The sequence below is a fragment of the Phragmites australis genome, chromosome 16 (assembly GCF_958298935.1).
Source record: "Phragmites australis chromosome 16, lpPhrAust1.1, whole genome shotgun sequence".
NCBI lineage: Eukaryota > Viridiplantae > Streptophyta > Magnoliopsida > Poales > Poaceae > Phragmites > Phragmites australis.
In genome coordinates, this window is record NC_084936.1 from 21,721,879 (window position 1) to 21,793,967 (window position 72,089).

The following is a 72,089-nucleotide window of genomic DNA, read 5'->3' on the forward strand; positions in this document are numbered from 1 at the left end:
GCAGCAGGTGCGTCCGCCGATGCCTCGCTCCCGCTAGATCTAAAAACTACAGGCACCTGACCTGTCCCAACTCATTTCCAGCCTTAATCATGCGGCGCGTCATCGCTCGGCAGTCGGAAGGAAAAGATCCAGTGCAAATGCTATAGTGTTCTCCAGAGAGCGATCGATGCTGACAGTGACACAGGGCATGAGAGCCATGCATGGGCATGATATCTTTTTAGGCATTGTCACTCCGGAAACGCGGTTCTACACTTGTAGTGCCATGCTTCCGATGGACGACAGTGGGAGTAGGTAACAGGTTGCTGAAGATCATGGTCATCTTTTGCCATCGGTTCTACAGCTGATAACTAACAGTTTGGTCGTGGCAGTTCACATGATCGTCATACAGGGTGTGTTTGGTTGTTCAAATGTTGTTGGAGGATTAACTCCTGTCGTAGGGATCCCGAGAGACTTCTTTTTAAGATTCGGTCGGGGGATGATCCTGAATAAATTCGTCGGAGAAATGAATGAGAGTAAATGCAATGGCCGGTGGTGGGGGATGGCCTAGTGCGGAAGGAAGTAAATGCACCGGAGTTTTAGATAGGTTCGAGCCGCACGGGGGCGTAACACCCTACTCCTGTATGGATGCAATAACTGTCCCGGGGGAGAACCCTCTGGGATGTAGCTGGTTACAAGGGATATGATCTATCTAAGAGCTTGAGACTCCTTGTTCTTTGGCTGGAGCTATGTTCAAGCTTGTTCTCAATGTCTCTGTTTGCTTGCTTGGTTCGTCGTGGGGCTCATCTTCCTTGTTGTTCTTCTTTTGTTGTTTTTTCTCTCTTTTCTTGTGTGCCGATCCTTTTATGCACCCGTCGGCCGCGACATACCCGAACGGGAAGGAAGGGGCACAAGTTCCGAGACGCCCTGACTGAGAAATGCGTCATCATCTCCTCTGGGCCAAGTGACTGGGGCAGTGGAAAAACGCGGCGCGCATCCGGTCACCTGTCACTGTGGACGCCCTGGCAACGGGCGCCGTTGAGAGGGCCCACCGGGCAGCCACCGAGCACCCGGCGTGCTCGCCCTGTCTTGTTCCCCTGCCATAGCAGGGCGGCAGGCAGAATGCCTTGATCCTGGCGATGTTATCCCGAGACACACCGGATGATACGGGACGTGACCCGTGCAATTAATAGCCCCACGCTCCCCCTGCCAAAGCATGGCAGGGACTGACACTGCGGCGGGAGCAGTTGGATGTGTCAGACCACGCACGCTCATTAAATGCGGCTTCGGCCAATGACTGGAGGACACCTCATCGGTGGGCCTCTCGGGAGCCTTTCTGGGTCGTCGGGGAACCAAGTGCTCGGGGGTACTGTTCACTCCCCCCCTGAGCACTCTCTCCCGAGCACTCTTGCCCGATCCTTCGGGGAACCGAACGCTCGGGGACCGCCACGTGCAGCCCTGAGCATTCTCTCCCGAGCACTTTAGCTCTTATGGTCATCGGGGAACTAGGGTGCTCGGGGATGACCTGGCACCGACCCGAGCACTTTTCATTCCGGCACTTAGACTCCGCGGATCATCGGGGAACTGGGGTGCTCGAAAACCAAAGGTTGTGGCCCCGAGCACCTTCTCCCGGAACTTAGACTTTCCTCACCCCGCAGGAGGGACCTCGCGGGATGGTGACACGTGGCGGACGGCGGGCTTAGCCTCGGGACTCAGGGACCCCCGGTTCCTGATACACCGACAAACGTCCTCAACCTGGCTCGTATGGCTCATGCAGGCTGAGTTGAGACAGGCTGAGGAGATGTAGTAAAGTCTGTTTGGTTGGCTGTATGTGCTCAGTCTGGCTGAGAAGAGATTATGTTTGGTTGCCCGTATGAGTATATGTTACATGAGATTGAAATAAAAAAATAAGTATTAATATGATGTTTATTTAATATAAATACACTCTATAGTACTTAATTTATCATATTAAATTTTAATCTAATTTAAAAGATATTAATATGAGCTAATATTCACTAATTATTCATCATTAACGTTAATCTGCTGCATCCCGCCGGCCAGGCTCGGGAGAAACGGCTGAATCTGGCGTTTCCCGCCGGCCTGGCTGGGCGGATACATTTGCACCAGCGGGTGCAACGCTTCTGACCGGTGCAAACATCCAAACAACGGAGCAGAGCGGACGGCTGCACCCATCGATGCATGCACGAGCGGAGTAGGGAATCCAAACACACCCAAGTGTTCAGATTCTGTCTGCTGGGAATGTGTAATAATCTTACTAGCCACTCCAAGCCTTTATAGCAGGGCAGCGCTCCAGCTACAACTACTGTATTTATCAGTGTGTACTATGATCAAGTTGCCAGGCATTGTTCGCCATTGATGTTAGTCTTTTGTGTACCTCAGATTATTATATGATCCATGTACAGCTTTTGTTGTGTGGAACACCATTATTTAGTGTAGTGTATGTTTCTTTTTCGCAATTACAAGCATGACGCAAAAAGTATACATGCTATCACACGTGTACACTCACAATTACGTTTCTTATCATACATCTACAAATAAATTATAAAAAGCACTCTGTGTATAAATTATATGTATTAGAATTTAAAATCTGATGAATAAGGGCGTACCCTCACACGTCTCCACCACCACACTAAGGGCCTGTGTATTTGGGCTGAGGCGTTTGGACTTTTGCTAAAAGCTAGCTTCTGCCTGTTAGTTTTACCAGAAATTTCTAGTTCTCCGCATACCAAAAGCAAGAAAAATCACTCTCATCCAGCATCTCAACTTTTAATTTATTTTATCAGGAAACAGTTTTTCAGCTTTTTAAAAGTCAGTTTTTTAAACCTATTTGTTTAGAAACTCCTGTTTGTTTCAATTTTTAAATCAAAAATTGAAATAAACAGGTGTAAGAGTTGGTTCCCTAGTGCATGTTTTTTTTGGAACGAAAAACGTAATTACGTAAGTACATGTTCTAAGAGAAAGACCGATGGTGCTAATCGCTCGGTCGATAGCAGGTGGCGTTGAGCACCTCGACGACTTAAACTCGAACCCTGATATTTGCCTCATTTATTTAAGTGAGTTTCAAAGTTTTTTTTTTGTCTATTTTCTTTCAAAAGCTCGCTCAAGAAAGGAAATATGCACATCATATTTTTTTGTTCATTGCCTCTTGAACAAGAGGGATTAATATCTATATCCTGGTCCCGGTTGGAATCGCTGCTCTCCCAGCAATCGCCCGCCTCTCCGCCAGTCTTTGTGCAACATGTGCCCCGCATTGTGCGATCCCTGTTGCCTTCCGTATCCACATCAGTAGAGCCTCACGTTGGAGCCAATCCGAGTGTCCAAAATCGTTTTTGACCGGTGAAGGAATCGGCCGCACGCGACTGCCCCACGTGCCCGTCTAGTGGCCGTCGACTATGACCCTCTAGGGAAAAAAGGGAAATGGTTCCTCTGATGTGAACTGTCCTCTGACATGATCATTGACACGTGAACTCAACCATGAGAGCCATGCATCAGTGACTACATCAGAGAGAAGTTACGTTAGGTGAGCCTCTTAAAAAAAAAAGGCTCCTCTATCTTCTGCTCCCAACCCGTAACACCGACGTCACACCCTTCGCGGCTACCTCCCAGTGACCCCACCGAGGCTAGCATGCCCACAGCCCGGCCATCAAACCTCCTATCTCACCATCACTCCTCCCTTCCTTTTCCTTCATCTCGGCCATAGATTCCTCCTATTCACAGGCCCTAGCAGTAGCGACATCACCTCCCATCATCGACATATCCAGCAACACCCCTCGACATTCCCGGTCTTGAAGGGCAGCTATCGGTGACACAAGAACCAGAGGTCCCCGAGTCCCGAGGCCAGACCGGCAGGTTGCCACGTGGCGACCTCCCGCGGGGATGATCTCCTCGAAGCGCGAGAAGACTAAGTCCCGAGAGAGGATGCTCGGGGCCATAAACAGTGGTTCCCAGGTACTCGGGTTCCCAGATGATCCGAGAAGACCAAGTGCCGGGAAGAGAGTGCCCGAGGTCATGAACAGTGGCCCCCGAGCACCGAAGTCCCTCGACGACCAGAAAAGCTGAGTACCGGGAAGAATGTGCTCGGGGCTGCGAACAGTGACCCCCGAGCACCCGAGTACCCCGAGGACTCAAGGAAGGTAGTTCCGGGTGAGAGTGCTCGGGGCCGAAAACAGCGGCCCCCGAGCGCTCAGTTCCCCGAGAATCTGAACAGTCAATTCTGGGAGAGAGCGCTCGGGGCCGTGAACAGTGGCCCCCGAGCACTCGGTTCCCCGAGGACCAAGAAAGGGCATATCCGGGAGAAAGTGCTCGAGGATGTGAACAGTGACCCCCGAGCACTCGGTTCCCCGACGGCCTAAGAAGTCCTTCGTCGGTGGCCCCCACAGAGGTCCAGCGGTGAGGTGTTAGCCCGTGAAAGGCCCGATGCCGCATTTAAGAGGGCGCGTGGCCTGTCACTCCCAACTACTCCAGCCACGCTCGGTGTCAGTCCCTGCCACATTCTGGCAGGAGGGCGTGGGTACATTTAATGCACGGATCCCATCCCGCGTCATCCGGCACGCCTCGGGATAGCATCGCGAGGCCCAAGGCGCCCCGCCTGCCACCCTGCTGTGTCAGGCGTACAAGACCAAACGGGCATGCCGGGCTGCTCGGTGGCTGCCCGGTGGGCCCTCTCCGCGGCGCCCGTTGCAGAACACCATCATGACTTCCGAGACCGGGCGGGGGCGCGTTTTCAACCCCGCCGTCACTTCACGCAGCAGCCCATGATGGCTGCTTTTCCATTTATGACGCCTTGGAACTCGTGCCCTCCCTTTCGGGGTACGCTACCGCTGGCGGGTATTTAAGAGAAGCCGGTGGACACATAAGAGAGCTCTCTCGAAAAACAGACTCTCTGACTCTCTCTCTCGCACGGGAACGAAGACCGAAGACAGAAGAACACCCCAGTACAAGCACAGAAGCTGAGATCACCGAAGAACAAGGAGCCCGAAGCTCTAGGATAGACAGACATTCTTGTAAACAGCAACATCCCTGAGAAACATTCTCAGTGCATTTATAGCATCCACACAGGAGTAGGGTATTACGCTCAATGCGGCCCGAACCTGTCTAAAAATCCCTCCAGTGCATTTACTGCATTCTGCATTCGATCATTCCATTCCACCTGCCATCACATTTACGTCCATTTATTTCACCCGCAAACAGATTCAGAATCATCCCCCCGGCTGAATCTCAAAGGGGGTCCCTCCGGATCCCTGCTTTAGGAGTTCACCCTCCGACAGCAGCAGCCAGCAGGAGACGACAAACTAGTGAGGAAGGTGTTTGGGGGGGGGGGGGAGTAGTACCATGTTAGTCCACATTCGTTGATTTTGGCCACATCAATCAACCCAAAAGGCAAAGTAGCAAGACTAATATCACGATAACGATGTTTTTCACTATGCTCTATATGGATTAGACCAAATGGTGTACGGTGAAGGTTTGGAGGTCCGGGGATGCAAGTAGGAATCCCGAAGGGAGCACATGAAGAAAGTGGCACTAAAGGGCGAAAGCGACAGTGAAGCCCAAACGCGAGGCAAAGGTGAAACCCAGGCGAAGAGCAGAGAACGAAGTCCGGAGGACGAAGGGATAAGATGAAGCCCGAAGGACGAAGGGATATGAGGAAACCTAGAGGATGAATGGATACAACGAAGCTCGGAGGATGAAGGGATGCAACGAAAAGACCTTTGGCAATAGAATAAAGGCCTACCCTAAGAGGAACCTAAGGGTTAACAAGAATATGGCAGAAAGATAACTAGAAGTAATTTGCTAGTAGCACCAAAGGGAGATCCGACGTGGGCCCCTTGGGACACGTGTTATGCTTAATTAGGTTAGGGCTTTGTAAATGTACATTAACTGTAATACCCCAGGAATATCCCAGGATTATTCCTAGTGTCAAGCAGAGTATTCATATTGATAAGGGATATAAATATAATGGTGATCGGGGGTGGTTAAGGTATGGCTATAAATACCCCCACCTAACTAATGTAATGTCAAGGAACAGTTATTACACTCACTGTTACGAGTCCATTATTCACTTTGTTGGCGATCAAGATTCCAACATTTGGTGATGTCCGTGGGGATTGAACCCACCACCACATGGTGATCCATCATGCAACTGAAGACTAGGAAGGGAAGGGCGCAGGAAGTTGGGGATGTCGAAGGGGGTTCAGCCAAACCTTAGCATCAAGGAGAAGCCACGATGATCGAAGGGACTGGAGCTTCGGGTGAGGCCCCCTGAGTGGAGGTACTTGGAGTCGGCAGAGTCAAAGAAGGCGGAACTGGAACATCCAGGCACTCAAACGATCTAGTGGATGCAGCAGATGTTCAGGAGGATTGTGTGACGGCATCGAACGACCAATGGGGCCACGGAGCAGAAGCTCACAAAGGCCACGACATGAAATACAGAGCCAAGTGGAGGAAGCTAACAAGTAGATTCAGGAGCTACACGAAGAGCTCAGGTCTCTTCGTTAGTTCATGTCCTCTCAGCAAGGGCCTTCGGGGGACTCAGTGAAAGAAGGGATCTGAAGGTGGCTCTTCGGCGAGGGTCGAAGGAGCCTCTCCACCAGCGGGCGGTACACCAAACCTCTGCACTGTCTCCAGGATAGTAAACACAGCAGTGGCCCCCAGGGTTTAAGATGCCACGGCTACACTTGTACAACTGGGTAACTAACCCAAGGGAGTTTGTGATGAGCTCTGGAGTCAGGGTGGAATCTGCCAGGGGAGATGACTCAACCATGGCTAAGGCCTTTGTCCTGGGCATCATGAGAATTACCCTCTTATAATATACCTCCCTCCCTTCAAGGAAAATATACTCTTGGGAGCAGCTTCGGGAGGTGTTATTCTCGCACTTCCAAGGCGACTACATGGCTCGAGTCACTGTTGGGGATTTGTTTGCAGTGAAGCAGAAGGAAGGTAAGAGTCTAAAGGAGTTCACTTGTCATTTCGTGCGAGTGAAGTGCCAGGTGAAGGGCTCCAGCGATGACATTGTGATAGATGTTGCATGACTTGGGCTCTTGCTGGGGGAATTAGCATCACGTCTGGCACAAAAACCGATCAAGGACTTAGATGAGATGTTCACTAAGATGGAAGAGTAATCAAGGGTGAAGAGGATGACCTTCAGAGGCACACCGATAAGACGACTTCGGAGGTCTTAAGTCACAAGACAGGCAAGGAAAGAGTGCATCGTAGAAAAGAGAAGGAGGAACATTCAAGGGAGACTCACCAGTCCTCAGATAAGCACAAATCCCATCATCATCATTTCCACCAGTCAAGGGGTCAAAAGCGAAGCGTACTAAGCTTTGAAGAAGGTTAGGACCGAAGCTTGTAACAACCCTAATTCTTAAAGCCAAGAAAATTAAAAAAACTTTTCCAAAGAAAATAAAAGAGTTTTCAAAAACTAAATAAAATTACTAAGTGTGTATGTGTGCCTTTATGCATATGCACATATATCCATTGAGGGCTATTTTCTTATAAAGGAATATATATATATATATATATATATATATATATATATATATATATATATATATATATATATATATATATATATATATATATATATTGCTTGATTGATTGGTTGAATATGTGAGCTAATATAAGAACCTATAAATAGTAGATACGCTATATAAGTATATTTATACATGTGTATATGCAAGAGTCATAAGAGAATAATAAAAAGGAAAAAGAAAAGCTTTTAGATTACCAGGCCGAAGCCCATCTCCCTTTCCCTCTTCCTTTCTCTCCCTACCATCCGGCCCACCCAGTCAAGCTAGCCTAAGCTAGCCTCTCCCCCTCTCCCCGCCTGAGCCAGAACTAGCCCATCTCCCCTGCCTCTCTTCGGGCCGCGCTCGTGCATGCCTCAGACTGAAGGAGCCTCCCGCCTTCCCTCTTCCCCCACAAAGCCGCTGACGTTTAGGCCCTGCATGTCATGCCCGTCTCCCACCTAAAGCTGGAGTCCGCCTCCAACACGAGATCGAGCCAGCCATCAATCCACCCCTGATCCAAACAAGAAACCATCTAGAAGCTTGTCGTATCTAATCCCTGAGAGTATCAAAACCTTTGCCGGCCCTATCTCTAAACCCGCATGCTTAAATGGGGAGATCGAGTTCGAGATTTAGCCACCACTACCATAACCATAGGTTTCCTCCCTCCCGGACTTTCTAGCCCTCCCCACTTATATATCTCTTCCCCTACGCCATCCTCAGAGCACCCCAAACCTTTTCCCTAACTCGCCGGAGCAAGGGCAGCTCCATAGCGCTCTAGGTCTGACGCTAAGCCGCCATTGCTGCTTGTTGGCCAAGCTCACTGACTCGCTGTCTCCATGCCATAATGCCATCACCAAACCACTCCAGAGCATCGCCCTCGCCTTTGGAGTCCAGCCGTAGCCTTGCCCTTGCTTCCTGGCTACCAGAGCACCGTCTCCAACGAGACCCGAAAGTCACCGCTGCTATACGACATCACCAGGCCACCTCATCACCTCTCCAACGCTGCAGTTGTCCAAGGTGAGATCCTCATCTACTTCTGATGATATCTCGTGGATATGTATTCACTCTTGGCTTTTTTGTTGTCTCATAGAGGTCTTACAAACAGACCATATTGATGAGGTCAACCATGGAAGCAGAACTCATAGCATTAGATACATCCACTGCTGAAGTTGAATGGTTGCATGGGCTCTTGAAGGACTTGCCAATGGTTGAGAAACTGATACCGGCTATCCTTATGAACTATGATAATCAAATGGTTATTGTCAAAGTGAGCAATTCTAAGGACAACATGAAATCCACCAAGAAATGTAAAGAGACGATTGAAATATATCGAGAAATTAAGAAACCCTATAGTGATAGCTTTGAATTATATCCAAATAGCTAAGAACCTGCCAGATCCCTTTACAAATGGATTATCATAGAATGTAATGGATAATGCATCGAAGGACATGTGTATGAGATCAATGTAAGTTATACTATAGTGGTAACCCAACATATGTGATCGAAGATCTTATGAATTAGGATACAGGAATAAAAACTACTAGTTAACTGAAGGAGAGTACTTTACAACCCACTCTAGTGAAGATACAAATGATGAGTAGTATAGAACTACTATTTCTGGATACCCCAGGGGTTCTCTATCATTCTCGGGGTATATCTCTATCACTGGGAAACAAATCCCTTGATGTATGGAAAGTGTCTGTAGATACCCACAATATCTCATAAACAGTGAAGTTTATCTCCAAGAATAAGAATAAAGGACTCCAGAGGTCGTACGATGACCCCTTATATATATGGAGCCAAGGGATCCTGTGAAGGACAAGCCCAAAAAATACACAAGTCCATCAAACAAGCAACAAGCCAATGGAAGCCTTAAGCACTTCATGAGCCCCAAGCCTTTTGTTCTCATGATTTACAATGACATCTCACCAAGACTACGTGCAAGGGAGTCATCCGAATAGGTTTAGATCTATCTAGACTAGCCACACACCCCTTTGTAACAATCTCATAGAATAATACAAGACAAACATGACATATGGCTATTATCCTAAAGGAGGCCTAAACCTGTATGAAAACCCTATGTGTGTTCTATGATTCATCTACTCTAAGCATCTCATACAATTTCTATATGTTTGTAAGATCAGCGGTTTACCAATCATCGACAATTGGTGTCGTCCGAGGGGATCATGACCAAAGGCGTTAAAACTTCAACACACGACACACCATCTACTTCACCAAAGATTGCACCGAGGACCGGCTTCTCAGGGGTTCTACGACAACTTCACCCCCTCGACCAACGAAGAGTCGGCGATCGACCAGGTGGATCTCGACGAAGACCTTACTAGCGATGACTCCAGCGATAAGGTAAGTCTCTTTATGGATCAGTGTGCCAAGGATTACGACATCGAGTTTGAATCAGTCGGTTGCCAAGATGATCACGAGAGTGACGTTCGCTGCAAGTCGAGATCCCCCCCCCCCCGTGACTTCCAACAACTTGGATTGTCAAGATACCTATCCGAAGAACTCCAATGACAAAAAATCCATGCTTGATCTAGACTCCTCCTCCAGTGGAGATTACCCCTGAGAAGTCTTTGCCATTGGAGATGATGATGCCTGGCTAGACAATCATGAGGACAACAATCCCGTTGGAACATGGGTTCCCGTCACTCCGGCTGCAGGGGAGACGGCCAGCATCCGCTAGCCACATCACCCCTAGATCTAAAATCCTAACATAATGCATGATCCAACATCTCTTGATCATCAGCAGTGGCCTAGCGCTATAGATGCGCAACAGCGCAGAGGCTCCTCCTTCTCCAGGAGGCCCTTATGTGACCCCGTACAGTAGACATGTCCATCAACCCGCTCAAGCTCTACAGACAATCACCTTGTCGTGGCCTTTTGCAACTTGGGTTCTAGATATTCTGAGGTCCTTCCCCCATAGTGTCCAGAGGCTTCAAGTTCATTTTCGTCTCCATCGGTATCTCTACGAAGAAAGGACTCAAGCATTGATATGATCATCCGAATATCAAATCCCTCCGGAACTACTACAACCAAGACATCTGACATGAGCCCTCTAAGCCGAGAACCTGGTTTTATGACCTGTTCAGAGTCAATGTAATAGCAATAGACTATCCCTGAAGTGGGAGGGTCTCTACACGGTGAGAGTCTACTCGCCTTGGGTCTCTTAGCAATGGAGGATGGATGAGTCTTCAATAATTCTTGGAACGTTGACCAACTCTAAAAGTTTTATGTGTAAGTACCAAGAGCAAGTTTACACTAGTAAAGGTTCATATTTCTTGTAAGGTCGCTTGAATCTCACTATGTTCTTTTTTGTCTTCCCTAAACTCAACATCTAGCACTCGTAAGATAGGTACACCAGCGGTAAGCTACAATCGGGGTACCTCTACCTATCGTGTGCACCTAGATAAGCCCGGACAAGATCACACGGGAATCGATTGACTTCAGGAAACAAAAGTTTCTACGACCAAAGGGGAAGTCTGAGCGTTCAGTTCTTTTCTCTTACCCCGGTCAACTAATTCTTAATGGTCGGTCGACAGTTTTTATCTTATTATCTTTGACTGCCTATCTGAGTGTTCTTCCCAGATAACCAGTTAGGACTCGATGAATACTATATACCAAGAGCTAACAACAACACATTGTGCATGTGCCAAAGCGACTTCCTTCGTGTTGAGACGATGTTCTAAGTTACGACCTCATGGGTTATGACAAAGGTTCCCTATCACATCCTCGAGTGCCCAGGGGCTACGACATCTCTCACTCACATAGAACCTAGGGTTGACCAGATTAAGCTCCCCGATTAGTAAAGAAGTCATCTACCCTAGCCAGAGAAGAAAGCAAGTAGCACTAGACATGTTAGGTTATCGATATCTCCTCAGTATTGAGTTCCCAAGAAATCCCACCATTTTCCTTTACATTTTTTTTGTTTTTACTAACAAAATAATAAGTTTCTATTCCCATGCATAGGATAAAGAAAAAGCATAAACCGACTCGGCGATTCCCTAACTAGCCACCGCGGAGGTTCCGAGTAGTTCCAAGTACTACTTGGGACATTGATCTTCTGTGCCAGGGTCCCACCACATTTTATGTTTAAGATCTCTTGCGGTGCATGCAGGGGCTATTCGTATGAAATACAAGGAGAGATGTCGTACAACATCGACAAATGCGCTCAGCTTCCAAATGTCATCGTGATCTTTTTTCAGAAGGGGGGGGGGGGAATTCTTTCACCACCACACGAAATCTCCGCCGTGATGGTTCAACTTTCAAAAAACCCACCGGACAGAGAACCATATTTTCCCCAACCATCTCAGAATCCTGAGAAGTTGGGACGATGCTTATCGGTTGACTTGGATTTTCTACTCGGACGAGGTCCCTACCCGAAGGCTCACAATGCTACCTGAAGAAGGTCGACTAGATGACCTAATGACAACCAGGAACCCAGATAGATGTGCATCCTACCCGAAAGCCCAAGTTATCACTCAAAGAGGTAGTCTATTGAGATGTCTTTCTTAGCTGGGCTAAGTTTCTTAATCTGTCACAGCATCATTTCTTGTACTAGTGAGGGGGCTTGATGATGAGTAATATAGAACTATTATATCTAGATACCCCAGAGTTTCTCTGTCATTCTCGAGGTATATCTCTATGCTCGGAAAAGGAATCTCTGAACGTATAAAAATTACCCACAAATACCTAGGAGAATTCGTAAATAGGAAAAATTATCTTCAAGAATAAGAATAGTCTATCAAACAAGCAACAATCCAACATAAGCCTTAAGTTCTCCATGAGCTCAAGCCTTCTGTTCTCATGATCTACATCGATATTTCGCCAAGACTACATGCAAGGGAGTCGTCCAACTAGGTTTAGATTCATCTAGGCTAGCCGCGCACTCCGTTGTAACAATCTCAGAAAATAATACAATATAAACATGAAATAGGGCTATTATCCTAAGGGATGCTTGAACCTATATAAAGAAACCCTGTGTGTTCTATGATTCGTCTGCTCGAAGGATCCCTTATTGTTTCTACAAATTCGTAAGATTGCGGTTCACCAATCATCGACAGATATAATACTCTCAGAATCTATAAGGTAAGTTGGTTGTTGCCTTAATGTGTTATATTAGTTTTCATTAGCAAAGATGATGTCCTGCAGAGTATTTTTGAAAGAACATACCTATATGAATCTGACTATTGGTCGCAGTCTATGAGATTTGGGTAGTTTTTAATAAACTCGTGAAGAGGCTAAGGAGTAGGACTTATATGCTCCACCCGAATGGTAGCCTACTGACAGTCAAGTACCAGGAATGATTTTAAGTGAAACTTGTTTGTAAAATCTTGTAATTCAAGGCATAGTCTATTGTTCAAGTTGTGAATAAGTGTAGCTTAAAACTCTAGGTAGATATTCAACCCTAACAGGTCTTTATCGAAACACTGGTATATCAAATTATATTAAGAACAGATAAATCTCTGTGAGACTTTGAGATTTCTAGAACCCATCGTCCTTGAGATCTTGCATTGAGAAAGGGTGAATAAGATTTTTGAGAACTGCTCCGTGTGACTGCTTACGGTCTGCTTCCTCTTCGGCATCGACTACTCGCAGTCTGCTTTCTCTTCCCCACCATCGACGGTTCACGATATGCTTCCTCTTCATCATCACTTTTTGCATCGTCATCACGAAAGCCTCTACATCTTTCGCTGTTGATCGGTCTGTTTGTTGTGCTCAATCTTTTACTTAATCATGTCTCTTGTACTGAGTACGACTCTTTTGTTCCTGTTATTAATTATATTAGATAGATGTATGTGTAGTCCTATTATATTTATATATATACTCTTACTGGATCATAATGTTAGTCTATGCATTATTGTTCATGATTTACGAATTAAATCAAATGTAGAAGTACCCTTTTATCCAACAACACACGCCTCAAAAAAAAAAAAACAACCTCAACCTAAACAAACAGCACCAGCACCAGCACCAACACTAGCACCAACACCACCCACGCAACAGCGCGCAAGCAGGCACTACACTGCACGGGCGCGGCAGAGCGCGCCCTTCTCCCTAGTGCTCTTTACAAGAGAAGTTCGGATATGAACGCTTTTTAAAAGTAATATAATATAAAGCACAGAACGGAGGAGAGCATCAGGGGGTAGAGAAGTCAGCCCCATGCGTCCACATCGTGCTGGGTATTCAGCATTCACCACATGCCCACATGGATCTTGCAGCGTGACGTGTTAAACGGCGACATGGATTTATTTACCAAGAATGTAAAGAAACCACTGCTAATGTGGTAATGTGTCTTATTCGTGCTATGGATTGTAACATTTTGTATGTGCCACATTGTTTTTGCAAACAAATGGAAATTCGGTGAATGTCCTCCTGTCTTGTATTAGTTACCATATCAATCTTTCTCAGGCTCTCTTTCAGGGCGACACAAAAGAAAGCAGCTTTCCAGCAAACTCATTTGGATGCATGCGATTGCAGCACCCAGATTCCTCCTACACATGCTAGCATCTCCGTCACCGTTTGGCGAGTAAGATCCTGGTCTGAAAGACCTAGCTTTACACCTCTCCTGGTTCTGCAGCCAGCCTTATGTTCTTCAATTTGTTCTTATCTTCAAAGGTTAAATTTTTATACTTTATATGACTTGGAACATAGTAATGAATGGAGAATACTCCATGGGATGCTTCGGGATCTGTTAATTGTTAGCCGTGTACTGCTGCATCTGAATCTTGAAACCAGGAGAGGACAAGCAGCGCTTCATCGTTTGTCAAGTTTGGGCTGATTCATGCTTGCTGAACATGACGGCCGGGCTGCGTGTTTCGTGGACTCGAAACATGTCGTTGTGCTCGAATTGCTGTATTAGAACTGTATATATTGCAGGCGTATACGTAAAGTATACGAAAGAAATGGAGACAATTGTAAGTGAAACATGTAACTTTATTTATTCATTATCGAAATCATAAAGTACAGTTCTATCTTATTACAATGTCATACATACGCGTACAAACGCACACGCTATCTGACTAAACTTCCTCAACGACTGCTATCCTGGTTCCTGGGGCCTCGTGAGGCCACCGGTTAATTACGTCCGGCTTCTGGCTCGGACAACCTCCGATTAAGTTGCTTTGCCACTGGTTGTCATCAAGTTGTCTCTGAGTCTGCAAGGCTGTAGTCACATACATCATAGACAAAGCAAAGTAAGCGTTAGAAATCAACACAGAAGAAGAAACAAGCCAAACAGTCTAGCATGAGCTTTATGGACTGTTTATATATCTCAGATCATCATCGGCCACACAGGCCTCAGAAACTGTAGCCTCTCATCATTGGTCGTAGCCTCAGGTACTATAGCGAGATAGAGGGAGAGAGAGTCTAGCTACACGTCTGTTTACCAACTACAACCTCTCGGGAGCCCGGAAAACGTTGCATGTCTCTAGACTCCTATCTACAACCTCTAATCTCAACATATCCCACAACAACAGAGCCACACAAGCAAATACCACAAAGACGAAAGATGATAACAAGCTGCAAAGGCAACATAGCCCCAAAGGTAACAGTGACAGCCAGCAAGGGGGGGGGGCAAAAATCAGCCACACAGGGCAAAATAACAACAGAGGGCAAACATCAGGCCCAAATGGTCATCACCAGCCTCAACTGCTAACAAAGGGCAAGCTATATTTTTAGCCCACCTCACTAATCAGAGGAACAGCCAACAGCATTGTATAGCCAGCAACCACACCACCTAACATAGCTCATCTCTAACTGAAACAAGTACCAGGGATCATGGCTATTCAACACAATGATGTGCCAACAAGTCATAACAGGATGGCAATAGGCCACACGGAGGCAAGAATGCTTACAGCCGGGCAAGACCAACAGTAAAGCTAAATCAAGCCACAGAAATACCAGAACAACAAAGGAACCCTCTATCAAATTGGTAACAACATGCAACATATCTACAGATCAAGAATATTACTCCAACATCCCACACCAGGGCCAACAACCACAGACCCTGAATAGCACTAGCCGAGCGAGAACAAGCCTCAACAGCTAGGCCTCAACTCAATATAATCTGATAGGGCAATAACATAATGCACATCCCCATCTTAATAATAGAAGGAAAACTAACAGCACCACCACACAAAAGCTATCACCTTAGATAGCAAAGAGAGTTGCGCCCATTAGATTGATCAATGGGGGCAAACTGATAGTGCCCACATTCAGAACTCATCATAGCGACAACAGAGGATAGAGAGATCAATGCTTAATTCATCCGAGCCGCATCAACTCATAAGCCACCATATGCATCTACTAGCAACAAGGGAGGCTAAACGACAACCATGAACACAGAATGGTCCTAACAACGACCAACACCAGTACGGCGGCGCTCGGTCCCCAGCCGGTGGCATACACAGTGGCACCAACTCCCAGCCAACGACAAAAGACCAAAGATTAGACATAGGAGAAGAAACAAGCCAGGCACAAATATGTCTCCACGACAAAAGGGCAACCGAGGCCAAAAGACAGAGATCAAATACATATGGCCAGCCGGAGCACAATGCCTTCCCACCTCCACCATCACGGCCGTGGCACAGAAGCCGACTGGATCACCACCACAGAGAGCATCTAGCCACTAGCACAAAGAACAAACTCGCCACCATCACAAAGAGCCATCCGGCCACCATCACAGCTTGCACGGACACGGGCACGAGGGCACCGACCAGATCAAAGAGACAAAAAACAACCGAATAAAAAAAAACCTCCATGCGCTGGCCAAAATCTGCGGGCCTGATATGGGCATGAAAGCCACCGGTGATCACCTGCATGCGCACGGACGCAGCGCGAGAACGCCGGTCGGCCAACCTACTTTGCACGGCATGGGCAGGAGGCCCGACCGGCCAACCTGCTTTGCACAGCACGAGATCGAGGCCCGGCTGGCGAACCTGCTTTGCACGGCACAGGCACGAGGCCCGGCCAGCGACCCCTACAACAGCAAGAAGGAGGGGAAGGCAAGGCTATGACAGAGACCCACCATCGAGAGGAGTGGCGGTCATGTTGCTCTGGCGAAGCAAAGGACAGCGACGACAGTAAGGGGTGGAAGCTCTCTTCCTTTCTCTCTCTCTTCTCTCTTTCTCTCTTCTCTCAGGCGGATCTGGCCTCCTCCCCCCCCTCACCCCGGGCACCCCTTCCCAGCCTTTATAGCGGCGGGGTTCCCATCCGACTGGGGAAATCAGATCGAGTTTGTTGGGTGAAGGGATAAGGAGGGGAGGAGATAAGGATGGGAGGAGAAGAGCACGGGGATGAGTGGTGGCGAGGCTCGGGCGCGGGGGTGGGGGCGCGAGCGCGGCCGAGGCGTGTGCTCGGGCGTGAGGCCCAGAGAGCAGGGAGAATGGGAAGGAGAGAGTGGGGGAGGAGCGGGCGGCTCAGGCACGCGACGCGATCGAGCCGGCGAGCACGAGGAGGGACGCGGCGCGATGAGAGAGAGGCGATGCCTTGGGCGCAAGGGAGAAGAGAAACATGGTGCCCTAGGTTAGCCGACGGAGGGGATAAGGCGTCGGGAGCTGGGTCGGGCCGGTTCGGTGCGGGGGAAGGAGAGGAGGGAGGAGGGGAGCCGAGGTCAGCTCGGGCCAGGAAAGGAAAGAAGGCCACCGGGCCGGCAGGATCCTTCTTTTTTTATCTTTTATCTTTTATCTTTTTTTTTCTCTTTATATATATATATACACACATATACGGTGCAAATATACACCAAAATAGCATGGTACACTGCGATCGGTGCATGCATGTTCGTCAAGGCTGCCGCTGGCCGGGCAAGAACCGTGAGGTGAGGCCGGTTTGCGCGCGGCCGGCCTGAGCTGAATGATCCCCGAAAACCGAGCACGCTGCAGAATGCACGGCGGGACAGAAATGGAACAATAGACGAAACGACAGAACAGGCTTCGCGGGGCGTAGGTGGAGGAGTCTGTCTCATGTAAAAAGGGGAGCAGAGAGCCTGAGGCTGCCAGAAAGTCAAATGCCCCCAGTGACGAGTGAGCTCAACGTTGTTCCCCAACGTGAAGTTCGCATCGGCTTGCCGGTGGAGAGCGATGTTTCCACGGTGACATGGAGCGGATCCTCTGCGCTGCCACCTCGGCCGGTCCTCGCGAGAGCCGTTTGGCAGGAGACTCGAACCCGGCCAGGTGCGGAGGCATCCTTTTGATCGGGAACGTACGTCTAGAATAACTGGGGTTCAACAGGTAAACCGTCTGATCTCTCGCACACACTGACCATGGAAACACGGGAGCAAGTCAGGTGAAAATAAGTTCGATGCTAGTTATAGTAGGATGTGCAGCAGTGCTTTGGTCGATGTGAACAAAAGATGCCAAGAGATCCCACTGAGGATATGTACTCAGTTCGCTACTGGATTGACCACTGGGCCTCTTTGCAGAAAAAGGAAAATCAATCACTCCTGAATAATGAAGGGGTGGCAAAAATCCGTAGCATCATGGTGGAGATGGCGGCGATACAAGCAGGGTGGAATGGCGGTCGCAAGGCTCGCTGTTACTAGCTGAAGATGGAGAAGAAGATATCAAGACAACAGGAAGACCAGTCGGAAGGCAAATGTAATGGGAGCGTAGTGACTTTTTTGTGGCGAGTGGTGACTACGATTTCTTAGTTTGCGGTAGTCAGCAGGGTTTCAGGCTTTCTCTATTTTCTACTTTTGGATGTCTGCTCAGTTTGTAATCTCTTCATCGTCTTCCTCCTCCATTCAATTTCACTTTTTCTACACCAATGATAGGCACCGCACCACCAACACCAAGTGGCCCCTAAAAACCTCGCCCGTCACCACTATATTCACACTGCATGCCCGGCTGCCCCACAGCCCACAGGTTGTCACCCCTTCTCATATATGGCCATGATTTACACCCTCATCTTATCAACCACCAGATAATCAGTACAGTAGTTATCAGTTATCAAAGATTAAACCTGTCGTTCTGTCAATGAACTGGTTGCAAGATCTTGTCCATATATATATATATATATTTTCCACACAATGAAAACAGTAAAAAAATTAACCCAACCAAGACATGCATAGTCACATCACATGCACACAGCCATATATGAGCATCATGGCTCACACATTGAGGGAAAAATAACTCTACAAGGTTGTTAACATTCAAGTTATCTGGTCTGTTTCGTTCTTCTCATCTGATATTCATCTATCTATTGATTCTATTCTATATTTTATAATTTTTTTCATCTATTTTTAGCATAAATCTCAACGCAAATAAACGGTATTATAATCTATACGTACTTAAAGACTAGTGGAATTTTCTGCTCCCTCACAATCACAGCACTACATGTCTACTACTGCTTCATCTAGCTCCACTATATATAAGCGTGCACCCTTATACATTTGCGGAGTCAGCAACTAGCACACTGTCCTAGATCCAATCGGTCGCCGCCCGTCTCCGTCGCGCAGGATGGACGCCGTCGTCGCCATCACGTCCGGTGGCATCATCGGCGCGGGCGAGGGGGCCGCGCGGCTGTGGGTGGAGCTGCCGGTGCGGGTGGACTTGGCCGCCGCGGCGGCGCAATGCGCGGCGGCGTGGGCGCGCGCGAGGGCGCTCGTGGTGGTGCCGCTGGTGCGGCTCCTGGTGTTCTTCTCGCTGAGCATGACGGTGATGATACTGGTCGAGAAGCTCTTCGTCTGCGCCGTGTGCCTGGTCGTGAAGGCGTTCCGGCTGCACCCCCAGCGGCGGTACCGGTGGGAGCCCATCGCCGCCGCCGCAGCCGGGGACGACCTGGAGGCCGGCGGCGGCGCGGCGCACCCGATGGTGCTGGTGCAGATCCCCATGTACAACGAGCGGGAGGTGAGTGATGACCGATGAGCGCACATTGCTAGCTAGCGGTGGTGGTGATTAACTACTGGCACCCCATGCTGATTTGGCCAAGCATGTTCGTGGTAACAGTAAGACTACATATTAATTTCGCTGCTCTTGTCTTGGTGTGGCGGGCTCGATCGATCGGGGTGGCGAAGGTGTACAAGCTGTCGATCGCGGCGGCATGTGCGCTGGAGTGGCCGTCCGACCGCTTCGTCATACAGGTGCTGGACGACTCCACGGACCCCGTTGTAAAGGTACGCCGGCCACGAGCTCACCTCCCATGCTGATATGAAGTTTCCCTCTCCAATCCATGCATGCCCAGTTTTTGCTTCATGGCTAGTTGGCTACAACCAACCAATCATGCATGCATCCACGGGTGCTCAACTGCCGATGCTCACGACAAGTGCACCAGAACGTTACATGCGTGATCCGCGCCTTTTGCCTGCGTACGTAGGTGTGCGTCTTTTTGCGATTGGCAACTCGCTGCCGGCGGTACGTAGCAGCTGAGGGTTCAGACAAGAACCGGACGGTTAATTTAACTACTCCCACTACGCTGGCATGTGGCATGGCATTCGTTCCGTCCATCGCCGGCCCGGCCGCCGTGTAAGGATTCAATTCCTCCGGGGAATCGAGAATTACCCGGCCCTTTCCCCGGACCTGGCATGCCTACGTCCTGCGGTGGACACGTCAACGTTGTCACTACCAAGTAGGCGCACTCAACTCCGTAGCGGAAACAATGAGACGGACACGGACGGCCCCAACCCCGCCCGGCGCCGGCGACGGGCCACGCACCGGGCTACACGAGCGCGGTCCGCAGGGAGAGAGAGAGAGACGCGTCCGCCCGCGAGCCCCACAGGAAAGGCCAGGTACGGCACGGCCGCGGATGGCATGGCTGGATCCGTCGGGCAGTGCCGTGGCACTGGCGACGCGAGCGATGGATCCATGCGCCAGCCAGTCTTGGCAGTGGAGCTTCCCTCAGGCTAAACTAGAGAAATATATTTGTATTCGTCGAGTTTGATAACTAAATATATTTTTGAGATTGTAAACATCCGTGGGATGAGGGCACCCTATGCGGACAACAGATCGGCGTCTGACTAATCGTGCTGCAGGTTGGTGTAGTTCTGGCTTTAGCCCGTCTTTCTTGCTGGCCCAAAAGCACACTAAAATCGGAGTCATAGAATAATTTAGGCTGGCAATATGGATCATCTATTACTCTCTATGTTCAAAAATAATATATCTATTTGTTTAAAATTTGATCTTCAAAGTTGAATTTTAATTAAGTTTTTTCATAAAATATATCATTTATAGCTACAAAATATATATATTGTGAAATCATTTTGAATTGTGAATCTGTTGTATAATTTTTGTACACTATACATTCTTATAATTTAATTAAATATTAATCAAATACACAAAGTTTGACTTTTTTAGATAAATTATATCTACTATTTCTAAATGAATGAAGTAATCATTAACTGACTTGGCCACCAGCAAAATAAAGGCCAAATAAAGGCCGGGAAGTGCAGCTCTTTCAGGGCAAAAATCCAAAATTAGATAACATACATAAACGTATTTTCCGAAATAGATAACATGTTGTCGTATTTACAAATTTAGCATCCGTATTCGGCGTATCATTTATCGAAAATGAATTTTCAATACACCGTACGCTGAAAGACCTATATTCTGCAAACTGTGTGATGAATAGAGAACTGTAGCCGTATTCGCCACACGGTGTACCGAATACGGGCTACAGTGCTGTATTCGCCACATAGTGTGCCGAATACGGGCTACAGTGCCGTATTCGCCACACAGTGTCCAAATATGATCATGTGCCAAAATTAGTGACCGCATGGCAAGCAAAAGCCATATTCGCCACACCGTGTGCCGAATATGGAACTATAGCCCGTATTCGGCACATGGTGTACCGAATACGGTTGATATTCGTCGAATATGGGCTACAATGACATATTCGGCACACCGTGTGCCGAATATAACCGAGTCCACGGTTTTTCGGCGTACGGTGTACCAAAATTCCATTTTCGGTAAATGATTTACCGAATATGAATGCTAAAATTGTAAATATGACAACATGTTGTCTATTTCAGCAAATACGTTCATGTATGTTGTCTAATTTTGGATTTTGCCCCTCTATCGGCTCCTCCCTACTTACGGCTGCTGACTACAGTATTGCCAGCAAAGATTAGTGGAGTGGTGTGGAGCAGATTGGGACTTCACAACTCTCGAAGATTTTTGCACGAGAAAAGATATATCTGAAGAGGGGAAAGAAAAGAAGAGGTGTGCATAAGCACCCAGGTTGATCTTTTTTTTTTTGCAAAGGGAAAGAGATTATATTAAAATTTGAGCACAGTGCATCCCCATGTTACAGAAAGTACATTGGACAATAAAAAAAATACAGAAGAAATCCATCTAGTCCTTCTGCCACCGTCTTCACTTTCAGTGGCCTCCACCGCCTGTCTTGTCGCCTTGGCTGAACAGAGCAATGCAGAAGGATAGAGCCAGAGATTAGTCCTCGTATCAAAACCATACAGCAACCCCAACTTTAGAAAAGCCGCAAGAACCAATGCCTCATGATCAATCCGAGACGCATCTGACCCTCTGAAAGCACATCGACCATTGCCTCGTGAATGCGGTACATGAAGATAAATCCAGCAACTCCAACGTCAGATCAAACGAAGTTGGAAGCCCAGCATCAACCTCCGCGACCCACCGACATCCAAGTCAACGACCCAGATTCAAAACTCACAAATGGGATGAAAAGGAACATTCCTCCCTTCACATAAAAAAAAATCACTACTAGTCTCTCACACGCAACTCCATAGAACTCGATGACATGATAGAAGTTGCCGGAATCAACACCGAGAAATAAAAGCTTGGATGGCGCTAAGACAACACCATTGAAACCACCATAACAACCTAGCTAATCTACCTATACTAGTATTTTTGCAGCTGACCGCCACTGACCAGGCCACCCTCCGCCACCAACGTCGGAGAGGACGTCGGGATGTAGGGGATGTTCCACCTGTTTCTCCCTCTTCATCTTCTCAATCATTTTTTTCTTTTCACTCTTTCTTTTCTTCTTTCTCTCCTTTATCCATAGTCTCAAAGAATGAGGAGGGTGGGGGTCTGCGAGTGATGGTCTTGCTAGAACATACATGTTTTTTTAAATAGTGCTATGTTTGGGAGGAGATTAGGAGGGAGCTTGTGATTGCACGAATCTCCAGGCAATCTGACATCTCCGTCTGCTTAACTCTTTCATGGCCGACTGTCAATAGTTGGCGACACTAACAACTGTAGAGCGACTAGCAGCAATAGGGTCATGTAATGAGGGAAACCGAAATAACAAATGCTCCATATGCACACACAACTTATCTCAATCATCAATAACTCTCACATGATATTCATTCATTTTTAATCCTCCTTATCTATCCACAATTAACACTTACCTTTCTAGTACGAATCTCAACGTAATTGAATTGTGCTGATAAGCCATATATGCACGAGGGCATGTGAAAATTTTGTGTTATGTCACGAGAAATGTGACAGTGGGTTAGCTATATAGGTTGCTAGTTGGTTCTCAATTTCCATGCAAGCCAGCAAGAATGTACGCTCGCACGGTCCTGCTCCTGTGCTCCTGCCCGTGAGTGATCTTCTTTTTCCTTCTCACAGCACATGACCTAGCTACTGACCTACTTCTTCTTGTTCCTGAACCTACTTGCAGCCGGGCCATTGCCGATGGCAACAGCCATAGCCCACAACCTTACTTTGTCTACGCACTAACATGTTCCAAACAGTGTCATTGTGAGTGTGGCTATTGTTTAGGGTTTATTTGGCAGATCTCTCAAACTAGCTTTCAGAGTGAAATCAATACAAGTGATTCTCTAAAATGAACTAGATGTTGGGAGCTGAAAAAGCCAGGTTCTCCTGATTCATTTCTCCTACAGAATAACTTCATCCATAGAGTTTACTCTAGATAATCATTTTCAGCAACATAATCACTTTCTCTAAAAAATTACTTCCTAAACAATTTAGATTAGAGGAAGCTCTACCAAACAGACTCTTAGTCCAGCTAGTGCGAACAAGCGCCATGACATGACCAGCCACCACGCGTATGTACGTGCTCTGGTAGAAGTGGAACTAACCATACGCGTATGCTATACGTCTTCCACAGAAAAAAGATGTACCTATACATATGTGCATGGAGCGATGAGAGCTACTCAGCGATTAATAGATAGTAGTAATCCACATCAAGCACCGATGCTCGAACCTCCGCGATGGTCTGATTACTCTACGCAATGCCAGAGTTCATCTCCTTCAACATCACAACAACCTCCTCAGGTTGTCCGTCCACCTTCATACTAATCTGCAGACGAGTTCCATGATGGTGATTCACCAGGATTGACTGGCTTAGGTACCAATTGTTACCTAACTACAAAATCAAATCACGATAGATAAAGTTCGATATGTCATGCTCTCCTTCCCTTTTCTGGTTTATGTTCTTCGTCAATTCTTACTGATCTGTACCCATCCCTCATTAATCCCAATCCCGCCCTTACAGACAAACACGCCCCCTCTTACATGGTCCAAAAGACCATCGCACACGCCAATCCAGCCCAAACACCCTTGGGTTGGCGTTCCTTTGCCGCGATGGTCCTTCCTGCCTTCCAACCACCTTGTCGATCTCCGCTGAACACCCAGCCTCTTCTTCAGACTCCTACTCTTCCATGGCTTCAGGAACTTGCTTCTTGTCTGCTCGAGTGACAATCCTGGCTTCACGAACATCACTTACATCCCTCCTCTCATTCCTCCGAATGGTGATCATTGGGTTGGTGACACTCCTCCCTCCTTGAGAAGCGGCTTGCCCCTAAACTGGTGCATAAGGAAATTGCTAGCATAGAACTGCCTCACCTTCCCAAGTAGCAAATGATACTAGCCACATGGACCATTTCACCATAACCTGAGGTACCACCTTGTTCTGACGCTAATGAAGTCATCGATTCATAATGTTTCCATGTACCTGCAAGTTACCTGGTAGTTAAGGTAATTCAAAACCCACCAGTTCTTCAGGTTTTATAGATTGTTTCAGTTGTGAAACATGGAAGACTGGGTGTATTGCTAATGAAGCATGTAGCTGAAGTTTGTATGCCACTGCTTCTATCTTCTGTATAATTTGATAAGGGCCAAAATACTTAGAAGACTACTTATGATTAACTCTGGTTGCAATAGAATAGAAGTTTGAACATATTGTTGCAATTTCAGATAAACTCAATCTCTTACTGCAAATTGTCCATCAGTTCTCTTTTTGTCAGCTTGAATTTTCATTCTCTGTTGAGCCCTCAACAAATGTTGATGCATGAGCTTCACCATGAGTTCTCTTTCTTCGAACCTTTCTTGAAGGTCTGGTATTTTGCAAGACTCCACTCTATCAATGCCTAAATGTCTAGGTTATGTGAAAAAATTGTCTAATTAATTGATTCTCTTGGTCCCTCTCAAATCTGTATCCTAAGGTCATGCAAAATTTAGACCAACTAAGATGGGATAGTTTGGCCTCTGTGGACTGTAACAAAAAATGGAACTAGTGAAATGCATGGTCAACAATTTAACACAAACTTCAAGAGTTATCTCATACAATTCAAAGAAAGTCTCAACACGTTTGATCCACATCTTGGAATTAGCACCATCAAGTTGGGGAAACTCAGGTTGAGGTGATACAAGTCCTAGACTAGAATTCAAACTCATTTTGCTTGGATGAGGTGAATCTCCAATTTTATAAGGAGTTGGGGCATAAGAATTGGGATGCATCGCACCTGTGATCGAAGACGGTGTCAGGGTGGTGACCACCCCAAAACCATGCCCCCGGTGGTGAAGATCCAAGTGGTGGCCATGAGGCCCGAATACCACCTCAGTCGAGGTAGCCCCTAGATAGGTGGTGGTCGGCGTCCTCTGCGGGATTCCCAACTCCACCCCCTCTGACGCAATGAAGGGGTGTTCTCCATGGTTCTTCACAGCTTGACTGGGTTTGATGATGAGTTGCTCGATCTGGATGTGCAGATCCACCACGCTCGCCTACAGTTCCACAAGACCGATCTCCACTTGAGGCTTGTACTGATAGAACTCCCCTTTCGTGATCTTCAACTCTTCCACCAATGCTCGAACCTCCATGATGGCCTGATTACTCTGTGCAATGCCAGAGTTCATCTCCTTCAACATCGTAACAACCTTCGCATGATGTTCATCCACCTTCATACTGATCTACAGACGAGTTTTGTGATGATCATTTGTCAGGATTGACAGGCTCTGGTACCAATTGTTACCTAACTACCAAATCAAATCGCGATGGATCAAGTTCGAGCAACTATGAGATGTCGTGCTCTCCTTTCCTTTTTTTGGTTTCTGTTCTTTGTTAGTTATTGCCGATCTGTAGTCATCCCTCATTAATCCCACGCCCTCCCTTACAGATAGACACACCTGCTCTTACATGGGCCAAAAGGCCATCACACACTCCAATTTGACCCAAACACCCTTGGGTTGGCCTTCCTTTGTCGCACCGATCTTTCCCTTCTTCTAGCCACTGCTGATCTCCGCTAAGCACCTAGCCTCTTTTTCTGATGCTTGCTCCTCTATGGCTTCAGGAACTTACTTCTTGTCTGCTCAAGCGACAATCCCGGCTTCACGAACATACCACTTGCATCCCTCCTCGCATTCCTCTGAATGGTGGTCGCTGGGTTGGTGTTACACTCCTCCAACCAAGAGGTTGTGCGAGCAGGCATCCTCCATTCCTCCATTCCTGATGCCCGTCCGGACACTAGACTTGTTCTTGCACTCGTCTCCATTAAAATTAGAAATAATCACTGTTCGATACTGTTAGAGAGTAAAACACGCTTGAGATACTCTCTCCAGTCATATATATATATATATATATATATATAAAATTTTGAATAAGACATGAATAGCTATGATCAGGGATTTCAATTTCGTTTTACAAATTTTTTTCGTTAAACGGCGAAAAGACCAAAATTTTTGTCATTTTTTGTCCTCTGCTCTATGGGTCCTACATGTCGGTGAAAGGTGAATTTTTTTCAAAAATTAGATATTATGTTTCCCTCCAAAATTCCCAAAATTTGCAAAATTTTGTCAAATTTTTGGTGAAATTTTAATCATTTGATCACTATTTTCTATTAGAATATATTTATAAAATTTATTGAATTTATGATATTATGAAAGCATTTGTCAAGATAAATCTACCCATATGATTTTAATATTTTCAAATTAAATAATTTGGAATCTATTGTTAATTAAAATTTTAAAATTTTACTATTTTTTTTAAAAACGATATGTATTTATGACTGAAGGGAGGATCGGGTAAGTTGTATGGGGGGCATTTGCGAATACCTCTCTGCATTTTTATTTTTTTAAGGATGTCACTCGAATGACAGTTTTAATAGTATTTTTTTAATAACACCAGGAGTAGTGATTTCTTTGTAATTGTTCCAAATTGATCCCATATTCCTGGTGAGTCCAGATTCCCTTTCGAATTCTGCATGAAACCGAGCAGAGCAGATTCCTCTTCAATTCTCGTGGAAGCCATCAAATTCGAACAAGTCAACAGTTGAATTTTCTTTCAGAGTAGTACTTGTGCTACTACAAACATTTTGGATTGTAAAAAAAACTGCGAATTTTCATATTGGGCCGCAAGTCGCTACTGATCAGGCACAGTTATCAGGCTACGTTTCCGGTATGGGCTGGAGTTTTAGGCCGTCAGGGGTTTTGCAGCGAACTGAAACAGAGAAGTGCAGCTCATCATCCAAGACCAGCTCCGGGGTGGTTCCGAGGACGGCGGCGCAGGGAGATGACGGCGGCGGGTGCTACGGAAGGAGCCGGAGTAGGGTACCTATCTCGTGGGAGTCCGTCATCTCGGGTAGGTATGGGCGCATTTCCTTTTCCGTGCTTATTTCTACCTTGTCTTCCGTCGTGGAGATCTGGATGAATCAGTGGGAGAAAGATTCCGTTCTGTGAAGCAACTTCGCTACTAGTTTGGATGTGCTTCTGTTTGTACGGGTTGAGTGTGGTTAGCCGATAGAATCGAATCAAGAGAAATGCTTGCTTTTGCTCTGATAGGTCCATCACATTGTGCAAACAGGAAAGCTTAAAAACATGATCTTTGAGATGCACATAGTGGGTTAGAATTTAAAATTCTACAGGCAGTACTTCATTTTTTGTTTGGATTATTAAAACAAGATTTGACCAACTGACCAGTAAATTCACTCTTTGGAACCCCCAATGGCATCAATCCTTGTTGATACTTCCAGCAATGAACATATTCCTTGTATTTTCTCTATATACATTTTTAGGATTTGGTGGAGATGGAGTGCCAGAGATGGAAGAGCAAAGGCGCAAACATAAAGTATGAAGTCAGGGGGAACCGGAAGGGGTACAAGGCCGGCGCGCTCAAGGAAGGGTTGAAGCACGACTACGTGAAAGACTGCGAGTACATTGCCATGTTCGACGCCGACTTCCAGCCCGAATCCGATTTCCTCCTGAGGACAGTTCCGTTCCTTGTGCACAACCCGGAGATCGCCCTCGTCCAGACTCGCTGGAAATTTGGTCGGTACATATTTGTTCTCGTGTACTCTCCATCGCGCAGATTTTAGTTTGGCAAATGACAAGAATATTGTGATAGCTTAGTTGTTCTAAGCGTCTTGGAACCGTATGCACAGTTAATGCCGATGAGTGCCTGCTGACAAGATTCCAAGAAATGTCGTTGGACTACCATTTCAAGTTTGAGCAAGAGGCAGGGTCGTCAGTGTACTCGTTCTTCGGCTTCAATGGTACAGTCTTGTTCCCTCGTATACATAATTCTACTATCAAGCTCAGGAAACTAAGCAATCTGTTGACTGTACGTTGGGCTTACAAGAGCAATTTTCATCTTTCAGGGACAGCTGGTGTTTGGAGGATCTCAGCGATCGATGATGCCGGGGGTTGGAAGGACCGGACAACAGTGGAGGATATGGACCTGGCTGTCCGCGCGACACTGCAAGGATGGAAATTCGTTTACGTCGGTGACATTAAAGTATGCCGGTGCTCCTTTACTTGCTTGTAGGAGATTCGAGAACATAACAAGAAACGAACCTAACGATCCACGGGATACTGCATATGTCTGCGTTTAGGTCAAGAGTGAGCTACCAAGCACATTCAAGGCATACCGATTTCAGCAGCACAGGTGGTCATGTGGACCGGCAAATCTGTTCAAGAAAATGATGGTAGAGATTTTACAGAACAAGGTTAGTGTTTTCTTCAGACTGCCTCTACAAGGGCAACACATCACATTATTGGCTGATTTCTTTTTCTATGTAGAAAGTGTCATTGTGGAACAAAATCCACCTATGGTACGATTTCTTCTTTGTCGGGAAGGTTGCTGCTCATACAGTGACATTCATTTATTATTGCTTTGCAATCCCTGTGTCAGTTTTGCTCCCTGAGATTCAAATTCCTCTCTGGGGGGTAATCTATGTTCCGACAGTTATCACCCTCTTGAAGGCTCTTGGCACACCGAGGTAATAAGCATGGCAAGATTCAAGTTCCGAATGGCAGTATTATTGTTACATTCAGTTAACACCTGAAAGCTTCTCGCTATACAGTTCATTTCACCTGGTGATCCTCTGGGTCCTATTTGAGAATGTCATGTCATTGCACCGGATAAAAGCTGCAGTGATTGGTCTTCTGGATGCTGGAGGTCGAGTCAATGAGTGGGTTGTCACCAAGAAGTTGGGCGACGCCAACAAGACAAAGCCTAGCACCAACGGATCAGATGCTGTAAAAGTGATAGATGTAAAGCTAACAGAGCCCCTTGTACCGAAGCTCATGAAGAGGCGAACAAGATTCTGGGAGAGGTAGTCAAAGTCTATATCAATTATCATTAAGAATTTTCGAAGCTAGCATGTTAGGTACTTCTGAAATACTAAATAGAGATGTTTACGTACTATGAGAATGTGCATAGTTTTAATGACATAATTTCTAGTGTTTTCAAATGTTTATAAATAATCAATGTAAACTCTCTATCAGGTACCACTGCTCAGAACTTTTTGTTGGAACCTGCATAATTCTGTGCGGTTGCTATGACGTTCTTTACTCAAAGAAGGGATACTACATCTACCTCTTCATTCAAGGCATGGCTTTCCTTGTCGTCGGTTTTGGGTATGTCGGCACACTACCTCCTCGCACTGAATAAGCTGTCATCGACGGAGCTGACATACCTGCTTACGAGAAATTGAGTGCAAGCAAAGACCCTCTCCTGCACATATCGACTTCAGAATACAATGATCATAGGGCATTTTTCTGGTTGGTCTTGGTCGGATATGATCCAACCATTCTTTACTGCCAAGAAGGCCATTCAGATAGCGTCGTCATTCTTTTGATAATAACAGTGTTTACTGAAGCACCATGACAAAAAATGATTGGTGCAGCAACATTTCGTTCAGATCCTGTAGAGAGATGCATTTCGCAGGTGTGGAAGAAGTGCGGCAGCTGTAAATGAAAGTAGCATTCGCTGCCAATTTCAGTAGATCTCCAAACATGTAGCCTTTTGGCAATTTACTGGACTGGTATAGCTGGGTCAGAGTTCAGATTCATAATAGAAGACCGTCAGCACCGGCAGTTTATAACCTATGTAGGCTTAAAACCTGTAAATGTACATTGTTTCTGAACTAGCTCTGTCAAATTCGGGCAGATCTAGAAATGCGTTGTAAGCGTAGCAGCATGTAAATTTTGCCCTGTAAGAAGCCAAAGCATAGGACTCAATTACATGGCAATAGACAGGCAGCGGCAAATACATAGCGCGGAATACAATTCAGGGGATCGCACAAGCCTTTTGTTCTATCTGGATTATGGAGAGCGCACTTAGAACGAAAGGTTCTGTTCTTTGTATGGACAGCTATACACCAAAATATCCAGACAGTTGATAATTAGAAAAAAGAGGTTGGGATCACAACCCATTATGCCCCCTATGCGAAATCGAGCTAAAAAAACCCGGCTCACCTTTTAGTTACATGCACATTTACAAGAGTACTAGTTGCATATGTGTTTGCTTGGCTTGGAATGCAACAATCGCATATCAATGCCATGCATACGGACGACATTGCTTCTGTTCTTCATCAAATGGCTGCAAGCATGCAACAACAGTGAAGACGGGATCAGACGGCTGCAATCTTATACGCCTGGTGGAATGTTTGGAAAGAAATGAATAGAAGAATTTTCCAAGGAAAAATTCTAAACCAGCTGCAGGTAACCCTAAGAGCTAAAGAGGAGATTGACATGGCCTCAATGGTGAGGCGGAGGAAGCCTAGGAGTGACAACTTGTCCTCTCTTTAGTTTTTTTTTCCCAGTTGTTTTTCCCTATTTTCATCTTGTAGCAACATTCTTTCATTTTACCTGTGGCTAGAGATCTCTTGGCCGCTAGCCCAGGTCCAGTTCGACTGCCTGTGGCATTTAAACTTTGTATTGTTCTTCTCTTCTAATAGAATTGGTGCTCCTGCTAGTTTCCATAAAAAAAATAAGAAGCCAAAGCATGACTTATGAGTGACAGATCTGATCTGACATTTACTTGATGTGGCACATGGACACGATCTATTTACTACTCGAGAGCAGCTATTTTGTCAGAGTGATCACCCATGCTACAAGTTCTGAATGTTATTTCAGTTATTGTTTTTTTTTTCTCTCGTGTTCCAAGAGGTACATAGATATGCACTGAATTGATTCAACGTGGCTGAGCTTCCGGGTAAAGGATTAGGAGTAGATCACCTTTTTTTTTTTCCATTTTTTTGTCAGACCGGAAGAGCCAGCCGACGTGCTTGAGAATTTCATCGATCTGTGCATTGCTGTTGTGCTATTTCTAAAGCTCAAGGTCCTCACATCAGCTCTGACCACCTGCTTTCTGGCAGTTGCTATAGATTCATGTTGGAGCACAGATACTTGTCCTAAACAGACGAGAGCCTCTTCCAGCAAGGAGTCTTAATCTTAGGGATCAACTGTGAACTGGGAGGAGAGAACAAGATGAATATGAGTTGGTGTAATGGGTCGAGACTACGAGTCCTACTTTCTTGCCCTTTAAGGGCTTATTTTATAGAGAGAAGGGACAAGGAAAATTACCAGTCTGCTCTTAAAATATTATGTTACAATCATGTGTACATGTGGGTATTTTGGATCTTTCATCATTTACATGTGATGTGGTAATTAGGACACTATGATTGCTATAGTAATGCTATCGCACGTCATCTAAATATCTCAGTGCTAGCGCGTTTTCCCAACAGCACCCCCACATCCACTGACTTCGAGGTTCCGAGGGGCAAGTGGATGAACAGAGAACTAGCTCTAGCCCCGTCTCAGAGTTAGGAATATTCTGAATAGCTTTTCGTCCTTGTAAAATCTCTCATCGATGGCCGCAAGCGGTGGCGATGAGGCTCAACGAGGATGGCGCGGTATGGAGCACCATGGCAGTGGCCGAAGGCAGAGTCGACGATGGAGCTAGGGGCAGCATGGGGCCGCGACCCCCCTCGGCGGTTGCTGTGAGTGGCGGTGATGAGGCTCAACGGAGGCAAGGCTGTCTGGAGCCCCGCGGAGGTGGCTGGAGGCGAAGTCGATGGCAAGGCTGAGGGAGGTGATGTGGGGCCGCAACCCCCCCCCCCCTCGATGGCTACCGTGAACAACGGTGAGGAGGCTCGACGGAGGTGACATGGTCGAAGCCCCGCAGAGGTGGCCGGAGACGGAGTTGACGGCCAGACCGAGGGAGGCAGTCCGTGACCCCCTCCGCATGTAGTCGCGACGAGGTTTGAAGGAGGCAGGGCCGTCTAGAGCCCCACGACGGTGGCTAGAGGCGGAGTCGACGGTGAGGCCGAAGGGGGCAGTCCGTGGCCCCCTCAGCATGTAGTTGCAGCGAGGCCCGACGGAGGCAAGGCCGTCCGAAGCCCCGCGGCGGTGGCTACAGGCAGAGTCGATGGAGAAGCTAAGGGAAGCAGTGCGCGACCCCCTCAGCATGTAATCAAGGTGAGACTTGACAGAGGCAGTCTGCGACCCCCTCAGTATGTAGTCGCAGTGAGGCTCGATGGAGGTAGGGTCGTTCGGAGCCCTGCGAGGGTGCCAAAGGTAGAGTCGACGGTGAGGGCGAGGGAGCTAGTTCGTGACCCCCTCAGCATATAGTCGTGATGAGGCTCGATGAAGGCAGGGTCGTCCAGAGACCCGTGGTAGTGGCCAGAGGTGGAGTCGATGACGAGGCCGAGGGGAGCAGTCTGCTACCCCTCAGCATGTAGTCGTGGTGAGGTTGGCTAGAGCATCGTAGCGAGGCCAAAGGTGAAGTTGACGGTGAGGCCAAGGGAGGCAGTCCGATACCCCTCAATGGTAGATGCGATGAGGCTCAACAGAGGCGAGGACAGCCAGAGCATCGCAGCGAGGCCAGAGGTGAATTTGACAGCAAGGCCGAGGGAGGTAGTCTGCTACCCCCTCAGCTGTAGATGCAGCGAGGATCGACAGAGGCAGGGCTGTCCAAAGTCCAGTGGTGGTGGCTGGAGGCAGAGTCGATGGCAAGGCCGAGGGAGGCAGTCTGCGAACCCCTCAACATGTAGTTGCGGCGATGCTCGACGGAGGCATGCTAGCTGGAGTGTCGCAGTGAGGCCAGAGGTGAACTCAACGGCAAGGCCGAGGGAGGCAGTCCGCTCCCCCCTTAGTTGTAGATGTGGCGAGGCACGGCCGTCCGGAGCCCCGCTGCAGTGGCCAGAGGTGGAGTCAACAGCGAGGCTGAGGGAGGCAGACTGTGATGCCCTTAGCATGTAGTCGCGGCAAGGCTTGACGGAGGCAGGGTCATCTGGAGCCCCATGATGGTGGCTAGAGGCGGAGTCGATGGCGAGATTGATGGGGGCAGTCCACTACCCCTCAACATGTAGTCACGGCGAGGGCCGTCCGGAGCCCTATGGCGGTGGCCAAAGGTGGAGTCAACGGTGAGGTCGACGGAGGCAGTCCGCTAGCCCCTCAGTTGTAGACGTGGCAAAGCTCAATGGAGTCAAGGTCGTCTGGAGCCCTGCGACGGTGACTGGAGGCGGAGTCGACGGCGAGGCTGAACGAGGCAGTCCGTGACCCCCTCAGCATGTAGTCGTGGTGATGCTCGACGGAGGCATGCCGGTCGGAGCATCACGGCGAGGCCAGATGTGAAGTCGATAGAGAGACTGAGGGAGGCAGTCCGCTACCTCCTCAACTTTAGGCACGGTGAGGCTCAACAGAGGCAGGGCCGTCTGGAGCCCCGTGGTAGTGGCCAGAGGCGAAGTTGACGATGAGGCAGAGGGAGGCAGTCCCGACCCCCTCACCACATAGTTGTGGTGATGCTTGACGGAGGCAAGGCCGGCCGGAGCATCACAGCGAGGCCAGAGGTGAAGTCGACAGTGAGATCGAAGGAGGCAGTTTGCTATCCCTTAGCGATAAACGTTGTGAGGCTCGACAGAGGCGAGGCTAGCCAGAGCATCACGGCGAGGCCATAGGTAAAGTCAACAATGAGGCCAGGGAGACAGTCTTACCCCCTCATTTCTATAGACACGGTGAGGCTCGATGGAGGCAGGGCCGTTTGGAGCCCCACGGTGGTGGCTGGAGGTGGATTCAATGGTGAGGCCGAGAGAGGTAGCCTGTGACCCCCTCAGCATGTAGTCGCGGCGAGGCTTGAACGGAGGTACGACCGTCCGGAGCCCCACGATGGTGGCCGGAGGCAGAGTTGACAGCAATGTCGAGGGGGGGTAGTCTGCTACCCCTCAGTGGTAGACACGACAAGGCTCGATGGACGCGACATGGTTCGGAGCCCTACAGAGGTGGCCAGAGATAAAGTCGATAGCAAGGCTGAGGGAGACAGTCTACGACCCCCACAACAGTAGATGATGCGACGCTCGATGGAGGCAAGGATAGCAGGAGCGTCTCGACGAGGCCAAAGGTGAAGTCGACTTGGAGGCCGAGGGAGGTAGGGCCAAGGGGTCGTCATGATGACGGCGATGCCCTGTAGCCAACTTATTCTGAGTCCCACTCAAGTTTCTCGGAATCTCGACCTTGCCATTGTTCCTGATGCAGCGTTGCGTGGTGCCCGCAATCATGGTCTTTTTGACCCCCTGGTTCCCCTCGCGTATCGATCGCAAGAAAGCGGTGGGCGCGTCCTACAACATATGTGTAGTGTGTACTGTGTAGAGCGAGCATCGTCCCCCGACCCCCTCGCATCTTTCGGTTGCGAGCGAGCGAAGAGTGTGTCTTGCAACATACGTGCAGTGTGTATTGCGCGGAGAATCATCCCCCAACCCCCTCGCGTCTTTCAGTTGCAAACGAGTAAAGGGTGCTTCCTGCACCTTATGTGTTGTATGCGGTGCCTGGAGCGTCATCCCCAACCCCTCGCGTCGTTCGGTCGTGAGCGAGCAAAGGATAGAACTCGACATCACCTAGGTGTGGAGGATAGACCTTAACACAACCGAGGTTGATGCCATCGAGGTGCAGAGGGTGGACCTCGACGCAACCGAGGCCAATGCCTTCGAGGCACGGAGGGTGGACCTCGGCGTGACTGAGGTTGATGCCTTCAAGGTGGCCGAGGGTTATATTTAACACTATTGAGTAGATACATAACATAATTTTAGTTTTTACTGTTATCAGCGAATAGCTAATTGTAGCATAAAATATTACCTAGGTCGGACGACTATTCTTAGCACATGCGAAACTATGACCTTTAATATGCCATGTGAAGATCGAAAGTAAACATCGATGGTAAACTTAGAGATATAACTTGAGTTTTGATGTTTACTGTTTCTAGGGAATAGCAAATTGCAGCATAAGATACGACTAGGTTGGATAGCCATTCTTTAGCACATGCAAAACTTAGGGTCTTAGTACGTCATGTAGGGATCGAAAGTAAATAGCAGTGCTGAACTTTGAAGGAGGTAGTGGTGGGGCGTACCTTTCACGGATGGAACCCCTCTCGGGTGTAGACGAGGTGGGGATCAACAGAGGCAAAGCCGTCAGGAGCGCCGTGGCGGTAGCTAGAGGCGGAGTCGATGGCGAGGCTGAGGAAGGCAGTCCATGACCCCCTCAACATGTAGTCGCGATGATACTCGACAGAGGCGTGCCGGCTGGAGCATCGTGTTGAGGTCAAAGGTGAAGTCAACGGCGAGGCCAAGGGAGGGGTAGTTGAACCTCTGCATGAGAGGAAGCAACCAGTCCCATGGCTGGCATCTCATTGTCGGTCCCAAAGCACACCATGCAAAGGCGACACCCCTCTGTCATTCTCGAGCCAGTCGACCGCTTCATGCTTCTGGAGTGCAGTGCCTCATTGCTTCTCATAACCTCTTTTTTTTTTCAGTGTCTCTTTCTTTCTGTGCCTCTTCCTTTCACTTTCCCCACCTACTCAGAAACAGTGTCCACTGGCCACACCAATGGACACAAATATCCTAATGCATCGCAAATCATGTGGACACGAGAAGCAAAATAGAAGATAGATAAGCATTCGTGCCCCGAGTCAGAGTAGAATGTCTTCATCATCTTTCCATCTATTTCTATCCATCTATGGCCAGGTCTAGGCAGTCAGTCAGGAAGCAAGCACAAGACCGCCGCTTCTCCTTCTACCTTTAGACAATCACACAAGTCGGTGCTCATTTTGAAGGTGATATGCCCTAGAGACAATCATAGAGATGATTGTATCACACGTCTATGTTCTTGTACTTCTGAATAATGTATTATTCCAAGAATGACTATCGTTTACTTTGATTGGCAAGTATGTCACTTGTTCATAAAACTCTTCGTTTATATCATGATGTTATTCTTAGTCGATCCCTGGTTGCATATCATTGTGATGATACATAAGACCAGCACATGTATTGATTTATGATCATATTTCATAGATCATAGGTATAGAGATACCAGATCAATAATGTGAATATTTTTGTTGGAGAACATAGATAGATCCACCTTGAGATACTGTTGGGATTGTTATTATGATGTACCGTCAGTTGTTATCTCAAATGGTGCACATGTAGGATCCTTAGACCTGAGATCATCATTGATTCCTAGAATGTGTAGTGATATACTTTGGGGGTGTCAAACGCTATTCCACAACTGGGTAGTCATAAAGGTAGTTTTCTGGTTTGTCATGAAACATGTCATGGGGTGTGAGAGATCAAGATGGAATTTGCCCCTCTTTTATAACAGGAGAGATATCTCTAGGCCCCTCGAGGTAGTTGGATTGAGAAAGTGCATGACCATGCCAATATTATTAAAGAGTTAATCATGATGAATCCACTACTTGATCGAGTGAATGGTCGAGCTATCACAAGGATGACATGTATCTCACCTTGAGCTTGACTGGTATCGTGAGGCGAAGGGATCGATGTATATGTATATTAAGGTTCAGACAATATGATCTTTTGTGTATACTCAGGAGTCAACATATCCTGCTAGGGACCGCTATTGATTTCGGTTTGGAAAGGGTTTTTGAGTGGTAGCTATTTGTATATAAACATAACGGGTCACATACTTAATGGGTTGAAACAAAATATGCGAATTGGATTCATATGTGGGTTTGATTGGCTTGTGATCCATGAGGTGTTAGAGTCCTAAAGTGCTTCGAACGTAGGAGCCCATTAGTGAGCTATATAAGGGGGGCGTGGGGTGGGGTGTGGAGAGGTTAAGCCACTCTAAAACCCTAGCCGCAGCTTTTAACACGATCTCACAAAACCTTAGTCGCGCGTGAGGTGCTAGCACATCGGTGATCGATGTTTCTACCCGGTACCGTAGAGGCGCTGTTGCTATTGTGGCGTTGATCTTCTCGATGAGTTGATCGCGATGTGCTCGGGATTGGTTGTCGGTTGTGATGCATTGGTCGACAGACCTACTCGTATAGTCACGGAGCACAACGCGACCACTCGAATCTAGTCGGATAGCACGACATGACCACTCAAAACTGGTCGAGGCCGTGATAGACCTGATCGGGAACTGGTCGAGGAACTGGTCAAGGAGCACGACCACCTGCTCGGAGTTGGTCGAGCGTGACCACCTACGCAGGGTTGGTCGCTGATTTGATCGAGAAGCTATTCAAGGAGTTTGACGTGCACGATGTTGGATCGGCCTACTCTAACTCTTCTTCCGCTGCACTGCGCGTCAAGTGGTAACAATCTATGATCTCCTACTAGCATGGTTTCCTAGGTGATTGTGGTAGAAAATTTTTGTTTTAGGCTAGCGTAGCCTACCCTTCCCCAGCAATGGTATTAGAGCTATCCTATGTAGTTTTTTATCTGGATCGGTCACATATAGATGATATGTGATAGTAAAAGGTTGGATCTTGATCGTTCATATGATGGATCGGTTATTACATGGTTTGTTGTAATAAGGGTCGGATAAGGTGTGAGTCAATGTAACCATATGACCAAAGGATTAGCTTGCTCTCCCACCTCGCCGTGCGTGCGATTTGCCCCTACCGGCTAGAATCACCATTGGGGCTAACAGCATGCACCGCGGCAAGGTTGGAAGAACAGCAGATTGAGTTTGTGTGTGTTATCATCAATTTCAGAAAACCTCACGCAATGATCAATATGATTGATCCAATGGAAACTGAGGCATTGTGAAAGACTCGGAATCGGCTTGATATGATCAATCTGAGAAGATTTTCACTGCGGTTTCATAGATACGTCTATGTATTACCGAGAGGTTTTCAGGACGCTACCCTAAAACCCGCGAGGGGGGGGGGGTGGCTTCCCCCTCGGCCCCCACCCGCTAACCGGCTAGCGGGACAGCCGTGCTATCCAAGCCTAGGCCTTTTAAAGATAACATGTTTTCATCATCTCATTACAATTCGATTATGCGCTTAACTTGTTTTTGCAGGGAATGGTGTAAATAGTATGATTTTTTTGTGTATATGATGCATGCGTGTAATTTTCATGGCCTACGAGTCATGGTTAATTGCAACCAAAAACTGTCATGTTATTGTATAACGACCTGCATGCCAACTTGTGATGTTTACTTTTCTCATGTACTTTGACTAAGCATCGGTATGTCGCTAATTAGCTACGTATGTGCCAGTTTAATTATTTATTGCATACCCTACATTCACTTTATATTCCAAATTGTGCAGGTTGGCAACATCTGGACTCCTACCGATGTGTCATTTGGTGGAGGCCCGAGCGATAGAGAACCTTGAGGCAGCGGCGAGGCGATTCTATTTTGACCACTCACTGATTGTTGCACTGGTTGACCGGTGGAGGCCTAAGACCCACACTTTCCACCTCCCCTGCTACGAGATGGCTCTAACGTTGCAAGACGTAGCCTACCTGTTAGGCTTACCTTGCACTGGAGCTGCCGTTAGAGTCATCGATGTGGATGCAGACTGATTGAACGTCATGCATCAGCGGTTCGCCCCTGTTCAGCAGACGAACGACGCACCCGCCTACGTTCCCAAGTTCCTGTCGGATCCGTGAGGCCCCACGAAGAAGTGGATCCTCCAGTTCCAGGTACCTTGAAATTTACCTTCCCATTTACTTTACAATTTCAAAGAAATTTTACTCATCATCATTTGCATTACTTGTAGCCTACATACATACACCCAGAGGCCGGCTTGTACTTGGTCTCGAGGCACTTGGAGGCCTACCTGCTTTGGTTGTTCAGCTAGGTTATGTTCACCAGCGCCCAAGGTCACCTGGTGTCGAGGACCCTTATTCCGTACGCGAGGTGGATCGCAGATGTGGAGCCCGATGATGTCCCCCAGTTGAGATGGGCCTCTGCTATCCTTGCTGCGATGCATGGGGCCTTGTGTGATGCGTACACGAAGAAGGAGTCACTAGCCATATTTGTTGGGTGCCCACTACTGCTGCAGTTGTGGTCTTACGAGTGGTTCATGATTGGCCGGCCCATTGTGGACCAGTCCTCGTACCCTGAGGAATGGTATGGCGAACTCGAGGAGGATGGGACTATCATGGGCTCGCTGTGGTGTCGACTTTAGGTACCTATGAAATATAGTTATGTTTCACTTGCCACATGTTTTAGTTCTGGTTTCTTACCACTTCTCTCCACAGCCTCACTGGGCACACATGCAGGCACAGCGCGTACGAGCTTTTTAGGTCGCAGTTCAACCGTCTGCATCCATACAATGTGGTTTGGACCCCCTACAACCACTTGTTCATCCAAGCCCGTTTGCCTATTGGTCTATCTCCATTATGTAGCTGCGACGAGTAGTACTGGCTTACGAAAAAGCCGCTCATCTTCGACATCTATGTCGAGGAGTACTCACCCCACCGCGTGATGAGACAGTTCGAACGCTTCCAGGCTTTCCCCCTCGTCAACGTTCGTACAATTCCAGGCAACATCCATAGGTAACTAAAATCAAATAAATCCATAGCATTAATCTCATTGACATTCCATCTAACGTGGTTGACTTGCAGGTATACACGAAAGGGACAGCTGGGTGGCAACCTCTGGGCAGATCGCTTGGCGCCATACATCTCGGCATGGGCCCATGCCCTTGAGGATGTCATCGAGAAGCCTCGTCCTTTCACCACGTCGAGCTTCGAGGAGTACCTGCGGTGGTACGTCCCGCGTACACGTACACATGTCACCTACACCCCAGATACTGTCTGGCAGCCCGTCGCGTCGACTACGGAGGCCTACCTGGACCATTGGGACGAGGACGCTGTATTAGCGGTATGTGTAATTAACGTCTTGTTTATTTATCATATAATCCAATAAGAACCACTATAAATTGAAATTCTCATTTCATGTTTGTTTCAACAGGCCGATATCATTTACGATATCCATAGGGATGCGGCTGGAATCATGGACCGCTTCAGGCAAGGTGTGCAGCACTGTTCGCACCCTAGTACGGCACTCACGCCTGGCAATCTACTGTTGCACCTACATACCATACAGGCACAACATTGCATTTTATACTAATACTTTCATTTGCATATTTACCGTATCTAATAAATTCATATGTTCGTAGGCCCCACGAGTGAGTACACATGGACGACGGCAGAACCTACACAGTCGTCATACCCAAGTTAGGAGGATGAGCCTGGGCTAGACCCCCCGTTCGACCTCATGAGGGACTTCTTCGGGGCCACACCAGACTACGACATCGTCATGCAGTCCCAGCTGCCCAGTTCTCCACTTTGGACGCAACACACCCAGGAGGAGACCTTGACACCTTTGATCCCTACTAGACCTACTAGGCAGGTTGGTCCACCATACGCCTTGACCTACTCTAGGGGCCACGTGAGGGCGAACCAGCGGCAGCGGCTCTAAGATCATGATGGTGGGAACGGCCGACTACAGCAGGGGAGATAGCAGTAGGATTTTACCTTTGCTTTTGTAACTTATATGTCTATTTCATGATGCATATTCTATTTGCGAACTAGTCTTACATATTCGGACATGTCTACTTTCTATGGCCTACTTATCATGTCATAACTGCATTTCTTAATCCAACATGACCACATGCTAGTTGCATTTCTTAATCCAACGTGATCGCACGCTACTTTCTATCGTCCTCAGCTTTGTATGAACCATTCACGACAGAGCTAGAAAAGCATTTCTTACAAAGCTACTTATACACGAAGTGACCACATGACACCTATGTCGGGAGTCTGGCTTTGGACACGAAGTGATCACACGACTCAGTTTTAATAATGAAATGACAACACCTCTGTCCTAACTTAAGCTGTAGACACGAGTGACCACACAACTCAGCTTTAACCATAAAATGACAACACCTCTGTCCTGACGTAAGCTGTAGATACGAAATGACCACACGACTCAGCTTTAACCATGAAATGACAACACATCTATCCTGACGCAGGCTGTAGACATGAAGTGACCACACGGGAGAGCTTTAACCATAAATTAAATGACAACACATCTATCTTGACATAGGGAATCTCTACCCAGCATCAATGCTATAACTTTTCCATTCTTTAACAAGGAATCCAATGCTCCAGCCCCCCCTACCAAGCCCATGCACTCAGTCCATGCACCAACTCCCAGCCACTATAAATAACCCCACCTTTATCCATAGATAGACCACTCCGTCCTCAGCTCTCTCAACTGTAATGTCTTCCTCATCTCCACCAAGCTCACTCAAGAAACATTGAGGGATCTTCATCCCCAGGGGGTCGAACCACCGATGTGCTTCTATGGCGACCTTTGTAGGCTTCGTGAGTCCCAGGACATCTCCTATACCTATGGGCTACGCTTCTTCATGTGTGCCAACTAACAATACGATAAGCCTCAATATGGATCGTATGAGTACCCACCGGTATAGCGACATAGATCAGTCATGTGACACTTTCCACATCTTGTCTTGTTCCCGATTTCACGCACTATTTTACTAATCTAGCATCTTGTGTTATTTGTCCAGTCTCCTCCACCTATTTGTGATTTTATTGAATAGCTCGATATGGAGAAAAATGAAGACCAGAAGCGGTGGGTCGACATGAGCATGCAGTGGAGGAGGTAAGCGTACACACTCCAGGAGTACGAGCAACAGCAGGAGGAACTAGGCTGAAGCGGCAGGAAGAGGAGTGCATGAGGAAGGCAGCATAGGACCATACCACGGCTCAAGCCCGTGAAGCTGAGAGGGTAAGGAAGCGGGAGAGGATCCGTCGCGCTAAGGCGGCTGGCCCCGATGCCCTAAGAAAGGGCAAATATCCTAGGTGCACTCAGTAGAGAGCATCTAACGTAACCCGGCATATTTTTACTCCCTAAGGCATGTTAGGGTTAGCAGCGACACGCTATTAGGTTGGTATTTCGGCGTACTGTACATGCCACCATTTGTTGTTATCGTGTCTTTATAGTTAGGGTCCCATGTAATGTTTGTCACCGTATGTCCCATGTAATGTTTGTCACCATACGTAACCTCCATGCCGGATAATATGCTAAGAGTGCTTCACATATATAATTGTTCAAAAAATTTGATTTTGTATCCACCTAACAATACGTTACTAAAAAATTACTCAAGCAATTTTACATCAAATACATAAACAAATATCGACAAATTAACATCGATCCAAAATTTTCAAACAGTAACTACTCTGTGATGCCGTTTTGGCCACTCTTTGACCGTTTCGATCCAAGATTTCTAAATACCGACAACTAACATTTTTCACCGAATGAATGTGCACAATTTTTCAAATTGACGTATACGAAAGTTAAATTAAAAAACAAATTTCCCCACAGCCTGTTGGGAGGGCGGCTAGGGGCTACCCGCCCTCTCATAGGGCGGTAAGGGGGGCAACCGAGGGGGCAGGCCCTACCTGCCCTCTCAAAGGGCGATTAGGCCCTACCCGCCCTCTGAGAAGGCGGTACGAGATGGACGTGCCACCGTGGCTTCCTTACCACCCTCTGAAAGGGTTGCAACCCTTTCAGAGGGCGATAAGCGTCTATTTCTGCAAATCTTGCCATTAGGAGTCTATTTATTTAAATATTTAATATAAAAATAAAAACTCAATTAATCAACACATGCCTCTGCCCATGGTATCCATATGACTATGATGTATGGGGCACACCAATGCAAGGCCCAGAAGGCCCGTGCACGAAGCAGCTAGCTCCGTACATGTTGGACCGACGCTGTCGGTGCGAGCACATCGCCATGTTCGACGCCGACTCCCTCGTGCGCGCCGCTCCTCCTCCCTCGCAATGGAGTCGCAGCCCCATGGTCAGGAACTACGACACCCGATGTTCCGTCTGCCAATTCTTGCTACAGCTGACACTCATTCAGTTTGTGAGAAATTAAGTTAAAATATGCCTTAATTTGTATGTGATGAGTCAATAAGAATATTGGATTTGAAATGATTTTAGTTGGTATGAGCTTGTTTGTTTGTGATATTATTTATGCCTAACTAAAGTTTGAATTGGAGCAGACTGTTTCAGAGTTCAGGAAATTATGTCCCACCGAAACATCCTGTGTGTGGGTTTTTTACCACACCGTATAGTTCGGTATTACGGTGAAGTGAGTATCGGAGCATTTTCAGTGCTGAAGCAGAAATAGAAGCAAACATCGGATGGTTTGGTGATGGACTTAGAGAGCGTCAGAGTATTTTCTGCAAAGAGGAGATCTTTGGTGCTAAGTTTGATTATGTATACCGAATAGTCTAGTGCTGAGTTTGTGAACACCGGAGAATACACTGGACCTTTTGTTGTAGAGAGGTTACAGAAGGGTGGTTCAGTGGATTGGCACACATCGGATTATCTGATGATGGATATGATATCACTGGAAGCTTTCACCGGATCTTGTCTTACAGAGAGCAAAATTTTCCTAAAATAAATAGTGCTACACTCATCGGATGGTCCGGTGTTCAAGAGTAGAATACACTAGAACATCCGGTGTTCACATTTTCTGCAGGATATGCTCTGAGTTGAAGTTTTTTATTTTGTGCTAACCTGGAGATGTTTTAGAGTGTGAAAAATATGTTTGCTTATTTCAAGGTGTGCAGGTGACAGATGTAACTTGGTGGTCGACAGCGGGTGATCGGGACTAAGCGGGTGCTTAGTGCCAGACGATCAAGGAGGGTCGGGCGAAGTCAAGGGTGATCCTAACTATACACATGAAGGTTAGGCAAAACATAAAACGGAGGGATGAAGACAGGAATTGATAAAATCAAGTGAAAGTGATGCCGGTGCAAGTGACAAGGTAGCCCGAGGGATTGGAAGTGAGAGAGAATTATCGGTGGTCAAGATCGTAAGACGGAGGACACGTGTCATCATCAAAGCGTTTGCTTCAGGTGGAAGCAAGTGGCAACTAGTCACGTTTTGAGAAGCATGCTAGGGTTTCGCAATTTGGGCTCAAAATTGTGGGAGGACTGGAGGAGTATGTGGTACTATTGTAAAAAGCTTGCGTCGAGGTGAAGTTAAATCATGAAGGCATCAATGTCGTCCGATGAATGGAGAAGAAAATAAACCAAAATACCCTCGGTGGTATTACCTTAGGATGAACAACGGGTGTACTACAAGAGAATGATATTTTGAGAAAAAACTAGAAAACTTAGGAGTCAAGTTTCTTAGACTTATAAATAGAGGGGTAGGATTATGAGAGAGAATGAACCAATCATTTAAACCCCTTGTGTTACCCATACGAGAGCATGGTGCTAGGATTTTAGAGTAAAGGAGGATAAGTGCTTAGCTTATATAATTGGTAAGAGTTTTGAGAGGAAATTTTTGTAATTTGTTTAAAATAGGACTGACCTCTTTGGTAATGAAGTATATTTTGTTATATATGCTTGAATTCCACTGTTTTTAGTTTTTCTCTTTTATTCTTTTGTCTTGTGTGCAAATTTTTTCTTTTTAGTGTTAATTTTTATTTTTCTTTTTGAGCTAACATTTTAATATCTTAGGAGGTTGTTCTTCTTAATGCTAAAGGCATAAAATTCACATACATATATGATGTGTTCTTGAATTCCTTTGCTTTTAGACCATCATCTTGGAGATTTTCTTCACCCGTTGTCCATCTTTTGATCCTTAGGTGATCTTTTCTCAATATTCAATTATTTATGTGGGGATAAACCGTGGATTGATTTACCGTAGAACATAGTGTTTGATTCCAATTATAAGATCTACTTTTTTTGAATTTTCAAGTTTGGGTTTTGATTTTTTTTGGAAACATCGGACTCTCCGATCCCATCTCTGGAGTCTCCAGACTTTCTAGATATGTGCAATTTTTTCGCTGAATGTTTGTTTTGCGTTCTGTTGTAATTATTTTTTAGAGATACGTTGGGTGATCAAATAGTAGAAAATCATCAAATTCGCAAGAAATCTGTTAAGTCGCTTATTCACCCTCTTTAGTCATCACTTTCATTCCTACCGTTTGTGCGATCCTTTGCCACTAGTGCTTGATATGATTTTCGATTGAAGACGTTCTGAATCTAACACGAAGTGTCATTCTTTCAATTTCTGAAGGAATATACGAACACCAGAATATGATATTTTGCATGTTCTTCCTTTTCCCCTTTTGTATGTTACACTATTGTTTCATATATATAAGGCCAACAAACTAGATGTTTGCCAGCGAATTCCATTCGTAGCGCGGCATATCTCGCGATATCTTCGGGCAAATCAAAACAATTCTGAATGGTATCGTTCATTGCCCACCTTTTAGGTCCTTCGATTTGATTAGCTTAGGGGGTAATGTTCGATTATGTCATATGTCCGGATGTTCTTGCGCTATTGTAAATCTGTCTTCGTTGGCCCCTTCGAAGCAGGAAGGGTCAGCGGGTGGGTTGTCAAGGAAGAACTGGGAGACATGGTCAAGACAAAACATAATATTGCCATTGCTAAGAAGTTCCATTTCAGAGATTGGAAGAGGTAACCTTTTGTATAATCGGCGTTATCCTGTACCAACTCTACTACTTTGGTGGATATAGTCAGGTGAAACTTCTAAAGACAATTGGTGCCAGTCTGACAGATATATCCACCGACAAGTGACAAAGCGAATATTTACTCATTTGCGCTACATAAAAGGGGGAAAACCTGCAGACCATTGGGCACAGATAAAAGCATCAACAAGATAGGAAGCAACTTACCGACAGCATATATCTGAATATTATGACAAGTAATTAGCCAACAAAAAGTTCTTATCACTGAACCACCATTCGTTGATGTAGTAATACACTGGTTGGGTCACAGACTCACAGTCATCTGAAAATACCTTGAAGCAAAAGTCTAAATGCTATCTGACGAGTGTCTAGCTAGAGTCTGAGGCAGTGGCAGAATCACAGTGTTACTGATAGGCGTTACTCTCTTTCTTCCATGAAATCATGAGAAATTGCCACCCAATTCATTGGTGCTTGCGGATTTGCCATTTCATATCACACTGACCTATGGGTCCTACCCGTCCTAGTACCACATGACAATGCAACACTGTGGTGGCAAATCTTGAAATGGCATCGAACGAGTGGCAAATTGTCAGCTTTTCCTTTTTCAAGGAAAGAACTGATAGACTTATCTTTCGGCCATTAGCCATGTTCAACACCTTGGAAATTGTCGTTCGGCTGTATTTGCTTATATTCTCTTGCTATGATTATGCATACAGAAAGATTACTAGTATCTCTTTTTTTTTTCTTTCCTTAGTCTGTCCCATTCCTGGTCATGGGTATATTGGTCACTTAGGATAGGAACAATCACTCCTTGTAAACATTGGTGGGCCTACTATAGGAATAAGGGTGTACATATGTATATCTAAATTTTTGTGTAATTTTTTTCTATCGGTCAACTATATAAAATATGAGTTGATTTTCACGTCACCTCTTCCCTCTACTCACCTCCCATCTAATAAGAACTCCTAAAATTTAAATAATTTATCTACTTTTGTTATCCATTCTTATCTTCTAGCATCCTCGTCTCGTTATCGAGTACAGATAAGAAGCATATTTTAATAATGAAACAACTGAAGAAATTAGGAAAAAAATTAGCGAATAATCTCATACTCCTTCAGATACTATCTAAAATCAAACTACACCATCACTCCCAACATATTCATTCAATAGCACTTGACGGCGTATCTACATATCTCTACTTTGAGTTTATGCTTAATGTTATGGTATTGAATGTTTGTGTTTTTATTGCAACGCACGTACACTTATCTAGTGTCATATTCTGTAAGTGTGTCTGGTGACCACGGTTCACAACGGCTCAAGCCCATATCACAACGACCTGACTGGTGTTGATGCGGCCATAGTTCACGACCCACTGCCCACGCAACCTTGCATAGCGGTCTAGATGCCCTCGAGGCACGAGTGACGACCGCGTACATAAGTGTTTCGATTTCTGAAAGGTTGAGACTATGTGTGTGACTGCATGACGACTGAGTTTCTGAGATGGAGGGTGGCGGTGGTGGCGACACGGGCACGAGAAAGGCGAAGGGTCGTGGTGGTGGGGCGGGGCTTGGGCGTAGGCTCAAGCCTGGAGGGCGGCGGTAGCGCGGGTTCAAGCTAGGCAGGGCGCGAGACAACATGGGTATGAGAGAGACGGGAAGCATGCTGCAGCAAGTTGAAAATGTTATGCCCATCACTGCTTGCAACTAGCCAGAGAATCCAGTCCAGGCCGCTTTTATGTCTCTATATATTCTCGATTGCTTTTGTCGATTAGTAGCACGCGAATATGAACAATGTGCATTGAATATGAGTTGCTGGAATCAAGCATCCGAGCTTGTAGGATTGTTGAACTGGAAGAATACTTTACAAGTGGGGCTACTGGACAGATCTGAGCCACTGGCTTCAAACTGGAATGGAGTTAGCAAAGGTGTTGCGACTGGTAAACCGACAAAAACAGAATTGTTCATCAGAAACGTAATGTCTGTGCTGCTGTAGAGAAGTCTTGGATTTGGTCCTTCAGTCATTTCCCTTGCTAATTGTATAATAATCTTTCGACGCTATCAGTTTTCTTGCTTATTGGCACCTATAAGTAGTTAGATAAAAGGAATATCATTAAATCTCTCAGGTGCAATTCTTCAACATCAATATTCCTTGTGTAGGCATTTCAATCTTCATTTTGCGTAAGCAAAGTTATGACACTTGTGTCTGCTTTTTTACTGCATTGTTACTGATGTGAGAGCTTAATTTAGATCCTAACTACTGTAACTAAACTTGTTCTTCTCTGCACTCAGGTATGAAATTTTAATCTTCATAACTTACATTCTAAACAATTTCCAGCTCTCATCCCATTGCCCCCATAAGGCATCAATCTCACTGACGGCATATAATAGTACTAACTAGCACAGTTCTATACATGCATCCTTGCATTGCACCTCAAGCATGCTGCAAGCTGCCTGCATCATCTGCAGCTGGGCCTGCCTCCAGTTCCAGTCACAATTTTTTACAGAGGTACATGAAACACAAGAACCATATGCATAAATGAAAATATAAGTATCATATTATGGATTGAAGGGGGCAGCTGTTTCAGCAGCAGACAATGCTCAAAAGCCTGGTCCCAACCTTGAAGGCCACCCCACCAATCAGCCCCTGTTTTTCCAATGCACAGCACATGCAACAGAGATGCTTCTGATCTTCTTCCCCTACCTGTTCAGATCAATCTCTGAACTGCCATCCTCTGCTTCTGCTTCTGCTTCTTCTTCCTCTGCCTCGCCCTGCTGCTGCTGGTGGTGGCTCTGCAGGAACGTCCTCTTGCTCTGCACCGGCTGCTCGACGGTGCAGTCGAGCGCGCTGGTGCACGTGCAGAGCCTCTTGGACCCGGCAGCGGCCTTGCTTTCGGCCTCAGAGGACGACGTGACGCCGCTGTCGGCGGAGCGGTGGCGCGGCGGGGACGGGGAGAGGGAGGATGAAGAGGACAGGCACCCGGTTTCCACCGTGGAGGCCAGCTCCGAGAGCTCCGCCTTGGCGGCCTCTGTGCCGGCCGGCGAGCCCAGGCTGTCGTCGTCGAGGACTTCCAGTGCTCTGCGCAGCACGGACTGCAGGTACCTCCCCTGCGCCTCGATCCTTATCTGCAGGTGCTTCTGCACCTGCCATGCATGGACAAACCAAGCTCAGCTCGATCAGCAGCCATAGACGGACGATTATCATTAACGCTGAAATTTCTGTCAGAGTGCGATCGATCGATTCTTTAGTCGTTACCTCGATCTGCTCCTGCAATTTCATCTGGACCTCCCTCTGTATGCGCGCCATGTTCCTGGAAGAATCACAGAGAGCTTCTTTAGCACCGGCGCCATCGTCGTCAGCAAATGCACGATGCAACTGGGCGATGGTATCCTCATCGTACTCGTCCGGTGGGCTCTCCGAGGACAACCGGTCGTTCAAGCCTTCTCCCTTGTTGCCGACGCCTCGGCTTACGGCCAACCTGTACTTCTGCAGCAGCAGTGAGGAGTCAGAATTCAGCTCGCGAGAAATCGATCAGCTACTGCTACTCGGATTGATAATCCGCCGGTGACCGGCGTGGCGAGGCGGTGTACCTGAAGGTGGCTCTTGAGGTGGTACAGCGTGAGCCCCGGCACGGCCATCGCTCTCAGCACGGACTTGGGCGTCGCCTCTGCAATGCCAAGAAAGGCCGTGATCGAATCAAAAGGAGGAAAAAGGAGCCGCCATTCATGCAAAGCCGTCTGGGAATGAGCAAGCAACGACGACTTACTGTCTGCGCCGCCGAGCTCCGACACGGCGAGCACGAACCGCTCGTGCAGCTGGCGCGTCCACCTGAGCCGCGGCCTGTCCTCGCCGTGCTGTTGACCCGACGATGACATTTCCAGCGTGCCCACCACGGTGCGCGGTATCGCAGGATCAGCGGCGTTGCCAGCATGAGAAGCCGCGGCGGTCGGAGTTGTAGACGACTGCGGCCGGCGACGACACGGACCTCCTGGCCAACGACAGCAGCAGCAAACTTACAACGTGATCGATGCCGCGAGCTGCGCGCGGGCTCTTATAGGCTGGCTCTGGCTCAGTTGGTTCCTTTCCTTGGACTCCACTTCTCAGATATATTCCTCCTCCTCCGTTGGTATATGTATGGATGCACAAGGGGAATATCGCGCATGGGCTGCTGGGGGCCAGTTCGCTGTGCCATGCATCTTCTTTTGCATCCATGTCAGTAGCCACCTCCCTACTCTCCTCTCCTCTGCTCAACTGTTTCTTCCTTTTGCTTTCACTTCTTTGACCTGAAAGGGAGAGAATCTTTCAGCAGTAGGCGGGGAAAAGCAAAACAGTTCAGCTACAACCCTCTAATAAGGATAGATGGAGAGAGAAAAGAAAATAAAAAGATCAAGAAAAAGGCGGCAAGGCCATTAATCTCTCGTGCGTTGTTCTCTTGCTGTTTTTCTCACATTTGTCGCCTTCTTCTTTCTTGGACTGGCTGGATTCTCTCAGCCCTACCACCACCACCGTCTCCTCTCGCACACAACAATATCTCTGCACCGCAACACTTTCCCCGCACACGAAGACTTGCTTTGAAGTGAAGATACGATACATCACAAGGCTATAGCTACGAGCGTGATCTTTCTTCGATCTCGCTGCCCGCTGTAAAAAATCGGAGCCGGAAAGAAGGGGCGTGCGTGCACAAGCAGCAAAAGTGAAAGAAATTATGTATGGACTGGCAAATGTCAGAGGAATATGTCTGATGAGCTTTGCATTTCATTTCATTCCATTCCATTTCAGAGGACGCACAGCACAGGCCGGCCAACAGCAACTGTATCCTGATAGAAGCTGCGCTAGGCACAGCTGGTCATTGCGCGTTGTTGCCCTCACGCCACCCGCGTTTTGACGCCGTTTCTCGCCAATTTCACCTCAAAAACTGTATCCTGACGCAATTGGCAAACTGCCCATGGTTTTTGCGGTGACAGGGGAATCAAGGAATCTAATCCGGACCTCGGAGCACGCAAGCGATCGGGACTTAGCTATCGGCATGGATCGGAAGGAAGCTTCTGTTGGAAGGCCAGCGTGCATGCATGCATCTTTGTGTGCGCTGATGCGTGAGGTGGCCGAGCCCGAGACGAGTGGAGTGACAGCGCCAGAACCAGATGGTCATGTTCTTCCCCCCCCAGGTACGTGACAATCTCATCTCGTTTTTCTCCTCGCAGAAACAACAACAGAAAGAAACAGCACTGCCGCTTGCGTTGTTAGACTGTCTCTAACAGTATTCCCTTCATTTCGTTTCTTTTCTGATTCCTTTCTCTGTTCTCATTCTCTTTATTTTCTCTCATCTCCAACAGTTTTCCTTCAAGAAGAATCGTGAAGGGAAAGAAGAGAGAATCCTATTCTAAAGAGAATGATCTTGAGAATCATTTCATGACGAGAACCGTGAAGGAAAACCGTTAGAACGCTAAAAAGAATAAAAATCTCTTCACGACGGGAATATGGGCCGTAAAGGGAAACCCTTTGTCATAGTCTTAATAGTTGGCGGGAAATGGTTTGTGCAAACTGTCTTGACGAACGAATAACCTAACTCTGTTCTCGAATTTAACTCAGTTTTACTCTAGTCAATGTTTGGCTAAATTAGGTTGGTTAGCTAAGTTAGCAACAAAAAAACAAGTGCTGGAGTTGCCTAATTAGTCCCTTTGTTGGGTAGTGGCGCACGCAAGACCACAATTTAGAGGGTGCTCTATCTGCCGTGAACCACATAACGTCCAATGATAAGGGGGTCCAATGAAAAGACTCGCCAACTTTTATTGTTTGGTGCTTGCAGGAGCAGTTCTAATCATACACAGCTTTGTCTAAACAATGCTGAAAGACATTCTTCGGAAAGGGGAGGAATGCAATGCTTTTTTTTTTTGAAAAATCTGGTAGCGAACATTGCTCTCTTCATATATGTATATGTATATAATTTTAGTGATTAATGATAATATAATTAATAGGACTAATATGTTTATTAAGTGTATGTATTAGTATGTCTCATAGATAATGTATGTATTAGTATGTCTCATAGACGCAATACATTAAAAATTTACCGAAGCCAAGATAAAGATTGATTGAATTGAAAAGTTCGTAAGAAAAATAACAACATCAGATGGTCCGGCACAGAGGAGTTTGCATACGCTAGAATGATTTAGCTCATGGCAATAATACGTCAGATGGTCCAGCGTAGAGGAGTTTGCTTGGTGTTGCTCATGACAACGTCGGATGGTACGATATTCTAAGTTGCACATGCCAGATGGTGCGTCGGAGTATTTCTTGCAGAGAAGGCTGCAGAGGTTGAAGAATTGAAGATCAACACGCTGGATGGTCTAGCGTCCTGATGATGAACATGCTAGAGTATTTTATGCATAGAATAAGTGGTTCGGTCTGACTCAAATGTACACGCCGGAAGGTCCGATAATAGAGTTAAAGAGTACACCAGAATATCTGGTATTCATAGAGGATTTGAGTGGGGTTACAATAGCTAGTTTTTAAATGATGTACACATCAGATAGTTCGGTGAGTACAATATTGTTTACACCAGATCATCCAGTGTATACAGAAAAGTTGAACCTAGAAATGACAATTTATCCCAATTACCCATTTACTTGCGGGTAAATACCCGAATAGAGTAGGGTATAGGTAGAAAATGGTATCCACAGGTATGTTCATGGGTAAAAAATACTACCCGACGAGTAAATAGGTATGGATATGGGTAAGGCATAGGACCCACAAAACCCGTATACTTGCTATATAAATATCTCACATCCAAACTCTAACATTCTACGTCATATAAATACCCTATCCTAGCCCACCCCATCGTATTGCCGTCACCCCGCGTCGCACCGCCTCGGGCCCCCCTGTCTCGCCGCTACCACCCCATGCCTCCCCGCGCCGCCCCGCCCTGGCCCACCACATTGCCCTGTCTCGTCGCCGCCGCCACCACCGCCATGTCACCCTGTCATGCCACATCGTCACGCCGCCCCACGGGTAAACGAGTATCCCAACGAGTAATGGGTTTGGAGCCAGCTTTTCACTTGTGGGCGTTCGTGGGTATACCCAGGGGTGGGTAAAAAATCGGTGGGTCTGAGTATGGTTGAGCACTACCTGTACCCGCCGTACACAATTGCCATCCCTAGTTGAGCCGTTGGAGCAACGGCTAGTTTGCGGGGTTAATACTATAAATACCCATCCACTTGATCATTTAAAGGTGCTGGAGTCCAAAGAAACTCACATACATTTGAGAAGATATTCAAGCCACCAAAGTACTTAAAGTGATCATCCAAGATAATTAAACACAAGATTAGAGAGTGATTAGTGTTAATAGGTCTAGTGAGAGTTGTTGCTAGATGTTGCTGCTTAGAGTGTGGATAAAGGAGTGATCCTAGAGTATATCAAGTGCGCCGGCACCTTAGAGTCTTAGTGACTCGTCGGCACTGTGAGCCTTGGTGGTTCATGCTTGTTGACTCTTTGACTTGATGTGAAGCGACGGTAAGAAACTTGTACAGGGACATGAAGACTCTTGTTTTAGTGGCTTAAGCTCTGAAGTGAAGACAGTGGCAAGTGACCGGAAGAGAGACTAGCAGTGAGACCTTGTCTTAGTTGTTCATCCGGCTTAAGACCTTACCCTGGTAGTTTGATGGCTCAAGAACCATGATCAGAAGAGTCTTGATGATCAGGAACATATTCTTGGTGGAGCTACAATATAGATTAGGCGTGACATTTATGCTATCGATACCACAGGATAAAAATCACTTAGGTCAAATTTGCTATCTCTACTTTATTTATGTTTCTGTATTTACATTTATAATTTAACTTTTTTAAGTAGATTATAAACCTTTTGAACAGTAGAGTAAACACACTAGATAAATCTAGAATACATTTACATAGAATTTAATATAATTTATCTTATAATTTTTTTAAAATTTAATAGTTTTAAATATCTTAATTCATCCACTTTTAAAACGACACCCATCCTTACAATGGTCGGACTCAGAGAAATATGTCTTGGGAAAAACCGGTCAGAGTAGCAGCGCCTATTCTTGCTGTACTTGTGCATTGGCGGTAAGCTCCGGGGCGCTTGAGTTCAGTCCTTTGCAGCGCCTGAAAACAATGGCCTTCCAAACCTCACAGTGGTTGACACCGTTTTCATATTCTCTTGCTGTTCCCAGTTCCCACTACGCCTGATCACTGACAAATATCTGCCATGCTTGTCTTCAGGTGAAAAAAAAAATTTCAGGTAACGGAATGCAAAGCCATTTTTTTAGCGAGAAATGCAAAAGAATATGCAGGATAGGAAAAGCTTTAAAACTAGTTGTTCATTCACACTGTTTCCCGAGGCCTCGATAAATAGACGGTGGAAGGAGGCCCGAAAGAGCTTTGAACGCCAAGCTCTAAGAGAGTTTGACGGTGGAACATTTGAAAGGAATGGAACCGGAGAACCTTTCAAAATGAGAAATTGCTGTCCATCCAAGTCCCTCTCAAGGATTTCGAAATTGCTGTCCATCGCGTCTTTTCTTTTCAATAATCTGTTTTTCTTAGTAGTTTCTTGCTTTCCAGTTTGGTGTGCTTTTACTTACGGCTCTAGTTGGTATGCCGTAACGTTGGACGGCCTTTTGTTCTTTTGTTTATAACCTTTTTAACTTCTTCTATTATAATTTCGGCAACTCTCTTGCCATCCGTTCGAAATTCACACCGGTTCTCTGAGAACAAATACATGAACCAACATTATCTTGTGTGCAGTAACATCGTGTTTTAACGCTCCTTAATCATCTTCATCTTGTGCCGATTTGATTCAGTGATCCGACCAAGAACATGTCGGTCATGACGCGCTTTTTTTTTCATTTCAGTTTCAAGGATATGTGAAGGGTACGAACAGAGTTACAAGACGACAAGTGGATGAAGAACCGTCGTTTTCATGGTTCCACTCTTGGAGCCCCTTGCTGGCCTTGTAAGATGTTGCCAGCGGCTCCTCTTAGCTTCTAGACAGCATTTTTGTCCACTCATGAACGTATTCGGCCTGCATTGTCTTACTGCTTGCAATCGCATGCCCTTCATTCAGGCACCTCATGATTGCACATTCACACCGTCAAATCGGCATCTTATGCTGGTTCCTTGCGTTTGTCTGAATTTCGAAACGAATATTCACGGTGAGGTTCAAAGCGTGGACCGGAGAAACGAGGCGATATACGCTGAATTTTCCCCTGCCATTGTTGTTTTGTCCATGCTGCATTGCTGCCTCCAATTCAGCATGAAAGGAGGGGCATGCCTAAAGCCTTGACAACATTCTGGGAAGGAATCAAGAAAGGATCGCTTTGCCTTGCCTTGCTTTAATCAATCCGGTCTGATGATGCACTCTGGCTGAAATGGCCTCTTTTTCGCGTGTTTTCTTACTCGCTTTAACATATTCCAGGGCAAGGAGGAGAAGAAAAAGGCAGATTCTCGAATGATGCCGGGCAGGCTAGGAGGGAAGAACTGAAGGAGCACGCACTCGCCACAACAAGTCACAGGTCATTTTTGCAAAGGTGAGAGCATCAATAATTCCTTTCTAAAGAGCTCATCAAAGTCTATCACCAGATTGTTTAAAGGCATAAGGGAAGGAAAGGGGATTGAGACTTTGAGAGAGAGAGAGTGTGTGTGTGTTGTGGACCCGAGGGAATCGATAAAAGCAATCCGGCAAGATGCCAAGGTAACCCACATGAGGAATTCCTAGCATCTGTCAGTGAAGTAGCATGATTGCTCGCCTCCGGACAAGCACATAATTTCTGCATAATTACCTGATTATGGGGGGTGGTTTTTACTACTTTTTCTTGCTAGTATAGTTTTACAATACAACTTTAATTTTACAATAAGCGAGAGATTATACTGCATAGTTTTTCCATTTCTGACAGTAAATCATAGAGCGAATGATTAGGAATGGAGCTGTGTTTCTGCACTGCAATTGTTATTTCTTGATGGCCCATTGTGTGTTCTGATGGTTAATTTCACCAATAGCTGTCTGTCCTTGGCCACCTATGGGAATCTTGCTTTGTGGACTTTTGGAGAGAAAGTTATGATATGTTTCTTAGAATTTACTGGAGGGTCATCTTTGCAGCATGAATGAATGAAGTATGAACAAATCTTTCATTTGAAGGAAAGGCTGGGAGATTGTAAAAGATTTGTTCGACGAATAAATGATGGAATAATGAATTTTCCTTCTTTTCTGTCATGAGAATAATTGAATTGGTATTGATTGGTTGCAACTGCAGGTCTCACAACTTGCGTATGAAGTTGAGCCATTGGGTTGGTTCTGAATATACTGAACTTGGCTTTAGCACATATGTCTTCCACCTCTTGAGATAAGGTAGTCAGGATTCCAGTGATCCACTAAAGAAAGGCGTTAACCGAGTATAAAAAAGATATGAGAAACTAAAGGATAGAAAGAGGATCAGCGAGAAAAGAAAGAGGTCGAAAGGATCTGGGTGCCGAGCATAATCTAAAGGTAACTTACCTAGATCAAACTCCACTGAAAATTTTACAAGGTGATGCCTAATCCCAGAATTAAGTGCAAGAAAAATCTCACCATTTTGTCGGTGCGTCAGCTATCTGCTTCTTTTCCTACATATCTGACACGCACTGGTTACAATATTCAGAGAACAAGTGACCGGCATATCAACATGCAGTGTTGTGCACAATTCATCTCCTGGGATGCGTTTGTTCCATGAAAATGCCTGTTTCACTCATGCATCTAGCCTGGAAAGCCCTTATGATCGATCGTTGATGATTGGAAACAGCAACCAGCTATCGTTCAGACACATATTCAACCCAAGACAATATAGGCACTGTTTGCTGGCCAATGCTTCAGTTCCTGTCCATTATTCAGCTCTCCCAATGGTGCTTTTCCAGTTTGGAACATGAATAATGTATTGTTGGCAGATCCATACACGTGTCTCGACAGCCAAAGGCGTTACAAACCGGCGCGCCCTGACACTCCGCATGCTGCCCACCACGTGTCATCATCGAAGCGGCTTACGATTCGGTAGCTTCCAACTCCAGTGAATTGTACTCTTAACAAATACGTGATATTTTAGATAAGACTGTGTCAAACTTTTAAAATTTAACTATCAATAATTTTTAAAATAATTATTTTAAAAATATAAAAATCATATGTATAGATTTGGCTTGAAAAATAGTATTATGATCTCATAAATTTATTAGATTTTATAAATATATATTCTAGTAGAAAAAAGATCAAATGTATATATGGGAGACCGTGTCATGTCTAAAATATTGAGTATTTTTATTGGAGGGAGTATATTGTTTATATTCATATAACTATTCTTCATGAACTTTCAGAACCGGGAATCTATAGGATGTAGCTAAAAAGGTATAGCCATGTAGCGTTATCAAACTTCCATTTTTCAGAGGTCGTTTCAGTGTCAGAATAAACTTCCCTCGGTTGGACAGAGACCCTCGATCCCTGTTTACCTCATTCAACATTGCACTCTACATTACACGACGGAGTCCGTTAACGGTTTGGGAGCGTTCAACAAACTGTGTATATGCATTATCACTGGGAATACTCAGCTCAAATTGTGGATGAAGTGCATGACAAATATCCAGTATGAATGAATTCCTTCATTGTCACTTGCATTCTGCAATGGCTCATCAAAGTGAGTTACTGTGATACAAAGAGGAGCAGTGTCATACATACAGCCTCCTTTTTTTCTGACATCCTAGACTGAAGAACAGCAAGTATGCGCGAAGTCGAAGCCACCGAAAGCGATAAATCATTCAGGAGGACAACATATATCACAATCTTTGCTTCGATGCTTTTTTTGGACGAACTTTGCTTGAATGCTAAGGCTACGTGGATGGCTTTAATTTGGATCAGAGCTGCCTTTTTTTGCTGACATATAGCTAGGCTATTGCAAAAGCAGCCTTTGCACTACAAACCCAACTCCATCGTGCCATATAGATGGCCAAGTGATAACTCTGAACAAAGCAGGCCGGGAACAAAAGATGTGCTTTGCGAAGATGTGGAATTTGGGTGCACAAGTGGACGCATTAGAGTCGATCATTTGGAGATAGAACACCAAAGGCAGGTGATAAGAAGACAAATAAACATTGGTGCCGTCTGCATTTCACTCAATATATACCAATCATGAACGAACTTTTGCCGATTTCTTGCGCCCTTCTTGTTTCGTCGCAAATTCCACGCAAGGCTTTTCTGTAGGAAGATGACAGGTACGAGAAGAGAACACTGGTTTTGGAACTCCAGCTCCCGGTTTCAGAACCACGAGTAGTGACAGCGCAACGGGTTCGTCGTCGAAACGAAAGGAATACCAAACTCCAGATGAGCTTGGATTACCGACAAGATATGTTCTTTATGGAGACATGGATCATCCACAAGGACGGAGCCAATCAGCCAACCCTAGTGGCTCGATAAAAGAAGAATGCTTGTGTCAGTGGCGAGTGGATATGCATCCGAGTCAATAAGGACGAGAGAAACAAAAGGAAGGGAAAATAATTTGGAAATAGCATGATGGAGGAAATGGAAGCCACCAACCACGAAAGGTTAGTGCATGGAAGGGCCTGTTTGGAATACAGGATTTTTTTTTTGGAGAAGACAGGGATTTTTAATAATTAATTCTACAAGATTTCAAAAGAAACAATTTAATCGACGCAGAAAACAGGGGAAAATTTTCTGCATTCCAAATGGGTCCAGGTTTATTGTACAATATTGGGTAGTAACCAGTTCAGCACAGTACAGTGTTCATGCCGAGTATAGCATGATGAATGGAAAGCCATGAGTGACAAGTACAAATATTAGACCATCTTCAATTGATTCTCGTCAGTGTCTAAAATCTCTTTACGAAAATATTTCCGTTCTCTGCAGTGTTTTAACGGTTTTTCTTCACGGTTCTCATCACAAAGTGATTTTTAAGATCATTCCTTTGATGACAGAATTATCTCTCCTTTATCTTCACGAATCCTTTAAAAAAAATTGTTAGAGATAAGAGAAAATAAAAAAAATGAGAACGAGAAGGAGAATTAAGAAGGGAAAATAAAGGTGAGAACCATATGCAGTTTTTCTCCCAAGACCGAGAGCAGATCCCGTATGGTGCTATGATCTGGAAGTGCGAGTTCCCCGTGGGGCTTAAGGCCTGGCAACGTCGCATGCCGATCGGGATCATCTATAGTTTATAACTAGCAACTGCAAAGGGCTACAGTAAAATGCATTAGGATCACTTCTCAACCGTCAGATTAAAACCAACGGATCAGATCATATGCTACATTAGACTATGAACAGTAGAAATCACCACCGCAGAATAATGGAATACTGTTGCTACAGTGGTTTGCCTATAGTGCACCTGCTACGTACTGTTCACCTACTCGTATTTTACTGTTTTGTCTGCTACAGTAAATACATTGTCCTTCCCTGCTGCAGAGGATCGGGTCCGTCGCATGCATGATTGTCACTTTGTCAAGTATGTCCACAGTGCAGACGGTAGAGCACGTACCTGACGCCCCAAGGTTTAGTGAATCGACTCGATCTCCGTGTGAAAACCAAATCTTAGAGAAAAGGAGCTGCTTCGTTCAAAAGAGAAAAGGAACAAGAAAACTTAAAAAAGAGGAGCTGAACCTCGTGATTCTCCTCTCCGTCCGTACCGCGTTCATTAGACCCTTGTTTTTTGCGTGCGGCGCGGCGACAACAACCATTGAGAGAAATGGACGAACGATAGCATGGCTCAGCGGCGTTCTTTCGGGCTTCGGCCCTCCGGCTGACACGGTGCGACCTCCAACCACCTGGCATGGACTCCGCTGCTTTGTTTTGGGTTGGCCCTGCCCCCTGCGTGAGGTGGGAGACGCGGTCCGACGGTGCGGTCGGGCGCCATCCGCGTGCCCCCGCACCATGCCGGGCGCGGAGCACCGGGGCGGGTGGACGCGGGCGCTCTGCTCGGCGCCACGGCTGCGCCGTGCGGGTAGGTTGTGCTTTGTGGCGACACTCGAGTCGTACGCACGCATGGGCGACGGATCCGGCGGGCCGCCGCGGTGCACTTTTTTATTTACCAGTATAATGCACGTGCTAACACTACGACGATATTGATAATACAAATAAAATAATCAAAAGGTGATATGCACAAGGATTACCATATGATAAATAATAAAATCACTTTCAGATAGATCTTGCAACTTGAATTCCAAATACAACTATAACACTCAATTTTGAGTACAAATAAATACGTCCATAGAAATTATGATACAATGAGGGACCTATCAAGAATACATTTACGTTATTATCGGAGGTAGATCGCTGACAGTGATTTCAGTGTAGCGGACGACGGGTGCGTAATCTGTGTTCTTGGGATGTGACTGTACTAATCTAAGAATATTAGAGTTTATCCAGATTCAAGCCCTCTTAGGATAATAGCCATATATCCTGTATATTCTTCTTATTGAGTATGATTTCTTCTTTATATTTTTTTAGCCCTCCTTCCTTAAGGCGGACTCCCTTCCCCTTATAGCCCAGGAGGAAAGGAGTCTTACATGTGAGTCCATCAAATAGACTCATGTCTACCTAGATGGTTAACATAGGCTATCCGAGCACGCATGCGTTGTGCCTGCCCTGAAGCGTTGCGATGTCAATCCTATCAGTCAGCCGCTTCCTCGCTTGTCAAGTTCGGGTTGTCCGATCTGCCCTGTTCCATTGCTGGTTACCCACGCGCACCTGTCATGCCCTCTGTTCGTCTGCGAGACCATTCCGTAACAATTAATGTTGTGGAATGGACACGCAAGTTCTGTGCCGGCCATGGTCGCCTCGGTCGGAGTGGTGCGCCTGATGAAGGAAAACGGCGTGGGAATTAGTATTAAATAAGAATTGTCTGGTTTAGACAAGTATCTACCTTGCGACCAGTAGGGACTGGTCGTGATAAGTTCAACGTAGGTCAGGGTGTGATCACGCGGTGCCGAGCGGTCGCGCAGTGGACCCTGTTTAGAGAAAAGGAATTAGTCCTGCAAAAATTGGTCGTTGTTGGCCATTCTGGTAGGGACCCATATTCTTTACAATGACAATTATTCTTCCTTTTCATTATGAGAAATATTATTAAGCAGAGTGGCAATATATACCATTTTTTGTCACTATAGCACATATGATGTGAATATATACTCAATGTCTTTCTTCTTTATGAGAGAACACACATGGATTGTTTTATCACCGGTTCCACCATAGAAGACAAATGTTATCAATAATATCATGCAGCGACGCATCATAATATCATTGACTATTGGTAACCACAAAAGGCAGACATTTTCCAAATTTAATCTAGTTCTGTATCAAGAAAATCCTCAATATTCTTCCTAATATCCCCAACCACAATGCTTCCTGTGTTAGATGTATGTACTACCAAATTATACCCATGAGGTATTGTGCAGTAATTTTTATGAAATTAGATTACAAATTTACTGAAACCAAAAGTTCACCTACTAATCCACTAAATTCTTGAACCTTAAACATAAGTGAAGATCGCAACCCAAACAAACATTTTCAATTATATATAAAATTGTGTGAGTGTCAGTAATCCCATGAGAAACCATATTGGTGTTTGTAGAATGAACAAAGTAATGGATTTTTAAACGATGAAGTCAATTGAAAAGGCAATAGAAATAGAAATGCAGATGACCAAACAATCATAAAGAGCGTATCTTGAATCCTATGAAACCATGCACATGGAAGAACCTCGGATGATAACAAAATATTGTGTACTATATCTTGCATCGTAACAAAATATATATGAAATTTCAATAAACTAAATCAAATTTCTCCACTGCATTTTTGTCATCACATGTATCAAAGGCTTTTGGCTTCTTCTACTTTCAACCATCACAGTTGTACTTATGAAAATAGGACATGAAGACTGTCTCTCATGTTAGTTATACACTTAATTTGTAGTTGATAAAAATAGCAAAAATAAAAACAATTGCAAGAATAGGTCTAGGGATCATGTGAAAATACTAGTTGTTTTGATGGAGCTGATAACATCTTGCATGTCAGCTAGTATTGTTACTGACCCCATAGACCTATTCGATCACAAGGAAAATAATAATAATAATAACAAGTAAAAGAATGACACTTTGGCCATTCTTTATTGGTAAGTAAAATCACAATGAAAACCTCATTTGTTTATCATATCTCTCGTGGGGATCATCTTGACACAAACAAAATGTTGTTAAAACAAAGCAAAACCTTGTAGTGCAGAGCTAAAACGATTCTTTGGGCAACTTTTATCACACCTTCAAAATCAACCGAATGAAATTCTTATAGTACAGGGTGAAAAATTATATGATAGTCTAACATAGGCATAAATACCTGTAGGCTATAAATGCTTTCACAATTTCAAACATAAAGGAGAATTGTGTAACTTAGGTTTTAGCTCATGCTTGCATTTAGCAGAATATTAGGGAGCTTGGCAAATGGTATTTTCAAAGTACAGCAAAATCACCCATCGACACTTTCATAACCTCACTATGAAATCTAAACATTAAAAATATGCAGATATTTCACACATGTAGAGCATGTTGAAACTTTCCAAAATTAACAACTCATCAGGCCTGTCGAATATGATATTTTTTTACAGGAAAAGGAAAAATCCCCCAGCAAGCTTTTATATTAAATAAAAGACAAAAAACCTATGCAGGGTTTAAGAAAACAAACCTAACTATATGAGAGAGGAGAAATGGAAAACTAAAGCAAAACTAAAGAAAAAAAAAGTTGATGATAAGGTGTCAAGCCAGAAGAAGACTACAACTCTTGTTGCAAAATTTACTCTATACACGTGAAGGGCTACAATTTCTTTAAAGTTGCTGTCGGTGTATCAGGAACCGGGGGTCTCTGAGTCCCAAGGCCAAGCCGGCCATCCGCCACATGACGCCATTCCACGAGGTCCCTCCTAAAGGATGAGAAAAGCTCAAGTCCCGGGAGAAGGTGCTCGGGGCCACTGTCGGTGGTCCCCGAGCGCCCCAGTTCCCCGATGATCCACAGAGCCTAGAGTACCGGAAAGAAAGTACTCGGGGAGGTGCCCGGTCACCCCCGAGCACCCTAGTCCCCCGACGATCAGAAAAGCTAAGATCCGGGAGAGAGTGCTCGGGACTGCGTGCGGCAGCTCCCGAGCGCTCGGTTCCCCGAGGATCCGTGTAAGAGTGCTCGGGAGAGAGTGCTCGGGGCTGCACGTGGCGGCCCCCGAGCACTCGGTTCCCCGAAGGTTCGTGCACGAGTGCTCGGGAGAGAGTGCTCGGGGAGGTGAACAGTACCCCCGAGCACCCGGTACCCCGAGGACAAGGATAGACATTCTCGGGAGAGAGTGCTCGGGGAGGTGAACAGTACCCCCGAGCACTCGGTGCCCCGACGACCCAGAAAGGCCCCCGAGGGGCCCGCCGATGAGGTGTCCACTAGTCAGAGGTCCGAGGCCACATTTAATGAGCGTGCGTGGCCTGACACATCCAACTGCTCCCACCGCAGCGTCAGTTCCTGCTATGTTTTGGCAGAGAGGCGTGGGGTCATTAATTGCACGGGTCCCGTCCCGCGTCATCCGGCTTGTCTCGGGATAACATCGCGAGGATCAAGGCGTTCCGTCTACCGCCCTGCTGTGGCAGAGGAACAAGACAGGGCGGGCACGCCGGGTTGCTCTGCGGCTGCCCGGTGGGCCCTCTCGACGGCGCCCGTTGCCAGGGCGTTTATGGTGACAGGTGACCGGGCGTGCGACGTTTTTTCACCCCCGGTCACTTCACTCAGAAGAAATGATGACGCCTTTCCCAGTCATGGCGTCTTGGAACTTGTGCCCCCCTCCTTCCTGTTCGGGGCATGTCGCAGCCAGTGAGTACTTAAAAGAGCCGGCGGCACAGAGGAGAGGGCAAGAATCGAAGATATAGATCCAGAGCCAGACGGAACACAAAAAACCAACACAACACACAAGGCACAACGTCAACAAAGAAGAACGAGAGACATTGTGAGCTAGTTTGAGTACAGTTCCAACCGAAGAACAAGGAGCCTCAAGCTCTTAGTTAGGCCAATATTCTTGTAACCAGCAACATCCATGAGGGACTTCCTCAGGACAGTTATTGCATCCATACAGGAGTAGGGTATTACGCCCCCGTGCGGCCCGAATCTGTCTAAATTCTGGTGCATTTACTTCTTTTGCACTAGGTCATCACCCCCACCACCGGCCGTTGCATTCATTCCATTTATTTCTCCAACGAACTTATTCAGGATCATCCCCCTGGCCGAATCTCTAAAAAGGGGTCTCTCGGGATCCCTGCGACAGGAGTTAATCCTCCGACAGTTTCCAAGCCAAAGACGTTGAGATGACTAGCCAGTTTCAAAGATCTTCTCATTTCACAATTTCCAAATGCAGCAGGATGAGATTATGAAAACTTCCATGAACAAAGGACCCTGGAAATTCTGTTTTGCAAGAATGACATTGCTGGTGAATTATTGATTAGGGTCATAGTATATGCTAATTTTTGCCCAACATCACTTGCTGAAATTACAGTGCAGAATCATGTGATCTCTTGTTTCTTTTGCATTGGCACTGCATAGCACAAATTTTATTTATGATTGATTGTGAAGTTCTTTCGTTTGAGATTGTTTCTTGTGTTCAGTCTGTCAACACTCATTAACCAGGCAAAAACCTTCAACTTGGGCATGCATTTTGATTTCCAACTCCAGGTTCAACTATGACTATGTTTTAGTGACCATGTTTATATCAAAGTGTAGTCTTCAACCTTTTATATTTCGACAAAAAACCTATCAGATTAAGTAAAATTCCTAAGCATAATTGAGTCTTTACACAATCGAGTGCGATATAGTTGTGGAAAAGAACATTTGGAAGTAGATGCACATCATTGTAAAGAAAGGAAACCTAGCATTTTGCAATGTAGAACCATCAATTACCTGTCACAAATCTACTAAACAAATAATTGTCACTACAGCGGACACTCACAGTCGGAGACATGCCAAGGAATCTCGCTACAGCAAACGCTCACGGTAAGAGACGAACCTTGAGATGTCCTTATCTTAGCTTTGAAGACGGCAATGCATGAGGATTCATGGGATATGAGGTTGTCCCCTTCCTCGCAACCCAATCGTCGCCAGCGAGCGTGTCGCAGAGGCATGGTACAATGGTGGAGGCAGCTCAACCACGAGAGGTGGCCGAGGCTATGCCAATGAGGGAGATGAATGTGGGCTTGGCCTTGAACACGGCGCTGCGGAGGAGCATGAGGAGGCGTGGAGGAGGGCCCAGAGGTAGGAGGCGAGGTTGTTGGTGGGGGTCGTGGCCTCGATGGCCAGCGCATTCACGAGGGGCCTCAATGCCGCGGGCTGGGATGCTGTCGTGCCCACCAACCCACGTGGTGTCGACGAGCGCGACGCACACGGAGGAATCCGGATCCCGCACCCACCACGACGTGAAGGCCACAAGCCTGGGCATGAGAGATGCAACGGCAACGAGCGGGTGCTTGCTGGCCACGAGCATGAAAAGCCAGAGCGTGTGCCACCACAGTGATGCCCTATTAGTGGGTTGCGTGTCGGAGACCGCAGCCACGAACCCCGACAGCTCATCGGCGTCCAGCCCACACGTCAAGATTCCTTGATTTCTGGAGGGTGCAGGTGCACGATGACGGGATCGAACGGGATTTTTCACATTGGCCGCCGAAGGCGAGTAACGAGGTAGCCATGTGCACTATCAGGGCGAGGCGCCAAGCGGCCAGCACCGGGCGCTATCGTGTTGGCTGAGGGTGCACCGTTAGAAAGACGAGGAGCTATGACAATGGATCTGGAGAAGCAGGAGGAACTGGTGGAGGATAAGGAGGACCGGACGATGGGGTAGGGCTGGAGCGGCGTGAGGAGGGGAGATCTGGGATGGGGAAGGGGATGCAGTGGATCTGGCGGACGGGAGAGGAGCAACGGGAAAATCGGGAGCGAAACACAGGGGAGCGTTCAGAACTCGGGAGAGGAGGCGAAACGATCATGGGCCCATGAGTGTTAGATGAACCGGACACTTTGCGCAATCGGATTTGATGAAGCCATGTGAGAAAAGATCTGAGCATTTAATTTTGAGGAAGCATGATTTCTGCGTGCACAGATTGATGTGGATGAAGTAAAAGTGGCAAAAAGTTGTGTGGACGTAGAAAAGAGTTGAACTGGTGCATTATATAAGGGTGTAGATAATAATATTTTTATTTTTTAATACTTGCAAAAATATATGGTCATTTTAAAATATTGCACATCTAGGTTATTATTGTGAAAATCTCTTCCGCATGCATGTGCTCCGAGCGAACGACAGTTGTGTGGGGCTCACGTAAATTGTTTCTGAAAACTTTTTCTTAGAACTTCTAAGCCAAACTTTTTCTCAGAATTTGTTTGTTGGATGACACGTTGACATAAACGCTATGTTAGTTAGGGTATTTAATTTCTAACTGTTGTATCGTGGGTCCTATAATATGTCGTCCTTTCAACGGGTGATGATAGGTTAGATGTGCAATATTTTAAAATGATAGTGTATTTTTATAAATATTAAAAAATATATAAAAACAAAAAAAATCCGCTCTCACGTGCCCAAACAACCGGGCCTCTCCAATCAACCCGAGTGGTTACTGGAGTTTTTTTTATTTTTATATTTTTTGATTAAATATTTAAATAAATAGACTCCTGGTAGCAATATTTACAGAAATAGACGTCTACCGCCCTCTGAAATGGCCGCTGCAGCTATTTCAGAGGGCAGTAAGGATGGCCACAGTGGCAGCGCCACCCCTTACCATCCTCTGAAAGGGTGTGTGGGGCTAACCGCCCTCTCAGAGGACGGGTAGAGAGTATCCCCACGGCCGCCACCCTTACTATCCTCTAAGAGGGCGGTTAGGCCCCTTGCCGCCCTCTCAAGGGACGGTTAGGGGGCCTCCCCTGCCCCCCCTCCTGTATATAAACCTCAAAAATAAGGAAAAATACTCATTTTATTCTGGAAAAAGAGAAAGGAAGAGGAGAGGGAGGCAGCGCGCCGAAGCCCTACTGTTTTCCATCTACGGATTTTAGAGCGCGTTTTTCGGTAATTTTTTTATACTTATTTTTTATTAGTAATTAAAGTACCACTAGATCTAGGGTTTAGCGGTATAACAATAACTATATTAGATACGACCTAGGGTTTAGAAATGTAGAATATACTGTATTTTCTAATATATTATAAATATTAATTACGACGTAGTAGGATAGCCATTAGATGCATAGTAGTATTTATAGTATGGTAGTTTCAAATATCTAGATTTTACAGAATAATAATGTAAGCAATAATTTAGGTAATTAGAAATTTTATTAAGTAGACGGATGGTTAATTAGTTTAATTTGGTTAATTTGCTTAGGGGCAATATTAAAGAAACATATTGTTAGGCCATAATTAGTATCTATAATTTTGTTATAGTTTCGATAATCAGAAATCAGAAATATAGTTTTCCGGTTTTAATATTGGATATATTTTTGGATGTTTCCAGGAATGTCAGATAAATTATATTTTCAGATATATTATGGTGAAGGTCAAATTAGTTATGTTCCTAGCGGTGTAGATCTCTCTTGGTTTCAGCATGTCGTTAAGGGATTTAGTAGAGCCAATGAGAGGACCATAGTAGGCGTGTGCAAGTGGCTGATGCGTCATTTTTAACTGGATCCCTGACAATATGATCTTAAGCTGAGAGCTGAGCTAAGCCGTGCTAATCAGGGCTACTTTGGCGAGCTCGTCTCGATCAATGCGACATCTACTTGGAGGCGGTATGTAGATATATCTTGTGACCATGGGCTCCCTCTGGTTTTATTAGCTGAGGCGTACAAGAAGGATCCAACAGAGGTAAACTCTGCGGAAGCAGTAGCGGGAACAAATCAGACAGTGGTAGATGAATCAGACCCGGAAAAAGTGAGTACGACGTCAAGTGTTTGGTGCCTGATTGTCCTTGGAGGGTGCATATATTCAAGGGGAAGTGGGTTGACTACTGGCAGTACTCCATAGTCAGGGAGCATAATTGTCACATTGAGGAAATAGAGTTTTTCTACCAGAACCTGTCATCTGCTTTTGTTGCCAATGTTATGTATGGGGAGATTGTGACAACCTGAAGTATGAGCCACGATCAATAATCCGTACTATTGAGGAGATGTTCCAGTATACAATAAACTAATCTGTACTATTGAGGAGATGTTCCAGTATACAATAAACTACGCGAAGGCATAGATTGCGAAACAGAAGGCTATTGAGATGAGGTTTGGGACATATGAAGATTCATCACAATCTACCGCGTCAATTAGCCACAATATGTGCAAGAAACCCTAGAAGTTACTATGACATCAAGCATTACCCCTCGACTGATGTGAAGTATAGCGGGAAACGAGTATTGCAGCGTGCTTTCTTTGCATTTGCGGCAACCATCAAACCATTAAGGCACTGTCGACCCATCATTTGCCTGGACAGGAAGTTCCTCACTGGGAAGTATAAAGGATAGATATTGTTTGCAATTGGGATCGACGGGAACAACCAAGTCCTGCCATTGGGGTTTGCCTTCGTTGAGAGTGAGAACGGGGACAACTGGTATTGGTTCCTTGAGCAGGTGAAGCATGCTATCGTTCTGAACCGGTTAGATGTTTGTTTGATTCATGATAGACATGTGGGGTTGTTGCAGTCTTTGCTGGATATGCAATATGGGAGTGTTTGACGGTGTGTTATAGCAAAGTGACCTGACTTGAAGAGCAGGTGGAGCATGCGGCATATGGGTGCAAACTTTTACAGATAATTCAAAAATAAGGAGTTGATGAAGCTTTTCAAAAAATTGTGCAGCCAGAATCAGCAGAGAAAGTTCAATACCCTATGTGCAAAACTAGAGGAACTAACCATGAAGCAGATAGCTAAGCTAGCAGCCACAAGTGATGAACCGATTACTCTTGGACCTCTCTCAATAGATACTCCTCAGATAATAAGGAGGTCAGGGTCAGCTATCAGGAACTTTTCGCAGTGGATACAAAATGAGCCAAAAGAAAAATGGACTTTAATGTACGATAGTGGTGGGGTAAGGTATGGGATAATGACAACTAATCTTGCTGAGGTCTACAACTGGGTCATGCGGGGTATGAGGTCCCTTCCACTTGTTGGAATTGTAGAAGGTATTATGCATGAGACTTGCAGATATTTTATTGATTGCTACGCAGCTGCTTCGAAGGCAATGGAAGATAATCGTATGCTATATGGATCGATGCTATGTGAGTACATGGAAAAGTCACACATGCATCGTGCTAATCAAGAGGGGACTGTGGAGCACAGGTTCAGTGTCCTGTGCCGGGATAAGTGTCGTAGGGGTGGCAGACATGAGCGGCATGTGCAAGAGTGCATGCTTAGGATTGGAACATGCATCTGTACATGTTAGAAGCCACAATTGCTAGATAGGTCGTGTACACACATCATATGAAGGATCAGATACTGAACATATGGAATCATGAGCTGTATGGCTACGACATTGTTGATACAAGTAATCCACATCCCTCACGAATCTATGTGCCAGACTTTGAAAGAATGAAGAACACACCGGGACATCGACAAACTCGCCGGACTCGAAACGATATGGATGAATCCGAGGCGGGTCCAAGGGTGAAGCGATGCAGCAATTGCAATGAAACAGGTCACACATACAAGTATTATCTGAAAAATATACCTGTTGTGTAGATGGGGGCATGACCACGGTTAAGTGTAAATATATTTAGCGCATCTCACAGTTATATTTGTATGGTCTTAGCCTTAGCTACCTACGTTGCATTTGGACCTTACATTTGTACCTGATTGTGTACCTACATGTTGCAATATATTCATGTAACTTTTCGTACGTGTATGTTATATGTTGTTCCTGCAACTCTGTGTATATTTTCATGTAACAGACTGTACATATAATTCATGTATATGTAGTTGCAATGTATATCTGGATTCAATATATATATTATTCTTGTCTACATATTGTAATATATTCATGTATATTTGGTTTCAATGCAGATATGGTGCATCCTCCGACCCCCGAGCTTCTTGACCCTACAGTGGACAAGAAGCACCACAGCTTCTTGTTTGTCGTTCACCAAACGGAGTTAGGGGTATTCCAATCATGTGGCCCTAGGGAGCTACTTACGATCGACGATCGTTGGAAGCACCTATATGTCACTAATTAGCTGCGTATGTACCGATTTATTTATTTATTACATGCCCCACATTCACGTTCTATTCCCAATGGTGCAGGTTGGCAGCATCTGGACTCCTACCGCTGTGTCATTTGGTGGAGACCCGAGCAATAGAGAACCCTGAGGTAGCGGCGAGACGATTCTATTTTGACCGCTCGCTGATCGCTACCCTGGTTGACCGATGGAGGCCTGAGACCCATACTTTCCACCTCCCGTGCGGCGAGATGGCTCCGACGTTGCAAGACATAGCCTACCTGTTAGGCTTACCTTGCGTCGAAGATGTCATTGGAGTCGTCGACATGGATGCAGCCTGGATGAACGTCATGCATCAACGGTTCTCCCCTGTTCAGCGGACTGACAGCATACCCGCCTACGTGCCCGAGTTCCTGTCGGATCTACGAGGGCCCACGAAGAAGTGGATCCTACAATTTCAGGTACCTTCCAATTTAATTTCTCAATTACTTTACGATTTTTCAGATATTTTACTCATCATCATTTGCATTACTTGTAGCCTACATACATGCACCCGGAGGCCAGCTTGTACTCGATCTCGAGGCACTTGAATGCCTACCTGCTTTGGTTGTTTGGCTGGGTTATGTTCACCAATGGTCAAGACCACCTAGTGTCGAGGACACTTGTTCCGTACGTGAGGTGGATAGCGGATGCGGAGCCCGATGATGTCCCACAGTTGAGTTTGGCCTCTGTTGTCCTTGCTGTGACGTATCGGGCGTTGTGCGACACGTGCACGAATAAGGAGCCACTAGCCACATTTGCTGGGTGCCCACTACTGCTGCAGCTGTGGTTTTACGAGTGGTTCGCAATAGGCCAGCCAATTGTGGACCACTCCTCGTACCCTGAGGAATGGTACGGCGAGCCTGAGGAGGATGATCCCACCATAGCCTCACTGTGGTGTCTTCCTTAGTTCCATCAAACCCACCCAAGAAACATTGGGGGATTTTCATCCCCCAAGGAGTCGAACCACCGATGGGCTTCTGTAGTGACCTTTGTAGGCTTCGCGAGTCCCAGAACATCTCCTGCACCTATGATCTACGTTTCTTCATGTGTGCCAACTACCAATATGACAAGCCTCAATATGGACCGTATGAATACCCACCGGTATAGCGATATAGATTAATCATGTGGCACTTTCCACATCTTATTCCCGATTTCATGCACTGTTTTACTAATCTCTTATCTTGTTTTATTTATCCAGACTCCTCTAACTATCTGTGACTTCATTGAATGGCTCGATATTGAGCTAAATGAAGACCAAAAGCGGTGGGTCGACATGACCATGCGGTGGAGGAGGGAAGCTTACACACGCCGGGAGTACGAGCAATAGCAAGAGAAACTACGGCTGAAGCGGCAGGAAGAAGAGCGCATGAAGAAGGCAACGTAGGACCATACAGCGGCTCAGGCCCGCGAAGCTGAGAGGGCAAGGAAGCGGGAGAGGGCTTGTCGCACTAAGGCGGCATGTCCCGATGCCCTGAGAAAGGGCAAATATCCTAGTGCACGAGCATCTAATGTAACTCAGCATGTTTTCACTCCCTAAGGCATGTTATGATTAGGAGTGGCACGCTATTAGATAGGTCTTTATTCATATCGTATATGCAGATAGGTCTTTATTCATATCGTATATGCCACCATTTTTTGTCGTCGTGTTTTCGTGGTTAGGGTCCCATGTAATGTTTGACACCGTATGTCCCATGTAATGTTTGTCGCCGTTTGTAACCTCCATGCCGGGTAATATGCTACAAGTGCTTCACATCTATAATTTGTTCACAAAATTTGATTTTGCATCCTCCCAACAATACGTCACTAAAAAATTATTGATACAATTTTACATCAAATATCGACAAATTTACAACGATCCAGAATTTCCAAAATATCACTACTTCATGATGCCGTATTGGCCACTTTTTTACCATTTTGATCCAAAATTTGCAACATATCAATTCAAATATTTTTCACCGAACGAATATACACTATTTTTAGTATTTGATCAATACAAACGTAAAATTAAGAAAACAAATCGATTTCACCATATCTGGACCTACCCGCTCTCTAGGAGGGCGGTTACCCCCTACTCGCCTTTTTAGAGGACGGTAAGAGG

General features: G+C 46.1%; 2 protein-coding genes across 6 annotated transcripts; one reads left to right on the forward strand and one right to left on the reverse strand.

Annotated features, from left to right (window-relative positions):
- The first annotated feature begins 18,947 nt into the window (after positions 1–18,947).
- Positions 18,948–30,157, forward strand: LOC133894820 (probable glucomannan 4-beta-mannosyltransferase 11). 3 transcript variants are annotated; one of them, XM_062334989.1, is made up of 9 exons: positions 18,948–19,366; positions 19,534–19,632; positions 27,748–28,000; positions 28,114–28,224; positions 28,330–28,466; positions 28,564–28,677; positions 28,751–28,950; positions 29,035–29,286; positions 29,459–30,157. In XM_062334989.1, exons 1-9 carry the CDS (start codon positions 18,977–18,979, stop codon positions 29,622–29,624), a joined length of 1,722 nt encoding a protein of 573 aa, XP_062190973.1. In that variant the 5' UTR covers positions 18,948–18,976; the 3' UTR covers positions 29,625–30,157. The 3 variants fall into 3 exon arrangements, with proteins under 3 accessions (XP_062190973.1, XP_062190974.1, XP_062190975.1); XM_062334990.1 differs by lacking the exons at positions 18,948–19,366; positions 19,534–19,632 and adding an exon at positions 27,097–27,314; XM_062334991.1 differs by lacking the exons at positions 18,948–19,366; positions 19,534–19,632 and adding an exon at positions 27,190–27,318.
- Positions 30,158–48,035: 17,878 nt separating this feature from the next.
- On the reverse strand, positions 48,036–50,408 carry LOC133896156 (myb-related protein 1-like). 3 transcript variants are annotated; one of them, XM_062336680.1, is made up of 5 exons: positions 49,508–50,395; positions 49,332–49,408; positions 49,142–49,227; positions 48,997–49,051; positions 48,036–48,884 (listed from the first exon to the last, which is right to left on the reverse strand). In XM_062336680.1, exons 1-5 carry the CDS (start codon positions 49,614–49,616, stop codon positions 48,441–48,443), a joined length of 771 nt encoding a protein of 256 aa, XP_062192664.1. In that variant the 5' UTR covers positions 49,617–50,395; the 3' UTR covers positions 48,036–48,440. The 3 variants fall into 3 exon arrangements, with proteins under 3 accessions (XP_062192664.1, XP_062192663.1, XP_062192662.1); XM_062336679.1 differs by having other exon boundaries at positions 48,997–49,227; positions 49,508–50,380; XM_062336678.1 differs by having other exon boundaries at positions 48,997–49,227; positions 49,332–50,408.
- Positions 50,409–72,089: the final 21,681 nt, after the last annotated feature.

Excerpts from the sequence above, each read along its gene's own strand:
- LOC133894820 (XM_062334989.1), top strand. The coding sequence starts at position 18,977 with ATGGACGCCGTCGTCGCCATCACGTCCGGTGGCATCATCGGCGCGGGC. Across the intron at positions 19,633-27,747 it reads CCACGGACCCCGTTGTAAAG|GATTTGGTGGAGATGGAGTG; the intron begins GTACGCCGGCCA and ends ATACATTTTTAG. Across the intron at positions 28,467-28,563 it reads TTTACGTCGGTGACATTAAA|GTCAAGAGTGAGCTACCAAG; the intron begins GTATGCCGGTGC and ends GTCTGCGTTTAG.
- LOC133896156 (XM_062336678.1), bottom strand. The coding sequence starts at position 49,616 with ATGTCATCGTCGGGTCAACAGCACGGCGAGGACAGGCCGCGGCTCAGG. Across the intron at positions 49,228-49,331 it reads ACCTCAAGAGCCACCTTCAG|AAGTACAGGTTGGCCGTAAG; the intron begins GTACACCGCCTC and ends CTGCTGCTGCAG. Across the intron at positions 48,885-48,996 it reads AATTGCAGGAGCAGATCGAG|GTGCAGAAGCACCTGCAGAT; the intron begins GTAACGACTAAA and ends CATGCATGGCAG.